At 47.3% G+C, this 68,437-nt stretch overlaps 17 protein-coding genes across 17 annotated transcripts in view; 10 read left to right on the top strand and 7 right to left on the bottom strand.

Annotated features, from left to right (window-relative positions):
* MYCFIDRAFT_58989 (uncharacterized protein) overlaps positions 1 to 757 on the top strand; it is a gene marked incomplete at its 3' end in the record, with an annotated part of 2,592 nt that extends 1,835 nt beyond the window's left edge. The window contains exon 2 of the mRNA XM_007927705.1: positions 1 to 757. This exon is cut by the window's left edge and continues 1,702 nt beyond it. Within this exon, the coding sequence (XP_007925896.1) occupies positions 1 to 757 (757 nt within the window).
* A 1,540-nt stretch (positions 758 to 2,297) lies between these two features.
* Positions 2,298 to 4,023, top strand: MYCFIDRAFT_88102 (uncharacterized protein). Its single transcript, XM_007928571.1, has 2 exons — positions 2,298 to 3,062; positions 3,177 to 4,023. Exons 1-2 carry the CDS (start codon positions 2,698 to 2,700, stop codon positions 3,568 to 3,570), a joined length of 759 nt encoding a protein of 252 aa, XP_007926762.1. The 5' UTR covers positions 2,298 to 2,697; the 3' UTR covers positions 3,571 to 4,023.
* Positions 4,024 to 4,793: 770 nt separating this feature from the next.
* On the top strand, positions 4,794 to 6,747 carry MYCFIDRAFT_107829 (uncharacterized protein; the record flags this gene model as incomplete). Its single annotated transcript, XM_007928570.1, has 3 exons — positions 4,794 to 5,538; positions 5,593 to 6,558; positions 6,617 to 6,747. Coding segments are annotated over 3 exons (1,842 nt in total), but the record flags the coding sequence as incomplete, so codon positions are not given.
* A 443-nt stretch (positions 6,748 to 7,190) lies between these two features.
* On the bottom strand, positions 7,191 to 7,850 carry MYCFIDRAFT_211371 (uncharacterized protein). The gene is made up of 2 exons (XM_007928569.1): positions 7,647 to 7,850; positions 7,191 to 7,592 (listed from the first exon to the last, which is right to left on the bottom strand). The coding sequence occupies exons 1-2, from the start codon at positions 7,787 to 7,789 to the stop codon at positions 7,235 to 7,237; spliced, it is 501 nt and encodes a 166-aa protein (XP_007926760.1). The 5' UTR covers positions 7,790 to 7,850; the 3' UTR covers positions 7,191 to 7,234.
* A 25,253-nt stretch (positions 7,851 to 33,103) lies between these two features.
* MYCFIDRAFT_72197 (uncharacterized protein) lies at positions 33,104 to 34,245 on the bottom strand (the record flags this gene model as incomplete). Its single annotated transcript, XM_007927756.1, has 2 exons — positions 33,104 to 33,906; positions 33,975 to 34,245. 2 exons carry the CDS (start codon positions 34,240 to 34,242, stop codon positions 33,140 to 33,142), a joined length of 1,035 nt encoding a protein of 344 aa, XP_007925947.1. The 3' UTR covers positions 33,104 to 33,139.
* A 1,297-nt stretch (positions 34,246 to 35,542) lies between these two features.
* On the top strand, positions 35,543 to 36,104 carry MYCFIDRAFT_175003 (uncharacterized protein; the record flags this gene model as incomplete). The annotated part of the gene is made up of 5 exons (XM_007928568.1): positions 35,543 to 35,569; positions 35,614 to 35,715; positions 35,757 to 35,764; positions 35,796 to 36,046; positions 36,070 to 36,104. 5 exons carry the CDS (start codon positions 35,543 to 35,545, stop codon positions 36,102 to 36,104), a joined length of 423 nt encoding a protein of 140 aa, XP_007926759.1.
* A 39-nt stretch (positions 36,105 to 36,143) lies between these two features.
* On the bottom strand, positions 36,144 to 36,666 carry MYCFIDRAFT_175002 (uncharacterized protein; the record flags this gene model as incomplete). Its single annotated transcript, XM_007928567.1, has 4 exons — positions 36,144 to 36,422; positions 36,455 to 36,513; positions 36,552 to 36,607; positions 36,644 to 36,666. The coding sequence occupies 4 exons, from the start codon at positions 36,664 to 36,666 to the stop codon at positions 36,144 to 36,146; spliced, it is 417 nt and encodes a 138-aa protein (XP_007926758.1).
* Positions 36,667 to 36,804: 138 nt separating this feature from the next.
* MYCFIDRAFT_175001 (uncharacterized protein) lies at positions 36,805 to 37,282 on the top strand (the record flags this gene model as incomplete). The annotated part of the gene is made up of 6 exons (XM_007928566.1): positions 36,805 to 36,824; positions 36,864 to 36,882; positions 36,912 to 37,006; positions 37,038 to 37,129; positions 37,230 to 37,245; positions 37,270 to 37,282. 6 exons carry the CDS (start codon positions 36,805 to 36,807, stop codon positions 37,280 to 37,282), a joined length of 255 nt encoding a protein of 84 aa, XP_007926757.1.
* Positions 37,283 to 37,849: 567 nt separating this feature from the next.
* Positions 37,850 to 38,437, bottom strand: MYCFIDRAFT_81595 (uncharacterized protein; the record flags this gene model as incomplete). Its single annotated transcript, XM_007927823.1, has 1 exon — positions 37,850 to 38,437. The coding sequence occupies one exon, from the start codon at positions 38,435 to 38,437 to the stop codon at positions 37,850 to 37,852; it is 588 nt and encodes a 195-aa protein (XP_007926014.1).
* Positions 38,438 to 41,432: 2,995 nt separating this feature from the next.
* Positions 41,433 to 41,933, top strand: MYCFIDRAFT_81596 (uncharacterized protein; the record flags this gene model as incomplete). Its single annotated transcript, XM_007927824.1, has 1 exon — positions 41,433 to 41,933. One exon carries the CDS (start codon positions 41,433 to 41,435, stop codon positions 41,931 to 41,933), a length of 501 nt encoding a protein of 166 aa, XP_007926015.1.
* An 805-nt stretch (positions 41,934 to 42,738) lies between these two features.
* Positions 42,739 to 43,257, top strand: MYCFIDRAFT_123012 (uncharacterized protein; the record flags this gene model as incomplete). Its single annotated transcript, XM_007928565.1, has 2 exons — positions 42,739 to 42,987; positions 43,069 to 43,257. Coding segments are annotated over 2 exons (438 nt in total), but the record flags the coding sequence as incomplete, so codon positions are not given.
* A 220-nt stretch (positions 43,258 to 43,477) lies between these two features.
* On the bottom strand, positions 43,478 to 43,795 carry MYCFIDRAFT_174998 (uncharacterized protein; the record flags this gene model as incomplete). The annotated part of the gene is made up of 3 exons (XM_007928564.1): positions 43,478 to 43,679; positions 43,723 to 43,749; positions 43,776 to 43,795. The coding sequence occupies 3 exons, from the start codon at positions 43,793 to 43,795 to the stop codon at positions 43,478 to 43,480; spliced, it is 249 nt and encodes an 82-aa protein (XP_007926755.1).
* Positions 43,796 to 43,904: 109 nt separating this feature from the next.
* On the top strand, positions 43,905 to 44,793 carry MYCFIDRAFT_215356 (uncharacterized protein; the record flags this gene model as incomplete). Its single annotated transcript, XM_007928563.1, has 1 exon — positions 43,905 to 44,793. One exon carries the CDS (start codon positions 43,905 to 43,907, stop codon positions 44,640 to 44,642), a length of 738 nt encoding a protein of 245 aa, XP_007926754.1. The 3' UTR covers positions 44,643 to 44,793.
* Positions 44,794 to 46,437: 1,644 nt separating this feature from the next.
* MYCFIDRAFT_211368 (uncharacterized protein) lies at positions 46,438 to 47,280 on the top strand. The gene has a single exon (XM_007928562.1). The coding sequence runs from the start codon at positions 46,479 to 46,481 to the stop codon at positions 46,743 to 46,745; it is 267 nt and encodes an 88-aa protein (XP_007926753.1). The 5' UTR covers positions 46,438 to 46,478; the 3' UTR covers positions 46,746 to 47,280.
* MYCFIDRAFT_215355 (uncharacterized protein) lies at positions 46,438 to 48,975 on the bottom strand (the record flags this gene model as incomplete). The annotated part of the gene is made up of 5 exons (XM_007928561.1): positions 46,438 to 47,649; positions 47,712 to 47,791; positions 47,930 to 48,072; positions 48,126 to 48,660; positions 48,801 to 48,975. 5 exons carry the CDS (start codon positions 48,973 to 48,975, stop codon positions 47,230 to 47,232), a joined length of 1,353 nt encoding a protein of 450 aa, XP_007926752.1. The 3' UTR covers positions 46,438 to 47,229.
* Positions 48,976 to 49,107: 132 nt separating this feature from the next.
* MYCFIDRAFT_174995 (uncharacterized protein) lies at positions 49,108 to 51,259 on the top strand (the record flags this gene model as incomplete). Its single annotated transcript, XM_007928560.1, has 9 exons — positions 49,108 to 49,201; positions 49,239 to 49,358; positions 49,382 to 49,608; positions 49,640 to 49,708; positions 49,735 to 50,204; positions 50,247 to 50,307; positions 50,362 to 50,405; positions 50,481 to 51,117; positions 51,152 to 51,259. The coding sequence occupies 9 exons, from the start codon at positions 49,108 to 49,110 to the stop codon at positions 51,257 to 51,259; spliced, it is 1,830 nt and encodes a 609-aa protein (XP_007926751.1).
* A 35-nt stretch (positions 51,260 to 51,294) lies between these two features.
* Positions 51,295 to 53,685, bottom strand: MYCFIDRAFT_174994 (uncharacterized protein; the record flags this gene model as incomplete). The annotated part of the gene is made up of 7 exons (XM_007928559.1): positions 51,295 to 51,453; positions 51,515 to 51,522; positions 51,551 to 52,420; positions 52,452 to 52,482; positions 52,523 to 52,722; positions 52,756 to 52,774; positions 53,674 to 53,685. The coding sequence occupies 7 exons, from the start codon at positions 53,683 to 53,685 to the stop codon at positions 51,295 to 51,297; spliced, it is 1,299 nt and encodes a 432-aa protein (XP_007926750.1).
* Positions 53,686 to 68,437: the final 14,752 nt, after the last annotated feature.

Below are 68,437 nucleotides of genomic sequence, written 5' to 3'. Positions count from 1 at the left end.
CAAGCCTCGCTGGAGTCCTCTGAATTGGCTCTCATCCACCGCCACGACCGCGAGCAACACAATCGGCGACGCGGCACTCGCATTGGTGCACTGGACACGATCTGCCAAGCAAAACAACATCGACTCGTTGGTCAAGATGGGCGACTACTACCTGTACGGCTTAGGCTCGGCCATGTCAGCAGAAAACGCGGCATCCTGCTACCAAGCCGCCGCAGAAAGCATGCAGTCCGCTCAAGCCATGTGGAACCTGGGCTGGATGCACGAGAACGGCATCGGCATCGACCAAGACTTCCACCTCGCCAAACGCTTCTACGACCAAGCGCTCGAAACCAACCGCGAAGCCTACCTCCCCGTCAAACTCAGCCTCTTCAAACTCCGCTGGCGCAGCTGGTGGAACGGCATCACCCGCGGCGGAATCCACGGCATCGAAGAGGTGACCCCTTCGAAAAAATCCCGCACTTTCGCAGAATGGCTCCAAGATTTCCTCGAAGCTGACGCACAATACTACAACGAAGCTTTCGAAGCCGACGACTGGGACTCTTCCAACGAACCCATGCCCGGTGCCGGAGACGAATACTGGGACGCTGACGGCGCAGGAGAGTTGGAAGAAGGTCTCCTCGAAACTCTTCTCATAGGTACTTTAATCGCCGCGCTCGCTTGCTTGTTATATTACCGTCAACAACGCCAGCGCAGACAACAAGAGCAACAACAAGCGGCTGCTGCTGCTGCTGCTGCTGCTGCTGCCCCTGTCAGGTAGAATCCCACTTCTGTATCACCCAAATCACAAACGCGAACCCTCCTACAAACAATATCAACCACATTCCACTCCTGCACCAGAATTTCGTTTCTCGGAGGTTTTTCTCTTGTTTGTGCCGTCGCAGCATTGCCGAGAAGGTTTCCGAGTCGCGGTCGAAGGTTTCCAAGGCGGATCTTTTTGAGCGTTGCGGGCTGGTGGGGCGGTGGGCGGTGGGCGGTGGTTGGATTGAGGAGGAGGAGGAGGAGGAGGAGGAGGAGGAGGAGGAGGAGGATGTTGAGGAGGAGAATTGGGAGTGGGAGGTGGGTCGATGTGAGGGTGTTGTTGTTTGCGATTCTAGATCTGGGTCTGGTGGTGAGGTGGTGGTGTCGAGTTGTGGGGTTGGTGGGTCGAGAGATGGAGAGCGGCGGCGGCGGGGAGGGTGTTAGTGGTTTCGTTTTTTCTCTGAGGATGGGGGAGTAGGCGTACTGTGAGATTGATTGTCCCATTTTTTATGCGCTGTGGTGCTGGTGGTGGTATGAGCTGGTTGCTTATTGATGATGGGAGCTCGATTTCGCTTGGCGTTTCTGGAAGGAAGTACATGCCATGTATGAGGCGGTTATGCATTGAATTGTTGCGTACGGAGAGGGTGGGTATGGAAGGTGCATGGTGGCTCGTGTCATGTCACTTTGAGGCGAGGTAGTTGCCAATGTAACCGAATGGTTGAGCTGGAAGGAGTGTCTGCGGAGGAGGCAGCGCTTCACTTTGATTATTTTCCAAATTCACGATTTATGGAATTGTGATGGATCGAATGCAGTTCTCTTCGGTTTGAATGTGTTTCTCACATGATGAAATCGTGGGCACGAAATGGCCAGTATGCCGAATGATGCAGGAGGGTATGGTATGGCTGGATCAAGCGATCCCCACTGGGGCTTCAAAATCAGGCAGAGCAACTTGGTACGTACCGGTCCTTGCCGCCTCAAAACATCTCATGGAGTGTCGGGAAGGCATCTTGTGACCTGGCGGTTGATGTGCTATCAGCTTTTGGAGTCAGAAGCAACGCTTCGAGGCCGCTCCTTTCCGATTCCCGATTGGAATAGTTCTAAACGGTGAGCTGGTTGGGCGTCGAACAAACATCAAACAGCAGATCAACCGTGTTGCCGATATGGACGTGAACGTGTACGAGGTCGAGATGGTTCTCGGATGGACATGATGACCACCAAATGCCCCGAAACAGGTCTTGGTCGGATCGTTGCAGGTGCATGTGCATTTGGACCACGCCACAGACCAGCGTGTGAGATCGGGCAAATCGGCAGATAGTTCTAGCATACCGCTCGCCAACGATCAAAGTTCTTTCGTTGCTGAGCCATGCAATGCCGCATAGGGTCGCTGCGTGGGCATGTGAGGCAGAGCGATTGGGACATATAGAACTAGCAAATAACAATCACACTCCAAACATCACCGTGCAATCGAGTGAAGAGCCCTGGAAGACGAGCACGTGACGGCAGCTCAAGGGTTACCTCAGGGAAGTCACTGTCAGTGCGAACCTCCAGATCCGTCCAAACAAAGGAGGCTCCATTTTGCGCACGATGGACATCCGGACACGCCGCCGTGCCAGATCCATTCACTTTGCAGCCTGCCGCTCTTTCTCTGCACGTCCGCCATGATGAACAACAACAACAACAACAACCCGCACCACCGCACGACACTGCCGATGCAGCGCTGAATAGCGAACAGCATACCGCCGACGCATCCACGCCGACACATCAGCAAGCGAGTGGCAGAAATCGGAGTCCCCGTGCTGGTGCTGGCCGCCAACCAACAAGCCGCCTGACAGGAGGTTATTACCGTCGCCTGCCACAATCCTCATCGACCACCATTGCGACAACAACACCACCACCACCACCACCACCACCACCACCACCACCGTCGACCGCCGACTCGACCACCAACCATCTGGTACCATGTCGACGCCGAAGGCTGGTAAGAAGAGCCTCACGGTCAAGCTGCACATCTCTGGCACACGCCTTCGCGAGTGGCCATCAGACTCGCCGGCACAGCCAGCAGTCGTCGCGCCCATCAAGATAGAGCCATCGCCATCAATACAGCCGCCTGACGCGAATGAAAAATCGTCCGAATCAAATGCGACTCCCATACCCACCAATGGCGATGCTGCCGATGCCAACTCGTTAGCACCACCAAAGGTCGATGGCAGGCGGAAGAGAGGCGGCGCTGCACCATCAGGCCGCAAGCGTGCACCACCCTCGATCGATCCCAATGCTCCGCCTAGAGAGCGAGGTCGACCGGGTCCGAAGAAGAAGCCCAGGCTGTAAGCATACTCCTCCCGCCTGCATCCTCGTGCTGCATGAGCTTTCGGCTGCACTCGAAAGGCTCTTGCGGTATCGTCAACTTTCAAATCAAGCTATGCTAACACTCCTCATAGTGCGGATGGTACTATCGACCGCACAGGCGAGGTCAATGGCGCAGCGCGTGCAAACCCCATCCCGGCACACAAGCTGGGCCCGAAGGCCAACACGGGCAACATCAACGCCAATCTTCGAGCGCTGGACCGCACCGGCAAGCCATGTCGAAAATGGGGCAAGAAGTCACTCAACCTCAAGTCGTTTACGGGTACTGTCTGGTCCATGTCGACCTGGAAAGCACCTCCAAAAGCTAAAGGATTCTCTGGCGACGTCAAGTCCGACAGCAGCAGCGACATCAAGCCAGTCAATGACTCCAGTGCTCTTCCTAGCGATCGAAGTCATTCCCATGTCGGCGAAGACACTATGATGACCGGCATGCAAAGCTCGCCTGCACCTCAGCCAGCAGCTGTGTGAAACCATTTGCATCAACATCAAAAATTTGAATCTGGGATGGATGGGTATGAAGTGGGTCATCAAGGCCGCAAACGATCGCCAACCTGGCCAGCATGTGAACCATCGCATACAATTACCAACATGTGTCATTAGCACTTTAGCGAGGCGTTGGGTTGGGTCATTGATTTCTGGTGGACCGCACAGGCGATGACGACTGGGCGGCCTAGCATGAGTTTGACACTGGCAATTGATACCACTATTCGGACAGGACAACGGGATGCAGAACTTCAAAAGCCCAGAATCTGTTGAGAGCAGTTTGAATACAGCACAACCCTCTCACTAGAGATCATTTCAACAAGAGGCGACAATGCTCCTGTCGGATGTGTGATGAATGTGCCGTGTGAAGAGAATCCAAGTGATTAGAGTCACCGCGAAAATTAGAACAACCAATGCAGTCGTCTGTTACCAGCCTCGTCTGCCTGTCATGTGATAGATTCCACGTTCAAAGTATCGTTTTCCCATCCGTTAATCGTGCTTCCTATCGCAGCCGAAGGGCAGCAGGATGTTGGTGCGTAAGAGGGTGGGGAAGGTGCACGCGGAGCAACGTCCTGCATGATCTCAAGCACGGCACGCTACGCCACGGCAAGCTACGCACTCCTAGGAGGACGAACGTCTTGTGATGAACGACTTCGAACTTTGACTTGCAATCACATCTGCTTACCGCTACCTGAGAATCGTCTCAAACGAATCAGTATCGCGCCGTGTGCCCAGCATAGAACAGTGGAAGATCACCTGCAGCTCCGTCACCACATCACCCATCCAGGTCCAACATCGGCTGCGGCCATCCTGCAGCATCTACCTCGACCCGTCGACGATCAGCGCTGAGAGACTCCCGCTGTACAGGTCTCAGGATCGACCTTGATACCGTTCACACGCTCGCACAGTCCAGCCCTCGGCGACGGCGGTGGTCCCCAGATATCGACCTCACGCCAGTCGCCGCCATCGCTATCTACAGTCCTACACTTTGAGTTAATATGACCAATCGCAACGACGACATCGGATGGACATTCACAAGTGTAAACCCGCGAGATAGAGGACCACCTCCACGCGGCGATACTAGCTGGATATACAGGGGCCTTTGGACATCCGAAGAGCCAGCAATCCATCCTTCGAGAGGCAGACTTTTCATGGGCATGTCGGGAGGCTACGATTACGAGAGCACGAGCGGTGGCACACACAGGCCAGGCTCAGGTGCTGCGCCTGCGCATGATTCTGAGAGATGGGGAATGGAGGGACTGCATTGCCCGGAGAATCTCGAGCAGCCCTTCTTCGTTCCTTCGTATCTCAGACAGTCGCGGCATGTCGAGAGATTACGGCAAGAGCATGAGAGACAAATGGCGGAATTGCGAGAGTTCACGCTGCGTCACCAAGCCTCTCGTCAGCCCGTACTATCGACGAGTCCGAGCATCAGCAATCTGAACAAGACCACCACCACCACACATTACCATCGCGCACCGGTGCAGGATATCATCGAGCGATTACCGCCGCCTTCGGTGGAAGATGAGAGGCTACATCGTTTGCCGAGTCGCTGGAGTGAGGAGGACAAGATGAATGGGCTGGAGATCATGGCAGACGGGACTGAAGTTCGTTTCAATGGAATCACAAAAACGTCCGACGAGGCAGCTGCGGTGAGAAGCAATCATCCCATGCCGAAAGAAGTGGGCATATACTACTTTGAAGTGACGATATTAAGTCGAGGGAAGGATGGGTTGATCGGCATAGGCTTCTCGTCACAAAAGGCGAATCTGAACCGATTGCCAGGCTGGGAGGGCGAGTCTTGGGCGTATCATGGCGACGATGGATGCATATTTGCGTGTACGGCAAGCGGCAAAGCCTACGGGCCACGATTCGCCTCACAAGATGTCATTGGGTGTGGTGTGAACTTCCGAACGGGCAACGTTTTCTTCACCAAGAACGGCAATCACTTAGGTATGCATGGCCGGTTTGATGTTTGTTTCGCGTGAGTCCGCTAACTCGTGATAGGCCAAGCGTTATCAGGCATCAAACACGGCCAGCTATTTCCATCGGTGGGCATGAAGAAGCCTGGCGAACACCTCCGCATCAACTTTGGAAAAACGCCTTTCGTCTTTGACATCGACAGCATGGTGGAGCAAGAAAGGCAGAGCGTCCTCGCCGACATGGCCAAGGCCGACGTCAGCAATCTGCACCCGCCAGACGACGAGAGCGCGTTGGTCAACAACCTCATCGGGCAGTACTTGGCTCATGAAGGCTATGTGGAGACGGCCAAAGCCTTCCGCCGCGACGTGCAAGAAAGGCAGCAATCTCTTTCGGATGACTTCACGTCGTTTGCGGTATCCAGTGATGAAGACGATGTGCATGCATTGCACCGACAGCGCATACGGAGGGCCATTCTCGATGGCGACATCGACAAAGCGATGAAGTATCAGGCTAGCTACTACCCGACACTGTTCGAAGACGACCGGAACCGCGACATATACTTCCGACTGAGATGCCGCAAGTTCATTGAAATGATGCGGCGCCACTCGGATCTGCAAAACTCTTCTTCCTCACCTGCCACCGTCACCAAGTCCGTCGAATCATTAGGCAGCAACGGCCACGCCAACGCAGCAGAAGACGGCGACGACGCCACCGAACCACCAGACACGCAAATGGAGCTCGACGATCAATTACACCGAGAGACGTCGAAAAGCCTCGAACCACCCACCGCAGACGACGTCGACATGGACGCCTCACAAGAACTTCCCCCCAAAATCCACTTCATGAAAGCCGACCAATTGCTCGCCGCCGCCATCACGTACGGCCAGGAACTGCAAGGAGAATTCAGCGCCGACGTGAAGCGGAAGAAGCAGTTTAAGGAAATCTTTGCCGTCATGGCCTACGCGAATATCAAGGAGAGCCCTGTCAGCCATCTTTTCGATACTCAGGGGAGGATTCTGATTGCTGAGGAGGTGAATGGGGCTATTCTTGGTGAGCTGGACACGATATTCAATATGGGCATGATCAATCGCTGACCTTTTCTATCTAGTGTCCCTAGGCAAACCCTCATCCGCTGCTCTGGAGAAGTTGTGTGCGCAGACGGAAGTTTTACTCGAAGAGACGGCGAATCGAAATGGTGGGGCCACGGCGTTGGTTGGTGTTCAGGTGGATTTTTTGAGGGGATAGGGGGAGGGAGGGAGGGATGATGGATGGATGGACGAATGGGAGGGTGGAGAGAGGTGGAGTATCTCCCTCTTTCATACGAATGGATTTTTTTTTTGGTTTGGCTCGGGTCACAGCGAGGCGTATATGGCTAGGCAAGGCGTGTGATGGGGCGGAATAGAACGGGATGAGAAGGCGTCGAACGCGTCGAAACCGAATTAGGACTTCGGATTTCAGATCGTCGTTGTCGAAGGAATGAATTTGAACAGTGAGGCTCCTCGGTGCAAAAGTCCTTCTCGTCGATCTTCTTTCTCCTGCTTCTTTCTCCTCATCTGAACGTGCCGCACATTCATGATGGAAAGTCTCAGCCAGATATCTATTCAGTCTCAATCAATCTGTGTCTTTACTTGAGAATCTGCGTTTCGAAACATTGATTTTGTGATTTTTTTCTTTTCTTTTTTGACGGATGGATGGATGGATGAGTGGATATGAAAATCCATAAATCTTACATTTCTCTTTTTTTTTCTCGCAAAATCTTCCATTCTCCCTTTTTTTTAGCTCGTGATTTCATCACGCATAGCGGCATCGATCGTTCGTTACCATCGTCATTTATCCCTCCTCCTCCCTCCCCATCCCTCGCAAACCCCCTCAAATCCTCCAACCTCACCACCCTCAACGCCTTCTCGTTCGTCGCTCGCAACCACACCTTCGGAACAATCTTCTCCCCGTCCTTCTCCCTCCCACTCTTCGCCGCTTCGAACGCTTCCAACCATCTCGAAGCACACAGACACCATTTACAGCCTTCCTTCATGCCCCCGATGCTGCGGAGGTCGTTGCCTTGGCGGGCGGTGAAGTTGAGGAATCTGGGGAGAGGTTGGTTATAGGAGGGAGGGAGAGAGAGAAAGTCGCTTACGCACTCTTCTGTTACTTCTGCTGCTATGGCGTGGTTGCCGAAATCTGAGGCTGGGACTTCGCAGTAGCCGGTGCGGAGGTAGCCGGTTATTGGGGAGGTGGAGTGGAGGGTTAGTGGTTGCTTGAAGACGTTGAGGGATTTGGACATTGTTGTTGTTTTGGGGGGATGGGATTGAGGGTTTTGTTTTCGAGGAGGGGGGTTGTTGTTGGTTGGCGGCGAGGAGTAGAGGTGATGTTGAGAGGAGGAGGATTAGGTGGAGGGAATAATATTAAAGCATTTGGGGGGAGTGCACGTGTTGTGAGGTAGTGGGTTGGTAGAGCTATGGACCCTTGTTGATGCATTGGACTCGGGAGGATGATGTCATGAGGGACTGGCTGGGGACTGGGGCAGGTTGGCAGGGAAGGGCATCTTGATGGACACATTACAGTAGATTTTTTTTTCTTTTGGAGATGTTGAGGCTTTGGTATGCTATCGAAGGAATTCATCAAGCTTGGTCTGACCTCTGTGTTCAAGGTGATTTTGTTCCTGAACATGGACAGTATTAATGCTTCCATTCCGGGAAGCCCGTCTAGCTCTATCGCAGAACTTCGATATAAGGTAAAACAGGCTCTCTCAATTACATTCTCGTTGACTTGGTGCTTCAATTGCCTCTCTGCAATCGCTACTCCATGGCTTAGGATGCCATCTCCATCCCGGACTGTATCGAAAACCGCTCATCCTAGCGTTTTACTCTGAGTCCACCTAAAAATCGACCAGAACATCTCCGCAAGCCTAATAAAACTGAGAGACCTCGAATGACATGACGCTCAAGCAGATCGAATCTACATTAGCCGAATCGTCCATTCCAAGTCTTTGACAGAGCTGGGTAGAGAGGATGAGATGGGCAAGAAGTTTGGTGGTTTCATTGTGAATGTGTGTGACGCCAGAAATATGGGAAGTTGGCGCTGAGAGGACGGGCCACGGGATTGGATCAAGAAGTAGTTCGGTATATTTGTGTGACCATGGTAGGATTCGAAAAGTGTTTGTCAATGGCTGGTTGGTAGAGTTGTGGCAGAGATGCGGCGTCGAACAGCAAGATTTGGTAATGCAGTGGCTCGGCAGCAATCCTGATTTCTGAGAGGGATGTAGAGGAGGATGTCTCAGGCCAAAATCCAGAAGCGCTCCGATCGAGGCTGAGTCGCGCAAGACAACAACGGTAACTTGGAGTGAGCGCTTGATCTCAAGCAAGCCGATATGTCTATTCGTTGTGCTTCCTGGCACACCAGTCCATGTCTGCATTGTGGTCACTTCACGGTAGCGAATCTGACCCCAGACAAGCAGTCCATCACCACGGACATGCAAGAGCGTTGGAATGCTGAGGTGTCAGTGAAGTCTGGGCGAGGATGGTGAGTCGCAACATCTGCCATTCGCTCGTCGTCGTCGTCAACGTCGCGGACGCTACTGGAAAACCACATGGACAGGGAAGAGGGTACCGAATGATGGTTGATACCGAGGCGGTTGACAAGGAAAGTGCAGGAGATCCGCCGTAGCCTCACCTAATGCTGCGGCCAGGGGCCAGGAAACTGGTCAGTGGGCCTGGACAGGCGTCCCACGATGGTGGCGGGCGATCGAAGGGTCCGCCAGCTGGGGGGTGCCGAGGCGGTGCGATGCGGATGCGCGTGGCTGCTGCTGCACGCGCAAAGCATGTTCTGACTTGGTGACGTCCGTCCAACTGTACATATGAAGCCCAAAAACCTTTTGCACAAAGAATACTATACCACACAGTAACACATATCAAGTTGACCGCTGAAACGAGACGATTCCGCTAGTACTAATATTTTCGCGATACGACGAGGCGCTACCTTACTATCGCTAAAATGAGTCCCGCGACGCGTCCGATTAAAACAAACTAGCGACTAACAACACTAAAGATATACTAAACCGACCCAATTTAAGACAATACTACACTATTTATAAAGCACTGTCGCGATATCGAAGCATAGTTAAAGGGCGAACCTAGAAAGAGTAGACCGACTAAGATTAACGCGCTTAAAGTACTAGATAAGCTAGTAGAATTCGGCCTTAACTACGCGTCCTAAGTAACTAACTATACAACGAACGACATTAGTATTATACTATATAACATTTAAGTAAGATTAGTTTACTCGGCTATAGTCGAGAAAGAAATACTATACTATATAAAAGCTAGCCCGAGAGGCTACGCTTTAGTAGTACGCGAATCTATATAAGCTATATAGAAGGCAGTACTCTCTCTACGGTATTTAAACTTAGGCTAAAGGGAGAGGACTATTAACCTATCGATAATCTATACTCTCCGAATTAAAATACTAGACCTATTAGCCTAAAGGGCACTCCGTACGGCCGACTAAGAGCTATTTAGACTGCTATCTCTTATTAATAAGAACGCGAGAAACTAAGGCGTTTAGGCACAGGTTAATGCCGCAAAACAACTACTATCGGGAGACCTCGAGCTACACTTTAACGGCTATAAATAAAGGGAGCAATTTATACGCTAATCGATACCGTTTCTAAACAGGCTAGGCTTAGGAACTACTATTATTACCTACACCTATCCTCTAGTTATTTACGATATACCGACGCGTATAATTAGCATATACGCAGCCGGTAAATAGAAGGCTATTAGAGAGATTCTCCTCTAAAATAGCGCCGCTATCCCGAATAGTACTATTATATATATCGGCTAGCTAGTTAAAACGAGAGCTAATACAAAACTAACATTATTAATAGTCCTTTATTTTACCTACGCTTCCGACGCTAATAAGGTACTAGATCGAGGCCTACGGTAGTATAGTAGCCTATATATAGCCGAAATCTTTAAACTAGGCGCGAGAATCTAATAGTGCTTTAAATACTAACTATATAGTTATAACGGAACCCGGTACCGTATACTAGAACGATGCCCGCTATATGCTAGGCTATATAAGAAGAAGGCCTACTAGCTAAACACGCCGCTACGCTACGCGCTCTACTTAGGACTATATATAGTATTTAGCGAGGGCTGCCCCGAGAGAAGGAAGGCTAAAGTAAAAGCAGCGGCATTAGGGGAGTACTATATAAGGTTTAACGTCCTAGTAGAGGAACGACTAACTAAATAGCAAGGTAGACGAGCAGAAGTAGGCGGTTACTAAGATCCGGAAAACAGCTAAGTCTAGACGCTAGGGGCACAATTAAAACAGACTAGCTATATTATACTACCCGACTCGGACCTACTAAGCGATAAGGACCTACTACCGGGGAGGCCCCTTTCGGATATAGGTAAATAACGCGTCTTACGCGTCCTAGAGCCTAGCGGTAGTATAGCGAAAGCAATAGCTGCTGCACTAAGCGCTAAAGCAAATTTAGTATCTTTATCGCCTACGCCTGCCGCTCTAATACCTTGCCTAGACCGCATTCCCTCTACGTAGAATTAGGTTTAAGTTTATACCGACCTAGATAACTACTAGGAGCGCCCGCTAACTACTATACTATTATTACCGCAGAGGAATACGCTACTCTTACCTCTTAAGAATTTAGCGCTTTGTATTAAAGAGCTAAAATTAAAAGCTAAAGAGATAGAGGCCCTACTATAAGCCGAATAGGCCCGGGAACGCGCTAAAGTAAGGAAGAGAAAGCAACCGATCGAAGACAACCTAATCTAGCTCTACGTAAACGGTTAATAATCTAGCGCCGATTTAGGGGACTTAATCGGTAACCTAGAGTAGCTTAAAACACTCGACTAAGGACGAGGTAAGCGAATTAAAACCCTTATATAAAGCGGTTAATAAGTAGCCGCTAAAATTACTAAGAAGAAGGCAAAAAGCCTTAAGCGGAAACGGGCCTCTAAACGCAACTTAGAGAGCGACAAAGAGAACTAGCTAAAGCGGGTTACTCGCCGCATAAGTATAGCACTAATTTAAGTATTACCGTAGAAAGTGCTTACTAAAGACGAATAGATGCTCTAACTAGTACAGGGCGACTTAGTAGTAATAGGCGATAGCGATATAAGCTCTAGCGCAGCTAGAGCTAGTAGTAACACTAGTAGCGACGAGTTATAGGATACGCTATTCTAACCGGACAGCTACGATAACGTTAGAGACTAGTAGAACTACCGCTCTCTAAAACACTACGTATCCTTTAATATAACGTTGCTAGCAGTATCTACCGTATAGCAGCGCTATTCGACAGCCCCTAAATTTATAAATACGATATTATCGCTATCTAAGAGCCGTACCTTAATAAACAGAACGAAGGCTACGTACTTATACACTAGCCGCAGCGGGACCTCTTCTAGCTTCTCTTTTTAGGAAAGTCGGACGCGAGAGTTACTATATTCGTTACAAAACGATAGGCTATAAGTAAATAGATAACTTACCTAACCGAGGAATATATATACAAAATTACCGTCCGATTAGGGCAACAAACGCTTACTATAATTAATGCCTACTAACTACCGATCGACAACGACTCTACGGTTATTTAATACCTCGTAGGACACATTACGCTATATACAATCCTCGTAGGCGATTTTAATGCACACTACTAAAACTAGATGCCTAACAAACCGAACAACGTAAGAGGCCGATAGCTTAATTAAATAGCTTAGGACTATTACCTTATATAGGTAGTCCCTAGCGGGCAAACGACTAGAATCGACCCGAGAGATAGTAGTATATTAATATTAGACCTCGTCTTTTATTTACCGGCTATTACTTACCGAAACCTTTTAATTAGCATAGAGTACGACTAGGACTCCGACTACCTACTAGTTAAATCGACGTTTGTCTTCGCCTACCTACTACTATAACTATAGGAAGAGTAACGAAGGAAGTAGAAACAAACCGACATTTACGTACTCTCCGCCTGCCTACGATAGCTACAAGTTCTAAGAGTAGACGAGCTAGACTTACTAGAGCGCCTTAATAAATGTGTTATTAGACTCTAAGTAATACTCTATTAGGCAATTAAAGAGGCAGTCCCTACGGCGAGGTACGCCGAAGGTAGAACGAGAACCGGCTAGACCTCCGAATTTACGGTACTACGTTAGGAGACCCGATAGCTTAAGCGGTACCTCCGACGCCGTTAGATTACCGAAGGCCCCGAACATAAAAGGTACTTAGAACTATGCGGTAAATACAAGCGACAACTCTGTATATAGAAAAGAGACTAATTTAGGCAGGATATAGCAGCCTACGATAATAATCTCCCTCGACTTTAAAAGGTAATTAAATAGAAGTCTAACTAAGGGTGCCTTCGGACCTTATACTTCCTAATAATGTAATATAATAGACAGTTAATTACCTCTAGCTACGATAAGGCAAAGCTACTAGAATCGGCTTTCTTTCTAGTATAATAGGCGGCCGATTTAACCGACATTATACCCGACTTTAACTATTTCGAGCCTATCCCCTACCTACCGATTACGCTCTACGAAGTAGCACTAGCAGTAAAGAAGATAGCTACTAGGAAGGCCCTAGGACTAGACGGCATCCTAGCGGAGATTATTAAGAGGGCACTAATGTACCTACTGCTATTCGAAGAGGAACTATTAGAATTAGGCTCCGGTACCGACTTAGACTCCGAAAGCGAAGGCGATATACCGAGTAGTAGCGACTACTTAGAGGACACTACTATATCTACGGCGAGCGCCCGCTAATAAGGTAACGAGGAACTATATTACAGTAGGGACGGTACGCTAGCTAAGCCCGGTATACACTTTCCGTAGAACCGTAGATACTTATCCTAATACTATACTATAGCTAACCTACTAATCGTCCCTCGTGTAACAATTAGTAGCTTCGCTTTAGTTAGATCTAGATCCGTTTAAATAGTACCTAAGTACTAGACGAACGGGCACCTTAAAAAAACTAAAAAACCCTACCGCCGCCGCCTAACGCGACCGCGAGGTCCCGCACTAGCGGTACCGACCCACCTACCTAACTATAACAACTACCTACGCTCGATATAGATACGATTACGATAGTCCTCTAAATTCCGTATATTATCTTCCGTATACACATAGCTATATACCGATAGCTCTCTAATCGACGGCGCCCTATAGCCCTTTAATCGCTAAACTAGGCGGCCCGCCTTCCTTATCTAGGTTTGTTTACTCTATACTAGCACCTACCGAAGCGGGCACTAGTCGAGGCAAGAGCCTATAAGCACCCTAACAGTTTCCCGACTTTAGTCTAGTTCCTTAACTCTATACTTATCCTACATTTTTACAAGATTACCGAGCCTACGCTTATTCTATAAATACGCTAGCTTCCGTATGCCCCGATTTAGACGCCTACTCGTTAAATATCGCTTTTTGCTTTAAGGAGTTCTTAGCTAACGCCGGTTACGCTAAGTTAGTACACTAGAAGTAAAGAGACCCGCTTATAGCAATCGTTACAAAAATTACTACGTATTATTAGCCCCTAGAAGAATATATACTACGAAAACTCTCGGATACTAGAGGCGGTACTACCCTCGGTTTCCCTTAGGATTAGGTAGTTAACCGCTCTTTAGTTACGGTAGTAGCGAAGACGCTACTTACTCTCTATAACGAACTTGCAGTTTTAGATACAATAGGACCTAACGACTTAGCGGCTCCTACTCCGGAACTAGTACTACCCTCTCTAGATATAGTAGTGCCCGCAAGTCTAAGTCCGGACACTAGCCTATAGCTACGTCGCCGTCGGACGATTTTAGTAGCTAGTACGCGACGTGTTACGTACGTACGCTATAGGTCCTTACTAATTGTTTTTCCCCTAGGTCTGCGAGAACTTAGTACCTTAGAGCTGTTACCTATAAGCAGTCCTAATTTGTCCTTACCGGTTTTAGTCGGCTCTAAGTAGTAGAGCCCTAAATAGCAAGGTCCTAAGTAATATAGTCCTAAGCCCGAGTACTAGGATACGGAGTAGTAGAGTCCTAAGTAGCAAGCTCCGGAGCGAGAGAGCCCTAAGCCCGAATAGTAGGAGCTTCCGGCCCCGAGCAGTCTAGAGTCCCTTTCTTTAGGTACTAAGCCTTACTAAGAGTCCTCTCTATTAGGTCCTAAGCTCTAGTATCGAGGTCCCGAGATATAGCAGCAAGTGCCGTTAAGTCTACCCGTTTCTACTAAAGACACAGCCGATATGTCCTAAAATATAGACCTAGAATTCTAGCGTACGGACTTAGTATACGTAGAACCTAGTATCGAGCGGGACCTACCTCCTCGATAGTAGATATAGCGCCGCCGATCGGTTAACGCTTTCCTAGGCACGGAAGCTAGGCGTCTAGTCGCGGACCGCTAGCGGGCACGTAACGCGGCCGTAGGACTATCCTCCTAGAACTAGCGCAACGGTAAGCAGCTAGCTTACGATAATCCCTAGCCGTAACGCCTATAAGAGGGCGCGCTACGCGAAGTCCTACTACGCGAGAACTAGAACGCCGCTAGCGCTAACGCGGCCGATAAAGACGCTAACGGCGAAATCCTAAACGCCGCTAACCTAGCCGTCCTACGTAATAAGATACGCTAGCTATTTAGACAACTATTAAATTAACAAGTTATCTAAATATAGCAACTTAGGGATGAAATTAGGGACGAGATCGACTAGTTACGCTAGAGCATCCCTTTAAGCTTAGTATAAGATAGGCTCGACACCGGGAGAGCTAAACGCCTCGCGCGTATAGGTTTAAATAAACAGGTCCCGTAGGAACAAGTCCCGTTAGCCCTACTGCCTAACCTAGTTAAGGCCTAGCCGCATTAGTTACGCCGTAACGTATAACGCAATGCCGAGGCTAGAGAACGCCGCTATAGCTAAGGCGGTACCGCTAGCGGAGGCCCTCTAAGCCCGAGCCTAGGTAATTCCGGTATCTAGGGTAGGAACTTTAGCCCTCGAGGTTACCGCGTTAACCCGCACTATATCGACAACTTTTAGTTTAGCCGCTTACCCTATTATAGCCTGTAACGTTCTTAGCGCTTAGAGAGGTTTAACCCGATAGATATCGGGTACTTCTACCCTAACGCCCTATATACAGACTTAGACAGCTAGGACATCTATACGTACGGTAACAAGGTTACCTTTACCTCGGTATACCTGTTTTTAGACGCGGCTTGCGACTACGCGGCGGTTAATTACGCCCGCATAGTACGTACCTAGCTTACTAAGTACCTACGTAGAGCCGTATAGTAATAGTTTATCTACGAGCTAACGAGTAATAACCGCGACACTATCCGCGGAGGAGAGGGCATTAAGCGCTAGTATAAGGCACTAAGGGACAAGTTTAGTAGATCTATCGTCGAGGCCTAGGACAAGCTATACGCTAAATCCTATACAGTATAGGACGTACGTAACCGTAGAGCACCCTAGCAATTTATTATAAACTGTATCCGCTACGTACGTAAGGCGGGTCTCGAGATAGACCCGAATAGGCCGTACGCCCTCCTCTATTAGGTATAGCTACGATTCGAACCGCGCCTATAGGACAAGCTCGACAAGCCCTTACTAAGTAATACGATTTACACTTTTACGCGAGCCGTAGAAGACAAGTATAAAGCATAGTGCCGTAGATATATACAGTCCGATACCTACGGTACGGCGCGAGGCTGTAATAGATATAATAGTAAGTTATAGTATCGAAACGCTTATAATAGCGACTAGTACGCCGATTCTTCGGGCGCGTATTGCGATACTTTAGGTCGCGGTTACGCTAGTAGGTTCGACGACTAGTACGCCGTAGTAGCACGCGGATATCGCGATAACTTAGGTCGCGGTTACGCTAGCGGCTACGGCGGCGGCTATAGCAATAAGCGCCCTAGAAATAGTAGCTATACTAATTAAAACTAGTATTAGTATCGAGACTAAGGAAACGATAAGCAAGCCCTAGCGGGGGAGGGACGCTAAAAAGAGTACGCTTCTAACCGTAATAACCGAGTAGAGCTACGTAATAATAATCGAGGCTACGAAGCGCGCGGTAGCAAAGGGAACGCTAATTATAGACGACGACAAGATAGGGGTACGTAAAAGGACGTACGCGATACCTAGGGTTAGTAATAATGCGGCCGTTAAGATAATAATGCCCCGCGTAACTATTACGCTAATAAGTAGGAACCGGAGCCTTAGGGCGAAGATCCTACCCCTATCCTATATACGAGTTTATACTTACGCCCGCGATTAAGCTTACGCTACTCCGCGAGGCTAGTAAGCCCGCACTCTATACTAATATATTTTAACGACTAGGTAGATATCTACTAGGGATTAGACGACGTAGATAATAACGCCTCTTTATAGGACTCCGTATTAGTATACTATAGCGAAGTTCCGCTACTATCGCCTTTCTCCCTATACGTCGGCAAGTACCTTCCCCTAGCTATAGAACCCTTCGCTACGATACGGCCTTTAAAGTTCTTATACTTAAATTATAGTGCGAAATTCGATAGTAACAATCTCTTATAGGACTATAGGCGTACTAAGCACGCTACGGAGCTAACGCCTAAGAGGGATAGCGTAGAGGAGGACGCTAGGCTTATTAAGTCCGCTATATTGCTAAAGATTAAAGGAGGATACGCGTTTCGAGGCTATTATTATCTGCGTATAGTCGTACGCCTATAGAAGGACGGCACCGAGTACGCGGTCTGCTTAGATATAGGCGCTATAGTATTACTTATCGACGAGGCCTTCCTACGCTAGATACGCCCGGATATCGAGCGCAAGCGTCTAGTAGCTCTACTAAAGGTTAAAGGCGTAGAATCTACGGACATTAGCGAGTACGTAGATCTCGACTTTTAGGTACTAGGAATCGTTAAGAGCTCTAAGGTTATCGCCTATATACGTTATAAGGTATATATCGTTAAGGAGCTTAGCGCTAAGTTCCTTATAGCAATAGACATTATCGGCCCGGAAGGCATTAAGATTAATGTGCTATACCGTACGGTAACGATTAATTCCTATAAAAAGGCGAAGATTCCCCTACTAGTAGGCCGCAAAGATTAGGTTAAGTTCCGCACGGTTATATACTCTAGCGAGGAGAACGTCGTTCTAGCGCCGTAGATAGTAACTTCGGTACCTATCTAGTTTGGAATAGACCTTCCTATAGACCGAGACGTAGCCTTCTACCCGCAAAACTAGGAGCTTAAGAACAAGGCCCTAACTATCTACGCCGTAGTAGTAGACGCCGCTATAAATTTCGTATAAGTCTATAACGATACGGATTAGCTACAAACTCTACTACGATATACAAAGATAGGATATATACGCGAGTGTAACTACTACAGTTGCTACTATATCGCGCCTAAAGATTACGGCGTAGCCGGCCTTCTACTACCGGATATGCCGAACCCTACTAAGAAAACGCAACTTTTTAATAGCGTAACGGCCTACGGTACCGAAGAGTAGGTATAACGTATCGAGGCTATAGTAAAGAAGCACGAGGACCTATAGAAGGATAAGGGCACTACTATAGACATTCCTAAGTCCGACTACCTAGAAGTTACGCTAAAGCTAGGCTACGAGAACGATAAAGTTCCTATAGTAGCGTACCTACTCTACGCCCTCGATAAAGAAGTCGTAAACAAGACGTTCGACCTACTATACGCCTAAGGAAAGATGTCCTTTACGACTAAGCCTACCTAATTCGGGTTCCTAGTCTTCGTAGTCTAGAAAACGACGATAGTAGATAGCAAGCTAGTCCGTAAAGGACGCGTAGTCGTAGATATTAGGGGCCTAAACAAGATTGCAGTTAAGGATTCTTATCCACTCCCTAGATAGGAAGACATTATTAAGGCATTACGCGGCTCTACGTATATTACGATAGTAGACGCCGTTGCCTTCTTCTACTAATAGGCCGTAGCCGAGAAGGACCGTAGCAAATTTGCAATTAACAGTTACCGCGGCTAGGAACAGATGCATATAGCTATTATAGGATTCTTAAACAGTATATAATATGTCTAGCGCTAGCTCGACAAGATCCTTAAGCGATATAAATCCTACTGCCGTACTTATATCGACGATATTGTTATCTATTCCTGTACTTTCGAAGAGTACCTAAAGTATCTAGACGCCGTTTTCGAGTGCCTAGCAGGCAAGAAAATCAGTATCGCACCTTATAAGTCGTTCCTCGTATATCTATCTATAAAGCTTTTAGGCTAACGAGTATTAGGGCTAGGATACACTACTTATAAGGAAAAGGTCTAGGCTATTCTAGACTTGAAATTCCCTACTACGCTAAAGGACATCGAATTTTACTTAGGGCTTACTAGATAGCAACGATAGCATATTCTATACTACTCTACGATTACGATGCTATTCGAGAACCGTAAGAAAGAGCTCTTGCGCTTTAGCCTAGCTAACAAGAGCAATAAGCGAAAGCGCTACGTAGCTAGGACCCTAGCCTTCGATATAGACGAGGTACTAGAAACCGAGTATAAGGCCTTTAATATCCTAAGGTAGATGTACCGCGATATTAAGTTCTCCTATTACGCAGACCCTAATCGCCCTATATATATCGACCTAGACGCCTATATAGGGGGATTCGTAGCGGTAGTATGCTACGTTAAAGGAGATCTAGAGCCGACTATCGAGAATAGCAAAGCCGTACGCTTCCTAGTAGATTAGGTACAAGTTATTATATACCTTAGCAAAGCCCTTACGGACGTAGAAAAGCGGTACCTAGCTACCGAGCTTAAGGTTAGCGGACTAGTCTAGATAGTACGGAAGGTACGAATAATCCTATAGGCGGCACGTAAGCTAGTATATATGTTTTCCGACTACATTGCGGCCTTAGGCATTACGACGGCAGCGAGCCTAGCGACGACTACGTCTACGGACAAGCTTAACCTCCGTCTAGTGCGGGCCGGTTAGTACCTCTCTTAGTACCCTAAGCTTAAGATACACTACCGCCTAGGACGCCTCTATAGAATACTAGACGCCTTAAGTAGGCTCGTAGCGGACCTCAACCGAGCGGCAGATTAGATATACGATATACTAGATCCCCTAGTATACGACGATCCGGCGCCTACGAATAATGTAATCGACGCGTACTATATATACCTATACGAAAGCGAGGGTACGATTTGCTTTTACGCTACTATAATCGACGAGTACTCCGGCCGAACGTATACCTCTAACGAGCCTATAGTTTTCTACTCCGTACTCGTAGAACTCGCTACCGAATTTAAGGACGACTTAAAAGCGGGATATACTAAGGACCCCTATTAGTCTGCAATCCTAGCTTAGCTAAACGCTATAGAAGAACGCCGCCTACGAGCCGCTACTAAGAGGACCTTAGACGCGGACGACAACCCTAATTATAAGGAAGCTAATATTATAGGCGAGGCCGAGTCGAGCCTATTAGGACTTTATTTTTTCTTACGCGATAACCTTATCTATTTTAAGGACGACACCGACGGTAGAGAGAGGCTATATATCCCCCGCTCCCTATATAAAGAAGTCTTCTAAATAGCCTATAATTACTATTACTACGTAGGGTATTACCGCACTTACGCTCGCCTATACGCTAGTTTCTATATATACTAGCTCGGACGCGAGGTCTCTAAGTATATCGCTTATTGCTCCGAATATATCCTAAACTAGACGCTCCGCTATCCTCTATACGGCGAATTGCAGCTAATTAAATATTAGCCTATTCTATAGTACGCTATTACTATAGACTAGGTTTACGGCCTACTACCCGATAAGGATAGCTACGATAGTTTCCTTACTAAGACGTATAAGTACTCTAAGCGCGTTATGCTACGTAAGTGCAAATTAACGTAGACGGCGTAGCAGTACGGTAGCGATTAGATCTAAGGATATATCGAAATAGAGCGCAACCTTCCGGCTATTATAATCGGCGACCGGGACCCTATTTAGCTTAGTAACTTTATAAAAGCAGCCTTTAAGAAGTTAGGCACGAGGTTCTTCGTAACGACGGCGTACTACCCTTAGTCGGACGGCTAGTCTAAGCGAACTAATTAGACCGTAGAAATCGCACTACGATTCTTTACCTCTAATTATCCGGATGCTAATTAGACGGACGCACTTCCGTATATCTAGGCCGAGCTTAATAACGCTAGAAACGCCTCGACTAGAGAGGTACCTAATATTCTAATTTAAGGATTTAAGACTAACTTAGACGCGCTAAACCCCCTTACCGAGCTCTCTACTAAGGACTACTTAGTATTAAGATAGGAGGTACGCGATTAGGCTATAGACTCTCTCGCGTAGGCGGCAGCAATAATAAAGAACCGATATAACCGCAAGTATCGCCCTATTTCCTTTAAGACGGGCTAGAAGGTACTACTTAAGCTATATAAGGGATACCGCCTACTAGGGAACCCTAATCGTAAGCTCTCTATATAGCGTACTAGACTATTTAAGGTGCTACGCCTAGTTAGTAACCTCGCGTACGAGCTCGATCTCCCCCTAGTAATGCGTATCTACCCTATAATCTTAGTTTCGTAGCTAGAACTATACCCTAAAGGCCGTAACCTATACGACTAAGAGATGCTAGAGCTAGGCCTAGTAGATAAAGCACCCTTCGATAACGACTATTTATACCTAAAAGCGCTATATTACGAGATTAAAAAGCTCCTCGGACATAGAGTCTCTAGAAGTAAGACGTAGTATCTAGTTAAGTAGCGTAGCTACGGTTACGCGTATAACGTTTAGTACGATATCGATAACCTCCGCGACTCGGCGGAACTCGTCTAGGAATACGATCGCCTCTACCTATAGCAAGTACGACAGCAAGCGTTACGTTAGCAACCGGCACGTTAGCAAGCGCTATAATAGTAGGTACCGACAGCGCTATCCCTAAGCGCGCCGCAGTTAATAGTAGGAGAACTATAGGCTCGGCCTTCTCGGAGGCCTAGCTTGCGCAACTCCTAAAGAACGGCTATATAGAAGGTTAACTAAGCAGTACTATACGTAACAATAGGAATCTCTATCGCGGTATATTACGTTATAGCACTATTGTCTATAATTGAATCGCACCCTACTTTACTTTATTTTAAAACGTACCCTACTTTACCTTATTTTAATATAAAAATAGTTTACTTTATTATCCTCCCCTATTGTCGCCCTAGAGCGCGCGCCGACGCGCCCTATTATTATTATTAACGTATAACGCGTCCTATTGTCGGACGGGCCGTACTATATATGTAAACGGCGCGGCGTAAGCGAGGTAAAGTTTACGTTATAACAAGCGTAGAACGCCCTAGCAACGCCGCAAATTCTTAGTTACTACGTATACGTAATATACCAAATTCTCTCTGCTTATTTATTAGTATTACTAATATCCTTACTAAGTATACGCTGCCTCTACGACTAGCCCCGACAATACTATCTATCCCTAAAATAGAGCGTACCGAGCGCTACCGTCCGCTAGCGGGCGAGCGCGGCCCTCCTATATAATAGTAATACGCCTATAAGGAAGACGAGCTCTTAGAGCTAAGCTAGTAGTAGGTACCGCAGCGTCGCAAGGTTAGCGGTCTGCTATTCGCCTTAGTACTACTACAAATCGAGCACTACGAGGACTATACTAGCACGCCTAAACACATCGCTTAGGTAAGCCTTAATAAAATCCCTTATAATAAGGTTCCGGCGGAGTTATACTGCGAGCTCGACCGACCGCTATTAGAAAACATTAGCAACTTCGTTAACGCTATAGTATAGGCACGAATCTATTGTACGCTACTACTACGCCTACTATTACGCAAAAGAACTTTATAGGTAAACCCTATTACCTTCGAGGACTTCTTCCTAAAGTACTACGGCTCCGATAGGGTATATATTATACGTATTCGTTTAATCGACCTCTCCGAACTTACCTACCTGCCTCTACTGCTGCTCGACCCCGAAGCTAATCTATAGAACCGTAACACCTCGCGCTGTATCGCTATCTTATTGCAGTAGGGCGCTAGCGTTAACGGCTACGAGAGGGGTAACTACGCTAGCTAGGCTACGTTTTTCGACCTGCTATAGTTCTATTAGTTTCTAGACGACAAGCTAGACGTCGTTTAGGACGGCTAGCGATACCGCGTTATTGTCCCCGATCCCTAGTACGCTAAATTATTCTACGATCTAATAGAGATCCCGGACTAGGTCTGTAACTATAATATCTACTACGCGATCTAAATGCTCGCTAAACTCGACCTTACTCTAACGTCTTATAAGGAGAACGGTATACCCTTCGCGGTACCCTATACTTAGACCGCGTTTTAACTTATAAGCGCCTTAGTTAGCTACGGCTTCGCAAAGAACGCCCTAGATAAGCTATACGAGATCCTTACCGGTATACTAGGCTAGGACGAGACCGAGCTAAACCTTATATCCGTATACGTATAGATTGTATAGATCGTAGTACGTACGGTAGATAGACTAGAAGACGAAACGCTAGAGCAGGCCGACGAGCGCCTTAATTAGACTACAAACTACTACAACTTACTAGGCTAGTTCGAGGAGGAATAGAACGTTACTATAGAAGCGATAGTCTAGTAGTAGACAGCCGCGATATACGTAAAGGCATAAGAAAAGATTATTATACTCGAGCCCGTCGACCTAGTTACGTTCGATAGTACTAAATTGCTAGACGCCTACCCTAAGCAACTTGCCGCCTCTACGCGATTTTAGACAGAATGCTACTACTAGAAGGAGCGCACCCTAACTTTAGTATACAGCCCTACTAAGATCGTAGAAATAATTAAGCCTAATACCTAGTAGATAGATTACCGTAATAATTAAGAATAGGTATAGAGCGATAAGGACCTTCCTTAGCGTCTCGGAGAAGCTACAAATTAGCACTAATATGCCTCGGACGCCGTAGTAGTACGCGACGCTACCGCGCTTAACGCCGACACTAGCGCCGCAAAGTTAGCTACTAAGCGCCCTAAGGGAAAGGCGGCCCTACGCCCTAAGGGATTACCTATACTCTAGAAATATAAGAAGGAGCTTAAAGACCCTAACGACGCGACGTATTAGGACACTATTATAGTAGAAGAGTAAGAACTAAGAAAAGTAATTGCAGGTAAAAAGTAGGACGCAGAAAAGATAGACGTCGATAGCGAGAACGTAGTAGAGAAAGAAGAGTAGGAACTAGGAAAAGTAACTATAGGTAAAAAGTAGGACGTAGAGAAGACGGACGTCGATAGCGAGAACGTAACGGAGAAGGAGTAGTACGAAGTCTAGAAAGAAAAGGCTATAGGAAAGGATGTTACTATAGGTAACGCTAGAACTAAAGACGATAAGGGCCCCGCTTCTTTTAATAATAAGAGTAAGGACGAACTTTAGGGTAAGGCTATAGATGCTATTCTTATCCGCGCTAACGCCCCGATAACCGTACGCTAGGTCGTAGACGCCGTTTAGTTAGCCTTCCCGAACCTCTACGCTACTAAAAGCGTAGAAGACACCGAAGAATTCCTTAACGCCGATAGTGCTAACGTCGACTTAGATCCGTACTTAATCCGCTATTCGACTCTAATCCGCGAATAAGACGCTAACGGTATATACGTCTACAAGCTTAGCGCCTCTAGCCGTAAGGCTATACTCTCGCGTAATACGGAGCCCGCCTTTAGTACTGTATACGGATACGATATTACTATATACCTAGTAGAGAGCTCTACTACTAGGGGCTCTTCTCGAGACAAGGCAGTACCTCCGTAGTAATACCCTACTAAGTAGTAGAAGGATAAGGCGTAGCCGACTATACTAGGCAAGGTAAAGTAGCGCAGATAGGGCGAGCAGAACGGCTCTAACGAGCAGAATAGCTTAGATAGAGACGATAACGATAATAACCTGCCCGAGCCTCGTCGTAAGCGCCTCCCTTTAGTATCCCTAGATATTAGTAAGGAGGTACGCGATATAGTTACAGCTTTAGGCGCGCGTTAGCGCGCGGCAAGCTACGCCTTTATAGCGGCCGTAGTAGCAATTATTAACGCCGTACGTAAGGACGACTTAGCCGTAGACTGCCTTATTTAGGTTAACGATACGGTACGCTAGACCTATACTATCTTAAACCCGGTACGAGAACTTAGCTTTACGAGACGTATATATAAGGAGGACACTACGTAATAGCAATATAAGAACTTCCTAGTAGAGTATACCGATTCTCTAATAGGCTCCGACCTACGCAGCGCGCTCGTAGCGATGTTTTATCGCGTATAGACTATAAATAAGGGCAATATAGAGAAGGGCACTTCCCTACCTTTCCTCGGATAGAACGCTACGCTATAGCTATTACGCGAGGCAACGCCCGACGTAGGACCTAGAGACGCTAGCCTATCTTACCGATAAGAGGACGACGAGATTCTAGAAGAGGCACCTATAGACGTCGACGCTTAGGAAGAGGCCTCTACGCGAGTTATAAATATCGAAATCCCGATTCTATTATTAGCTACGATAGCTACGCTAACGAGCGTACAAATCGCTACCCCGATAAGCGTACGTACGCCGATAGATAAGAAGGTTCGTTAAGGCGCCGCTAATATAGACGAGGATACCTATCTATAGCGCTCTAGAATACTATACGCCGACGTCGAGCAATAGCTTAAGTCTAGCTACTAGGCCGACACTACGGTACTAATCTATAACGTATTAGGCTTTATTACGATCGATTATATACCGCCTATAGGTACGCGACTCTTAGACGTTAGGCTCGGTAATATATTTTAAATAATCGACGACGCTACGATTACCTTAAAGGAGCTCGGCACCTAGTATATCTACTTAGTAGAGGCGTACGGCTTCCCGCGTACTAAACGTAAGCTAATCGGCCCTCTATACCTATACTATATAGCAAGCACTAACGGCAAGCACAAGATCGCCTTAATCTATAGCCGATATATCCTTATAGGCAGTGCAATCTTCCGGCGTAAGGCAGCGTACTAAGTCTAGCTTACCTCTATCGATAACGCCCTAGATTAGGCGATAATCTCGTAGGTTCTAATAGATATCCCTAGCGAGACGGAGCCGCTAACAGCCGCGCGCGACTAGTAGAAGCGATAGAAGAAATACCGTAAGGACCTAGTATACCTACTCTACGGCAAGTAGCTAAAGACTATTACGGCCGGTTAGCTAACCTTTAAGAAAGACTAGGTAGAATAGCCGACGGAGATTAATATCGTCGCGGTACTAGACTACGTCCTAGAGAATATAAAAGCAGCCCTTAATCGTAAGGCAGCCGCCGGTATTATAGACGCAGCCCTCGACTACTTCCTTCGTACTACGTACCTCTAACTATAAATAGGCTATATACTACGAAGGGATCGAGACTAGACGCTAAGATTAGCCTATAAGAAGGATACGACGCTACGCCTAAACGACATTCTATACAACTACGATAAGGAAGACAACTACCTAATCTCCCTCTATCGAGGACTAGGACTAAAAGGCATCGCTAGACGTTACGAAGCGCTTATACCCTAATAGTAGGCCGACCTATACTTGTATATACTAGACGAGCTCGCCGCTATAGCAAAAGCTAAGATATACGTTAGTACTACGGCGATAGACGAGCCTAGCTAGCCGCTATAGAAGACGCGCGCTCTACTAACTTAGGTACTAGCACCGTAGGTACTAGTATCGCAACTACCGACGCTAGGTTAGTTACGCCGCAAGTCTAAGTATATAGCCGTACCCGAAGACAAGCTCGCCTTGCCGGTAAAGCTACCTACTCTATAGGTGCTAAGCGAGCCTAAGGCCCTCTTGCCGCTAAAGATTGCTACCTAGCGCCTAGCTACGCGCGCGTCCGCGCGCGCTATTACGGTAGGCCCTTCCGATAGTCTAGCTATACGCGCGTCTATGCGCACGTCTACGCGTACTCTAAACTCTCTAGCTACGCGTACGCTAACTAAGCGTAAGGTAGCCGACGGCGATTCGTCTATAAAGAAAAAAATACGGAAACTGCAGAGCTTTACGGAGGGCAAGGCAACTAAGGCTAAGGCTACTAGCTCTAAGACGGAACCGGAATTAATTAACTCTAATAAGTAAGACTATAGCTAGTAGACGCGACATAATACAAATACAAGTGTATATAGTACGAATACGAGCGGTAAGGAAAGCGAGCAGAAGCAGAAGGAGTATATAAGAAGGGGTTTAGCTAATATAGTACGCTAGCCTTCGTTCTATCGGACGGGGGTACTATTACGGTAGGGACAGTACGCTAGCTAAGCCCGGTATATACTTTCCGTAGAACCGTAAATACTTACCCTAATACTATACTATAGCTAACCTACTAATCGTCCCTCGTATAACAAACTATTAGGCCTAACACTATTCTACGCGTATATTACGGCGCTTTTTAACGCCTCCCTTAAGCTCGGTTACTACCTATAGGCCTTTAGAACATCTACGATAGTCGCCCTTTAAAAGCTAGGCAAAGATCCGGTAACGCTAAAGAGATACTAGCCGATCGCCTTACTTAATATAATAGGTAAATACCTAGAAAGCATTATCGCCGAAAGAATGCACTAGGCCTTTAAAACTTAGGGTATCCTACCGATAGGACACTTCGGTAGTAGAAAGGGCTATACTACCGACGAGGCACTTTACTCCCTAATCGAACTAATAGCAGATATCTAGTAATAAGGCGGTTATGCCTTAGCACTCGCTCTCGATATATTAGGCGCTTTTAACTACGTTTCCTATTAACGGTTACTTTATAATATACGCTATAGACGACTCGGCGAAGAGTTAGCTAAATAGATATAGAGCTTTCTTACTAGCCGCAGAACACGACTCCGCCTACCTAATATTACCGCCTAGGAAGCGGAGGTTATAGTCGGTATCCCGTAGGGCTTACCTCTCTTACCGCCGCTCTTCGTAATCTTTAATACCGACCTAGTCGAGTATATAGACGGAATAGAGAGTAATACGTTAATAGCCTAGATCGACGACGTAACGATACTAGTAACTAGACCTACCGTAGAGGCTATCGAGCGGATAATAAAACAACTAGTTACGATATATAAGAAGTAGTTAACGTAGTACGCTACAATCTTCGTACCGGCTAAATTCTAGCTTATTTACTTTTACGCCCTAGGTTTAAGATACTAAACGGTACGCGCTTACGCCTTTACTATCGAATTTTAGGGCATAGTAATCTAACTGTTAGAGGCGGTAAAGATACTAGGAGTTACCCTAGACTCCTGCCTAATATTCGCGGTATATCGAAAGGATATTAAAACAAAAGCGGCAAAGAAGACTAATATTATCGCGGTGCTTAACAAATCTATATAGGGAGTATTACCGATAGCAGTTCGCAGAGTATACCTAGCGGTAATTAGACTACTCCTTGCCTACGGAGCCTTAGTTTAGTACCGACTAGGCACCGTAGACGCTAGGAAGGCTACGAAACTTATTAACGCTATTTAATATATAGTAGCCTACTAAATAGTAGGAGCCTTTAAAACGACATCTTAATCGGTACTATAAACAGAGCTCTATATTAAACTAGCAGAAGTATACCTCTAATTAGTATGCCTCCGGACCTTTATTCGAATAGCAAGCCGACTATATAGCGCAGCTCTAGTTAATAGAGCGAGCACCGATACAAACCGTAGGTAGATTACACCTCTCGCATACTATAAACAAGTATACCTCGCTATAGGTAGTACATTGCCCCTTTAAATCTAATAGGTCTTCGTTAATACGCCGTAGGGCAAGTACTCGCAAACTATAGTATCCGACGATATAGAAGAAGCGATCCGCCGCTATAACGAGACTACGCGGCTCCTAGGTATCTATATTTATACCGACGGATTACTTAAGGAAGACAAGAAGGGCGCCTACAAATTAGGCTGCTTAGCGGTATTACTCGACGGCCGGGTCTTTAAATCTAGACCGCTAGGTATAGCGGCATTCTTATTATCCTTTTACGCTAAAGTATATAGACTCCTCCTAGCCCTTTAATTAATAATCTACTACGGCCTAGCAGAACTAGTCTATATCTATACTAACAACCGAGGGCTTATATAAAGGATTAGTAATACTAGCGCTAATACTACCTAGGACGCTATTAAGCAATTTTACGAACTTCGCCTATATATACCGTGCCCTATAGCAATTTAATAGATACTAGGCTACTCCGGTATACTAGGCAATAAATTAGCAGATAAACTAGCTACCGAAGCGGCGGACAGAGCACGACTATTCTACTTATCCCTAATCTATAACTAGAAGTAGGCAAGGGGCTAAATCGATGCCTTTCTAAAGAACGACTAGTAGCTACGATAGGCGGTCGGGGACACTAGCCGAAGCGTCTACCGTATATAGCTATATATTACAAAGGACGTCCTTTAAAGGTACAAGCAGGCTAGCCGACCGATTAGAAGCATTATTACTTAAATACGTACCGGAAAGATAGCGCTTAACTAATACCTCTACGGTATTAGAGTAGTCGGTAGCCTCTTCTACGGCCTATATATTAATAAAGAAGGATACGACTTTTAACGATAGACGCCTGCCTATATTCTACTTAAATGCCTAAGACTAACTAAAGATAGAGACAATATATAGGCAGCCCTCGGTAAACGAATTACTAATATTAACCTTCTTCTTAGCGACCTAGCGATAGTATAGTAGGCAGCCCTACTACTACTAAAGGCGAAAGTCTTGTAGTAGTTTAGGGCAATCGATCCGGAGCTCGTAGAATCTAAGTATAGCGACTTAATTTAAAAGCAAGAAGCGGCATTAAATTCTAAGAAGGAAGCTAAAGCTGCGAAGAAAGTAGCGAAACAGGCCCGCTAGGCTCGGGTAAAACAGCGACACGCGGAGGCTGCTATATAAGTAATTATATAGTATTACCGAGTTACAGTTAAGCAGTATATAGTATTTATATATAAAGAGCGTACTACTGCTCTAATTTAATACCGCGAAAGCGGCTATACGATAGACATCCGCCTAGACCGTTAAGCTACCGCTAATCCTAGCTAAAATATACTATAAAAAAGGGACAAAGGGTTATAACTAAGCGATTAAGTACGACGAAGCTGCTAGAGGGACTACCTACCGTTATAGGCCGTAGAAGGGCTTACAGACGGTAGGAGAAGGACATAAATCCTAGGCGGACTAATTTATTAAGTCGATCCTCTAATAGCGTCGCACTCGCCTTCTAATACGTACTATACGCTAACGAACCTAGCAAGTACCTAAGGGCAACTACGTATTTACCGCAACGATAGTTAAATGCCGCGCAAACCCCTATTAGCGTAAATTAATACTACGCGAGCGTTTTATTTACTCGACCGAGCGCTTAGTAGACTAGTAGGTATACTAATAAAACTACTATCGAGCGGCTATTAACTAGAATAGCCTAGATATTAATACTAACCTCTTTAAAGCCTATTACTACCGGGCGTACGGCTTATCGAAACCGAGCCGCCCTATAATACTACTACTACCCTTAGACTCTATATTTAAATTACTAATTAGGGTAGGTAGTGTACCTATCGCTTTAGATAGCAGTAGAATAGACATTTATCTATAGTACGCCGGCAACTAGGTAGCTCAATCCTACTACTAGCAAGCTAATATATATATACTATATCCCTAACCGAGCGAGTAACCCTCTAGTTATATAGAGAGGCGTTAGCCTATTTATTAAGATTCGTTAAGAGGTATATATTAATCTAAGGGACATTAAAAGGCGCACTAATCAAATGTTAACGGGAATATCTATAAAATCGTAACGATAGTAAGGCGAAGGATTAGTACGGAGCGGGTCAAATTATAGCCAATGCGGGGGCATTAGGCTACGTATCTATAAGCCGCGTAGATCAAAGGTCTTCAAATAGGCTTCAAATAACATACCAACCAACCAACCCAACCAACTGTACATATAGCCTAGTGATGCGATGTCGAGGTGAGATGCCTGCCATGCTTGCCCCGGGCCCGGCCCCGGGCTGGTGATGTCTCAGCCTCCACACACACCTCACTTGCTTCTGGTTCTCGTTTCTCCTGAATCGTGCCTCCAGGTACAATGCTGTCTGTACGGTACAGAATCGGGCTCTGCTGCAGCGGGAGCGGGCGGTCTCTGGCACTCGGCACTCTGTGGCATCGGCATCGCGAGGTCCGTCTTGGGCGAAGCTCTGCACGAACCTGCAGTCTGCATCGGCGCCTACTGCATTTGGACGGAGGCCACGGCATTCAGTTCACCATGCATACCACACGCTAGAATAGAGCGAGTGTCCCATGGTCGCCCAGAGCATTCGATCGCACGCGACGTCTTGCCGTGCCTCCAACGCGCAGTCGATATGTGTTGTCGAATTTCCACACCGGCAGTAGTCTACCACGCACTTGTCGCAAATTCGAGCAGCCGCTGGTGTCCGCCGCGGATCTGATATTGAGAGCGAATCGAAGCCCATCCATGTCGGCGCAGACACTCCCAAATCTGGCAAAGCGCTGGTCTCAGGCCTCCATCGTCCAACGTTGCAGCAACGAACCTCCGTGGACAACGTCTCGCTACCAGAACTTGTTCGCATGCGACACCCTTTTGCTGTGATGGTCCTGCTCTAGCTGCCTCTTGGGGACCAGCACAAGGTGGTCAGCACGACGACTCAAGTGCATTCACTAACAAAACGAGATCCAGCATATCGCCAGCCCTCACAGCTCTAGGTTACCATTGCATACTCAGGAATGCAGTCACCCGCAAGCTGCCGTCTAGTCTTGGTCTCTACGGACAAATGAAGGAGCTTCAACGTCGCGCTTCAGATACTTCTCGCTTGTCTCACGTCCTCTCAATCCAACGGCACTTCATTCACCCACCCGACGACATCGACATTGGTCTACCGGTACTAGAGGCCTTAAGGCGGACAGCCAGTAGCTTCCGTCGTGCTGCTGCGTGTCGCTGTCTTCTACGCTGTCGCACGTTCATGTTCATGGCCGACGCTATCTTTGGACGGATTGCGCTGACCTTGCAGTTCCTGCTAATAGCGTCTTACAGCATTCGTTCTGAAACATATGCAGACAGCCATTAGAACATCCAAACGTCGTGCAGGATAGAGGCAAGACCATACTCCAAGCCATGCATTCCTTCAACCTGCTGCACATTCTCCAAATGAATAGTATGGTCGAATGCTACTCATACTGGTAAGGCCTGTTCTTCGATACAACTCGAGAGTACACACACTCGGCTCTGTACGACTCCGGAAGCGAGCCAGCCACGGCGCCATTCTGCAGCGGCGCATGACGCATGCTGCGAGCGCGCACTCGCTCCCGTCCTTGTGTGACCAGCAACAGCGTATCATTACGGGCTCACACAACGGCCTTGACTCACCACGACCATGACATCTCCCTTCATCGCTCACCGACTTTCAACACTGCGTAAATAAACGTCAACACTCACCCCTTTCCAGGATCTTTGATGTACTTGTTACAAAGGGTGAAACATATGTCAACACCCACTAGCTTGCCAGCGACTTCAGGACCTACGGTCAGCCTGCGAAGGTGCATGTTCTACGTAGCTGCAGCCACTTCATGTTCGCAGCTCAAGGATCTGCCAGGAGCGGCGCGACTGTCAGGGGAGGCTGGAGTGTACGCTGCTTAGGTGCAGTCATTATTCCATCAGAAACAAATCCTACACCGGTCTACCTTCTGGTACCAACTCAGACAGCCATCTTCCTCGAGCATTGCTGCAAACCCATCACGACACGCTCGCAGGCACGCCTCGTTGCATCAATCTCGCAGCCACATCGGGAGTGACCTGCAAGCATCCACTAACGTACCATTACTGTCGACCAGCTACATACAGTACCGTAGCATTCCCCTCGATGATACATATATCGATATTCCTGCCGCCACCTCATGCAAGTTACTGCTACGGAGAAATACACACTTTGGATAAAGACGTCATCAATCAGACTTTGTGCACAAACGATGCGAGAGGAAGAATGAAGTACTGTACGCGCGGAAGGTCGAGTCCACGTTGGATCTGCAATGCAGGCAGCTTTCCGGACCGGAGCATTTTCCCGCTGCGCAAGAAGCGAGACAAGGTACAGTATCCATACATACAGTACTCTCCTGCATGTACCCAACCCACCGCTACGGCCCAGAATACTTTTTACAATATACAACACATATGTCTCTGCCACACATGATTCATGCCCATTCTGCAGACAACCCTTAGCTTACCGAGATGTGAAGCCCCCCCTTTATCCATAGCAGAGAATCCGAGGCAGAGCATGTGACGACCACGTCGACCAGCATGATTCTGCAGCGCACCAGAATTTCTTTCAACCAACAGTCTTGCCTCGAAGTCGCTCCACCCAGCCACATTATTCGTGTTGAAAGCGGCCTTCCGTTAGTGAGCCGAGATCTGCAGACCAGTAGTAGAAGCGGATCGGATCGTGAAGGCGTATGTATGTGGAGGGGAGGGGAGGGGAGGGGAGAAATAGCAGCTAGCTGTAGCTAAGTGTTTCTCGATAGAGTAGTACAGTACAGTAAAAGTCCTTGTGGTGCTTCGGTGATTGAACGCCAGTCCTTCCTTGATGAACGCGTGTAATAGTCGTGATGCCGCTAATCCTCACAATCCGTCTCTTCCTCCTCACTTCCTCCTCCCCTGCTGCATCGCCAAAATCTGCACCATCCGAACAAAAATATTGATGAAATCCAACTCCAACGCAATCGACTCATTCACCGCATCCCTCCTAAACATTCCCCTCTCAGCCATACGCGCATGCGCCAGAATTTTCTGCGTATCGTACAGCGTAAAGCCCCCAAACACAGCCAATCCTCCATACAACCAGAGATTCTCCGTCCACATCAACGCCCTCGTCGCAGTGGCCGGCAGCACCAGCGGCGCGAGCCCCGAAAGTGCCACGATCGCCACACCCGCCAACAGCGGTCCGCCGAGATACAAATACTTCTCTTGCTTCGCCGTAGCACCCACAAACGCAATGCTCCCCATCATGCCCACAGTGTAAAGGCCAGCTCTCGCCAGGATCGCAGGGGAGAAGAACAACATGGGAGAAAGCAGCGCTGCTTGCGTCAAATTAAACCCCGCCCACAATCCATATTTCAACACATAGTTTTCCGGCGGTGTGGCGTGGCAGCCCATCATCGTTCCAATTGAGCCCACGAGTCCGATTCCTAACACCAACCAAGGGTTTGCCGTCATCAAACGATATGACCAGCCGTTCATGTGCAGCGCTCGTGCGGCGATTCCGATGATTCCGATTCCGAGCCCTGTGTGCAGGAAGGTTTCGTTGAGGTAGGAGCGTTCGTAAGGAGGCATGCCGCCGTCTTCGCGCGTTTCGCGGTTGAAGATGAGGTTTATGGCGAGGAGGGTGCCGCCGAAGATGGCGCCGCCGTCTGGGAGGGGGGAATGTCAGTTAGGAGCGAGGGAGATGGAGGTTGGGGGATGTTGGTTTGGGACGTACAGATCAGTCGCTGCGTGAGATTTCCTTGTGCCAGAGGGTTCTGGGGCGCGGAGGTTTGGTAGGCTCTCGCATGTTGTCGGAAGGTTTGCTTGAAGATGGTCTGTTGCTGGGTCGAGAAGGCGGTGGCGGTGCGTTGCTTGAAGATGCTGTGCTGGATGGGTTGGCGGGTCGAGGTTTGGAAGCTTCGGAAGGCCGTTCGTGAGGTGTGTGGGAGTTCGCGGGCGAGGATTGATGCGACCGCGAAGGGCCGTCGCATTAAGGTCGCCATTTCTGGTATTGGTGATGATCGAGTTGATGGAGAGAAGAGAAGATGAAGGCGAACTTCGAGCTTCGACGTCACCATAGACCGATCGGCTTTCTGGCACTTTCGCTCCGCTGCCCGCCCGCCACCCAATCAGCGGCTCGAGATTCTTGATGCCAAGACTTTGATGGAATGCAAGTGAAGTTCGACTGTCTCTCACCTCACCTTCTCTGCTCCTGCTGCGTTAGCCATTGACGGTAGACACCCACATGACACTCCACCTCTCCGACCCTCGAGATCCTGCATGCATGGCAGATAGGGCATCTTCGGGCGGTGAGTAAATCGGCGGTCCATTCCTCGCCCGTTCATACCTCGCGATCTGGACAATCCCCAAGCTTCCATTTCAGCTCGGCTAGAAGCCATGTCTGGGCTTGGGACGACGCGTTTGGCTGCAGCTGAATACAAAGGCAAACGCTCGCTGGAGCTCTACGGCTTGCCTGGCATGCAGAACTACTTGGATCGTCACCTCTGATGGTGATGGACATATCAAGTGGACGTAGTGTGACGGCCTCATCTATTCGAAAGCTTTCAGCGTTAACGAAGTCTTACCCAAGCAAGAAACGACTGTGCCACAGTACACAAATCCTCGCGCGGACAATACTCATGCCACCCAAGGTGTGCAACAGATAACGTGTGCAAGGAGAGTTTCGTGTTTTCAGCTTTTCGTTAGAGGCTTCTTTGATTTGTCCGTGAAGGAAAAAGGAAAATCGTATTCGCCGAGAGCTGGCACTAACGAGAAGCTGGAATCACGAAATCCTCCTTGCACACATTAGCCGGACCGGCAGGGCTCTTCCAGATCCCAGCCAATCGAGAGGACATCGTTGATGCAGAAAATCGTAGCTCGTGGCATAAACCCAAGCGGCATAGCATATGACAGTAGCAGGATCGATCTCAACCAAAACAAGCTCCTGCTCTGGATCGGGTACGGCGAGCTTCGGTATCCTTGGCTTCGGATAATAAATTCGGCGGCAATGACTGCCACGAGGCTGTCGAAAACCAACGTCGGACGTTGAACGTGAAAGGAAGAGCCTCGCTTGTCTTTCCGGAAAGCGACCAAAGTGGCCTCACTGTAGCTTAACGCAGCCTCGTAAAGCAACGCTTCAGTCTTGCTTACTAAGCAATTGAGAAGTATGAAATCGCTCTTTGCTGGAATTGAATACAAGAGTCTGGACCCATTAGAGTGACAGTGGATGTTTTGATATCCCTGCACTTTCATGGGTTTGAACGAAGAGCGGAGCTTGGAATCGACGATCCGCGTTTAGTAACTATGCGCAACGTATCTAACCATCCTTTCGTTCTCCCTTCCTTTTGTTGGCGCTATCCTCTCGGCGAATCCAGCTTTCCCGCACGCTGAAGGGACGAATTGGAAAAGGCGCTAACGAACGGATGTCCACACGAAACGGTAGCTGCACACGTTCCACACTCCGTACAGAGATCTTAGTCTTCAAACTAGACAATCTAGCCTCTCAAGAGCACTATAGCAGGACTTGTCCCTCGACCTCCTGAAACATAACGGACAGCGAAGCGCTCTCCTCTAAACCAAAATTCCAACGGATCGAAATACAAATACCTATCCCATTCCCCCTCTTCTTCCCAAATCACAATCTACCCACCACCTCTCCACCTCTCCACACCGGATATCACACCATGCACCTCACCACCCTAACCCTCGCCCTCGTCCTCTCCACCGCCACCACAATCTACAGCCTCCCCGTCCCCGTTCCTGATCCCGCTACTCTTGCAGTTATCTCAGAGGGCGCTATGAAAAGAGGTGGCATCCCTTGCTCTAATAAGGGATCGAGTATTTCGAATTGTCACCCTCAGGCTAAATCGGGGAATGATTATACTCGGGGGGACAATCGGGGGAATTAGGGACTTGTAAAAAGGGGTGGGGGAGAACAGGTAAGGAAGGATGGGGGCTTATAAGAGGGTGGGATGTATGATGGGTAGTTGTGGCTAATGGAATTTTTAGGGGTAGGGGGGTTTTGGAGAGGGGGTGGAGGGGAGGGGAGCTTGTTCTTGTTGGGCGGTGGAGAGATGGAGGGTTTTAGGGGTATGGGAAGGCGAGATAGGAGGAGATGGGGAGCTGTGGTCGTGAGAGGGTTTGGCATGGGTGCCGCATAGAGAGGTAGATGACCGGCAATATCCTATTCAAAGCAGATGTTGCTCAGAACAGCACGAGATAAGAGCTGGCTACTCTTCCATTACAGCACAGGTGAGGTAAGCGTTTGGAAAAAGCTGATCTTGCTCACAGCCAAGCTAGGTCTATTCAACACGCCCATAGTCATGGAACTTAGTCATGGCGTTGGACAAGGGATCAGATACGAATGAGCTGCCACGAGCACAGTAACACACTTGCATTCACCACTCATTACTAGCATTGTAAATCATAGCAAGCCTCGACGCCTTCCCTACTAACATACATCCGCCACTTAATAAATCTACCTACGACTGCATGACCTCTCACCCTGAATTACCCGAAAATCTATCCTAGGACTTATAGGTGCTTGTCTAGCCGACAGATTTGGCATGACTGCGGTACTTCAATCGTTATGCGTAAGGTAGAACTGTGAAGATGAAATTCGAAGCACTAGGGAAAGGGAGAAAGTCTGTAAGGAGGATTCCGGGATGTGCAGATTCAAGGTATGTTCACGAGGGGGAAGAACGAGGGATTGGGGGAGGCTCGCGTGGGAAGAGTTGTGGAGGCTTCTTTTGTGGAATTGGAGGTTATGTATGAGGCTTGAGTTGAGATGTGTTCGAAGAGAGTGGGTTTGTGTTGGAGAGAGTACCTACCTTATACGGTCGATAGGATGGGGGATCCTGATGTTGGGTATGATGGTTGAGGTGATGTGGGGTTTTGGTTTTTCATTTTGTTCCTAATGCGAGTATGCTGCTGCTTCAACTTCTATATATCTTTATATCTACGGAAAAGGCCCATCGAAACTATACCTGAGACCGGATCTGGGAAGCGTGGTTAGTAGGTACGGAAATGAGCGAAGATCTTTGATCCAATTAATGATTTGTTTCGAAATGACAGTTTTAGTTGTGGATTCTAAGCTGTGGTCTGCTGGTCATACGTTTCGATAGACGAGGACGGGAGGGGGGCGTCGAATTTGGGCAGTGAGCGTTGGATTTCGTCCAGTGCATGTAGAGTTCTGGTTGGGATGTTGATGAGGATGTGGAGGGATGCCATGAGACCGCTACGTTGGATAAATGCAGCTATGAGTTTGTCTGAGGCTATCATGCGGCGCCACGCAGGTAGAAGGTAGTTTAGTGGAGCTCTACCCAAACGAGAGACATGTATGGTATTGGCAGTGGCTGCTAAGTATGTCCTGTTTTGGCATGCAACTACGCTAGGCTTTCATGAGCCTTTGCTGTCTGGCATGGAACAGACTTGAACCTCTATAATTTTGGCGGTCTTCCTCTTCTGTCTGTGAGTCTCGAGAGGCTCAGCGGGTGTCAACTATGTGGCTACGCATGATCTTGGCAAGTTTGGTAGCCAAGGTAGGGTAACGGTCCGCCGTTCAAGATACACACGAGAATCAACCAGCTTGTCCATGCTTTGTCGAATCAGCTACAGATCTGGCCATATGCCGGAGTCTCCAGGAGACTCTTCCACCCCGCTCAAAGTCGAATCAAGTACGAAAGTGTGTTCGTCGTTCGGTATTACAGGCCCGATTGCTGCTGCCTGCTTGCCCTTCCATCTCGTGGTCTTGCAGTTGTCTTGCTCATTCAGATCGAGCAGCTCTGGTGCCGTTCTCTGGACCATACCGCGCAGGTAGGTATCGGTACATCCCGATGCACAAATTCTCTGCCAAAGTGTATACAGAAGATCTTGCTGGCTCTGTGACTTTGTGGTCATATCTTGTAGGCTCTGTGTGGCAGCATCAAGGTCCTGTTGAGCTCTCTGTATGTTTTCGGTGGTCGTCTTCAAGTTCTGCTCGAGCTCCGCGATCCTCGCATCTTTTTCTGCCATGACGACCAGATCGTACGCTACTGGGATATTTTCTAGAGGTATAGCATCCCAGTCTGGCATGTCGTTGAAGTCGATACGGCCCTGTTTCGAAGCTTGTTCCGCGCCAGGGTTGTACAGGACGTTGTAAGCTGCCCACCATTGCTCGTCTCTGTCCTTAAGGTGGACGCAAGGCTCGGAGAGCCACATCCACTTGCAGGATCCACGAACTTGTCGCCGACAAGACCGCGTTCGACAGGGCTTCGAGCATGGGTCTTTGCCATAATCCACGTGCTCCTGATATTGCTCGTCGTCATCCAGTACAGTAAAGCATTTCTGACATATATATTTGTTGTGATGGGATTGAACATGGCGGCTAATGGGCACGGGTCAGCAAGCAGTCTTGTAAGGGAGAGTAAGTACCTACTGCATAGCGGCAAGACTTTCATAACGAAGACCGTCTATTCCTTCGTGATAACAGCAGATGCAGCGTATGCCTTCGTCATCGCCGCTCTTCTTCCTTTTCCTGCTCTTGACCAGTTGCGTTGTCCCGCCGTTTGCGGCCGAATCATGGTGCGAAAGACTTAGAAGGTTCGATGAACAAGGCGTAGAGCCGGTAGCTTCCATTGCGTCTGCAGAATCAGAGGACTTATGTGATTCCTGAGCATCTTGTGGTGACTGGTCGTGGGTGTGCGAATTTGCATGTGATGTTATGTCAATTCTGACTGGCAACGCTTCCTTCTCTTCCTCAGACTCTTCATGTGCATCACCTTCGGAAGTTTCGTCCTCCATGGAATGTTCATCGGATGACTGCGTCCAGGAGATTGATCTGTCCTGCTCACGGCAACGGGTACGAAGAAGCTCTGAGACCCGATTCTGCACATTCCGAGAAAGCGTCAGATACCCTTTGCGACAAGCAAAGTTTCCGGGGCCGTTGACGTGTTGCTTGATGCTGTTCACACCAAGACTTTGCCCACATACAAGGCACTTCGGCTCGTCTTGCTGAGCTCCGAACGAGGATCCTGTTGTATTCTTCTCAAAGATTTCTTGCTTTGTGTCAACACTCGTGTCAGTTTCTATAAACATTGATTCTGGATGTGTCACCATGGCAGTATCTGCTAGCAGGCTCGGCCCCTGGCTTGAGTTTTCTTCCTTTGCTGTCCATGCTAGATCAAACCTGGGGCGTGGTTCAAGTAGAAGCTGCTCCAGTCTCATTACATGATGAGACATATTACTCCAGAACGACCAGTCTGTCGATGTCGACATATCGCGTTGTAAAGAGCCCCTGACTTGAATTATTTGTTGCAGGTTTTCTAGAATGACGGAGATGGCATGCTGTGAGGTCAGGCCAGAGTTGGTGGTCTTGTCAGGTCCATATGGATTCGTTGAATTCATGTTGCCGCTCCAGACAGAATCATAGTTGGAAGGTGTAGGTGGTGATATTGAGTTGATGGTCTCCCTAGATGCTAGACCAATATCAGATTCTCGTATGAAGTCAGTGAGATAATCATCTGAAAAGGTGATGTCATGTTCTAGGTGGATTGGCTGCTGCTGTGCTGGGTCTTCTGGAGCAAAGACATAGGAACGATCTTCATTCGAGCCAGCTCTCCTCTGATCAGGGAAGGCTAGATGGAACAAAGCATTCCATCTTTCGAGTGGCGTGACCAGACACTCGCAGGTAGTCGGAGCTTCAAGTCCCCGTGGATGATGGCGGCGGCAGACAGAGCGTTTGCAAGTCTTGAGGCACGGCCAACGGTTACGATGATCATCCAAGTCGGCTCTACTATCAAATCGAGTAATACATTTCCCGCAAGCATAAAAGTCATGGCTCTGCATGTGACGTCTGGAGCTGTAGTCAGTATCGCATGTCTTCATCTCTGAATGTTAGCGTTGAGTACTGACAAGAGATGCGAGATATATTTATATCGCCCTGTGTCGCCTGCATATCGCGAGGGGTCACCGACGTGAAACAGGCATAGTAGTTGCTCGCCGCTTCGCTCTAACTTTAGACCAGGATGTCGCACAGTAGGCTCAGGGTACTGGTCTCCATCTCGTTCTTCTCCAGCTGGCAGGTCAGGATGGAGACCTCCATCAATAGTCGAGGAAGCACTCCCGCCGTACCCACTGTCCCAGGTCGTGCTTGCAGAAGATCGAGCTTTGCTCATTGCTGTTGTGATTGTCGTGTACTGACCGTAGAGATCCAGGAGGATCTCTTTTTTCGAATCCTCAGCAGTCTTGTGGCGAAGACGCTCTTGCAGGACAATCTCGGCTTGACGAATTAGAGAGTCAGGAATCGGTGACGAGAGCTCAGAGCTGGATGGGGACTTCGGGCTTGAGCTCTGACCAAGTTCGTGATATCCAAGTCGTTCGTGTATTTCGACACTGTCCGGCTGTACGACGTGTTGTTTCCATTCGCACTTCGACAGAAGTGGAGCTCTTCCGCAATGAGGTGCCTCTCTCAACAAAGCTCTTTCTGGATCGATTCGATCGAGACACTGCGCCATGACTCCCTACTACCAAGCTCACGTGGCGTATGGAACGTGCTAGCGTCACGAATGGTGGTCTCGGGTCAAAGGAAGTCGAACTGCGTGCATTGAATGTTGGGGAAGAGCATATCGCAGCATTTGAAGCATCCGTGTTCATACCACAAAGAAGTAGCCTGCTAACACGCCGTTGGCGGGACGGGAAAGCCACCAGTCTTTACAGCTGAAGCAGCCTGCAGCATGCAACCTGCAGCCAAGCCCGAACAGCATGTTCGCTCAGTTGTGCCGATTGGGCGCCTCTGCCGTCCTGCTTCCGCTCATACATGGGCCGTCGACATGATGTTGGCATCCCGCTGACATGTCGTTGAGATCACTGTAGAAGGGGCATCAAGCATTAGACAGCCGGGGACACTCTGGTAGAATGTCTTCAATGACGGCAGAGGCCGAACCATGACCTTCGTTTCAGTGCAGCGAGACGAACTTCATGTCGATCTACAGCATGCTGAAAGACATGCTGTAGACATGATATTCTCGTAGGAATGGTCAGTGTGCACTGGACGTGTATATAAGATGTTGCTAGAGTATTGTTCCCACCTGCTTCTCATTCTCCAAGGCATATTCGACGGTGCTTCTCAATCCTGTTCACGTCAAATATGGCATGCTATCATCAACCAATCCAAATCTCATATCCGTACCTGCGACATTCAGCAGAACTCACCAGCATGGACATGGGCGACTTTGCCTTGACAACGAACGAATCCGACAAGGTTGCAGGTTATGCCTTTGCAACCAATGCGCCTGGTAACCTCGTCGACTATGCTCCGGACGAGTGGTTTCTGGGCCGTGCCATCACACCTCAAGACACGTCAACGAACAAGCCACAGCCCCCATGTCCAATCTGCGACCGCATCCCGCGCAATGCATCAGATGCTGATAGGCACATGCGCATCCACACACGGCCATTCGTCTGCCAGGAGACCGGATGCAAAATTACACGAGGCTTCGCAAGCAAGAACGACCTGGAACGGCACAAAAAGAGTGTGCACCTCATGATGCCAGAAGCTGGTCCAAAAGCCTGGTACATGTGTCCGGTCGGAGGATTCGACAAGTGTGTGCAACTATGGCCGAGGAAGGACAATCTTCGGGTGCACATGCGCAGGCAGCACGGGGCAGATGGCAATCAGGATGTCATAGTCGTGGATCTGTGCAACGGGCTTGGCTGATCGGGAGGCAATTCGAGAATGTGTCTTTGATTCTGGACCGTGAGGGATGGATATGTGGACGCCAGAAAGGCTGTGCAGAAGAGTGCAATGCTCACGAAGGAAGGCTTCTCAGAACACTGTGCCAGCTATACTGTAGTCGAGATAGAACTGTCTGATGTCAATGCGACTCGGCTAGGGCAACATGCCCGTCCGAGAACTTTCCATTATGTCGGCACGCAAGGAGTCACACTTCCCCAAGGCGTCCCTAGGTGGGAAGGCAGTATGAACTATGAAGGTCCGGTGGTAAACTTGATGTGGCAACGGTTGTGGTCCACGCCTCGCGGCACGGCTGACGCATCCAACTCACAGCTGGTTCCCTCTCACAAGACGTGATTGGGAGTGCTGCTCTTCTGGAGAAGACCTTGTGGCAGTCCTGGTAGGGCAAGTAGCCGGATGCGTCTGGTTGCGGTGGTTGTTCCCCATCTCGCGGAACGGTATGGGTGAGCTTCCCGGCGCCAAATGGCACGACGACGGAACAAGCCGAGGACTCGATTGTCATATGCCTTACTCTACCACTGAGCACAGGCAAAATCGATGGAGAGCTTGCGGTACAACATCAAGCGCCTGGAGGTGGCTGGAGCAGATGTGAAGGTGAAGTGGCCATGTCAAATTTGGGAGCCCTGTCTCATGAAATGCCAAGCCGCCAAACCTTCCGCCAGATCGGCCTCACATCTCCAGGAGCACAACAAGCCACTCAATTCCTCTTGCGCCTGTCCGCTTGCCGAGAACTCGCACACCGCCGGAGTTCATCAACATCATACCGAAGATGGCCGACGAGGAAATGCAGGACGCGCCGCCGTCACCACAGAATGACGGGCAAAGCAAGAATGGCTTCAGCGGGGAGACCAAGACACAGCACAACGCAGCGGCGGTGCGCAGTATCGAAGGATGGATCATCATTGTCACGAACGTGCACGAGGAGGCGTCAGAAGAAGACATCCAGGACATGTTTGGCGAGTACGGCGAAATCAAGAATCTGCACATGAATTTGGACCGCAGAACAGGATATGTCAAGGTGAGCAGCACGCGGCATGGCAGCTTGCAAAGCAGCGGGCAGCGCAGCGATCGCCTGCGCACACACTGACCGGAGACTCAGGGCTACGTCTTGATCGAGTATCCTACTGTGCAAGAAGCAAAAGCCGCAATCGAGGGCGCGAACGGCGAGCAGCTGCTCGAGCAGACCATCCACGTAGACTTCGCTTTCGTACGACCTCCCCCGACGAAGAGCAACTCAGCGCCGAAAGGTGGCAGGAAGGGCGGCAGAGATCGCAGCGCAAGTCCCGGTGCCAGACGCAGACGAGACGATGACGATGACGATTGAAGGAAAGTTGAGCGACACGGCATATTCCTCAGCGAGTTTACGGCAGCCCAGCTGCTTGACCATCGACATGAAGGTGGATGGGAGGCAGATGGAAAGAATCAGACTAGCCGATCGCGCAAGCAGTAATCTGCTATTGCGGTCAAGGACAAGCTAACATGCCGATCTACTTCGAGGTAATCGGCTGCTATGTACCGCCAAAATCAAGGTAAGTAAAATCATATATCGTTACTGCAATGGCACCAGCTGACGAATCAATAGTAAAATCCATGCGTCGCCGCTGCGCCATCACAAGTCTCACTTGCGGGCCCATTCCTGATAGTTTGCATGGCTTACTTGACAGCAATGCTGACTCGATCGCGCCATGCTGATACCAGCGCGCTTTGATTCTCGCGTCAGACATTGTGTCTCGCTAGCTGGGTATTTGCATACAGGCAAATAGTGCCGAGACGTGGCTCGCTACTTGCGGAAGACACTTGACGCACTCGTTCCTGGTCTCAGACATAAAGACACATTGTTCGGTCGAGTCATGTCTGAGCGGATTGTGGACGTACAAAAGGTCGGCCCATTCCTCCTAACCATTGCAGAGCAGAGAAGGCTATTCGTCAACTACAATGTCCGAACACGATCGGGTTCCTACGTGCGAGCCTTTGAACACATCCGACCACGCCACAGAGCCTCGACCAGGGCTGTCGACATCATCACAAACAGATATTACTACTTCTGAGAATGACACTCATACTCGAGCGCATTCCGGTACCTCGGCATCGCTTCCGCAATCTCCTCCGCACCGACGACAGCCCACTCAACTTCTGGTATCATTTCCACGATCCGAACATCACCGACCGAGACGCGAAATTGCCACCGACACTGGCGACTCAGACAGCGAAGCTGATGACGAAGGGCTGGAATATTTGCAGCGGGTAGAATTGAGCTATGAGGGCACGCTATGGGCATTCGAGAAGATGATTGGAAATGGCTGGATTAATGCGAAGCGATATGAAAGGGCTCGCGAAGAGGAGGAGAGTATTCGTCCCGTCGAGCCTCTCCAAGATTCTCTGCGCTTCGCTCCTGAATTTCGCCTGGGGGGTGAATTTACGAGAGCTACACTGCCGTCAACGCGTGCTTCTACGACTCCTCAGATTTCTCCAAGGTCGATTCAAGTTCCGGCGGAGAATCCGAGCCAGGCGGCGCTAATACTGCAGCCTGATTTGGGCCCGCTTACTGCTGCGGCATTGATGCAGCTGTCTTCGACTCCTCAGATCTCTTCGAGATCAACCGAGGCTCCGCCGGAGAACCCGCGACAAGCACTGTCCGTGTGGCCGCCGCCTCCATCATGGTTCTTTGAATGATCTTACAGGTGTTCATGGCAGCTGCGACAAGGCGCCGGCTCTCTCGCAGTGATCGCCATGCAGGACATCTCAGCGCGATGTGAGTTGGCTGAGCACCCATGAGCTATTCATCTAGAAGTCCAGTAAGTAGAATTCATAATTCAGTGCATCCAAAATCCATGATGAAAACTGTTCCCTTGCTCCTGATGCTGGAAGCTTAGGTATCGGCGTTGCAAGGAGTCAAATGCAGCTACAGACGGGGCAGGTGGTGCCCGAATCAGAGTCGGAAATCGCTACGAGACATCAGCGACCTGGCCCAAGCAATTGCCGGAGCTTCAAGTGTGGTAGCTCAGGATTATGAAAAGATCCTTGCGACCTGGTTCTGCCGATTTGTCGCAAGAAAAGCTGGGAGCAACAGTAGAAGAAATTGCGGACGAGATCTTGAGCTGGAGCGGTGGTGCACGCAAGTAATGACGAGAAGCTTGCGTGGAGTTGAATTAACTGGTATAACTCTCTCATCTACAGCGCGGCATGGCTCTGGAAACCTTCCGCCAATTAAGTTGTATGATTTAAACTGTGGCTCGGACTATCTGGATCGCACGGTGTCGCGGTTTGAATAGCACGGTTTTGGCGGTTCAATCCGCACGATTTTCGCTATTTTGCTTGCGCGGCTCTGCCTATTCAATCGGAACGGTGCTCGTCATTTCATTTGCACGGCTCTTGCTGTTCGATTCATTCACTTTCAGCTGTTCGACAGCGCCGGGAACATGGTCGTTCAACATTCGAGTTTCACGTGGCGACCAGTGACGACAATAGCATACCCATACCATACACGGCTCTGCATTCGATAGGAGAATCGTGCAAGGGATATGTGTACCTGCCATCAACAGCAGTAGCGAGGGTGAAGCTGCTTTAGCGTCATGCACATGAAGGTCTGGGCAACGTCTCGCTTCTCACAAACCAAAACAGCAATGCGTCTCAAGCTCCAGCCGCGACTTTTCAGCGACATCCACCCCCCCCCCCCCCCAAATCCCTACCATATCGCCACACATACGACCAGAGCATCTCAACGCACAAGAACGCTTATGAGATGAACAGAGGAACTTTTACTCGAAAAAGATTGATCCCTTCCAACAGCTTGGACTTGTAGCTTAGCCCTGGATAGAAGGAGAGCTTGTGCGAACGACTTGGCGGTTCTACCACGGTCACCAACTTTCGACATCGAAGACTTGCCCCCTTAACACCAGTGATCGCTAGTAGCCCTTCCAGGAGTTGCGGAACCCGGATACGACCTCGGTAAGATCAACCAGTGTAGCGCTAACTGAGGGATACTGTTTGCCGGACGAGCACACAAACCGCGTCCATACCTTCCTTGATAATATAGGCAGTTCGGAGCACTGTCGTTGTATAGCATGTCACAAATATACGGCTTGTTGGGCCTGTACCGCTAAACGGAGTGGTTTTACACGGCGCCGTCCATGCCAAGGTAGGTGGGTGCTTCTACAAGCGTCGATCACTCATTCTTATTATGTTTGGCTAAGCAACCGCACGTAATTTCCATGGACACAGAGTAGAGCAGCACCACACGCACGGGGACCACACCGCGCACACACGCACAATGGCGTCTCCACCCTCTCAACTACACCAAGCACGCCACTTCTGCCTTCTCGACCTGCATCCCGTCATTGTGAAAGAGATCATGCAGTACCTCTTCCCACCCAAGACCATCGAATTCGTGAGCGCACCAGACGGCCCACGCAGCCAAACCTCATACCTCACCGACACCCGCTCCCCCCGCGAAACCTACATCCGCACCAACAACTACTTCAAGAAATTTTCCGAGAAGAATACAAAAGAATGAACTTCACCACCTCCTTCCTCCTCGCAAGCCGCGAATGCTATCACCTGGGAACCCCCCACCTCTGCGCCCGCGAATTCACCTTCCCATCCCGCGTCGAAACCTCACTAGCATTCCTCCACGACCACGGCCGCGCCTCACCTCACCGCGCAATCCACCTCAACCTGAAATACGCTTTCCACACAAACGACGAGGCATGGCGACACCTTTTCAACGTGCTGATCCACGAGCGCCACGTGAAACGAGTGAAAGGTCACCGTGAGTGAGGAGTTCTGGGACTTCGCTCCCTCCCATCTCGGACCTCACGCGGTGTGGGAATGGAGTCGAAAGACCACTTCCTCGCGCGGACGTAAGCCACGCTCTTGGATCGACCACCTTGCGCGTTTGCCTATGAAGGCGAGGTTCGGGGAATGGCTGGGTGAGGTGTGGCGTGGAGTTGACTTCTCCCCTGAAATTTCTGGATTTCACGAACTCGCTCGATCGGGAGGCGTTTTCTGAGGGTTTGGAGTTGGCGGTGTCTAACCGTAGGAATTCGGATAGAAGGAGTCAGGTGCCGATGAGACAAAAACCCGGGTTTTGTGAGGAGACGGGGTTGGAGTACTCTTGTCATTGGGATATGAAGATTTGTCGGTGCAGGGGGGATTTTTTTGGTCGCTTTATGATCAGAATTGGATGAAGGAGAAGGAATGATTGGTGACTAGGTTTGCATGTGATTGATGGTGGAGAATGAATATCCAATTGAACTTCGCTCTAAAGTGTAGTCCTAGCCCCATCGACTGGCAACTCAAGCAGACTTTCGTCACTTGTCCGAGGCCCCATTTTCATAGGTAGCCAGGATCTTCGAATGACTGTTCCGACATGCATCTGAATTCGAGCCCAGAGCTGCATAGCATCAGGTCGTTCTGCCGGATTATCCCTCAAGCAAAGCTCAACAAGATCCCTCAGATCCTTGGGATAGTAAGCTTCGGTAGCTTCATCGTGGTAATCCGGAAGATCATATTCGGAGTCGAATTTATACGACTGGACATCTGCCGCCTTTTCGAGATTCATAAGAGCAAGGACAGTTCGCCCTACTGCCCATATGTCACTTTTGAGAGTGATGGGATTGTATTCGTTGTAGTCGGCATCTTCGGATCCGTATGCATATTGTTCCTGTCCACGATGATTACTCTGGACAACGGAAGAATAATGGGAATAAGACTGCTGTACCGGTGCTTGATAACCCTGCGTACCAGCTCCAGGCTCGCTCCAATCGTGAGTCGCAAGGCCGAAGTCTGCAAGCTGTGCTCGACGTCAGCGCGGCTTGGGAAAACTTTTCGGTTGGTATATCGCAACTCACTTTAGGCGTTGGGATTCTACTCCATAATATGGGGTCACGTTTGCCTAAGAAGACTACGAACTTTAGCTCCACGACGATCTTTGCTCTTCAAAGGACGATCGGTAGACTTACTGTTCCGTGGTTTGATGTCTTGATGCAGTATTGGTTCCCATTCCGGGCTAGGCGGATGCCAGGGCATTCTGCCAAAATGCAACAGGCAGAGCGCAGCCACGAGTGATTCGAAGACTGCCCAAATGACTCTCACTGGAAGATAACTAAGACTGAGGTTAGTGTCGAATTCGCACAGTTCTCATGTAACATGTCTTACTGGTCCGTAGAAGATCCGGTTTGTTGAATCTTTGTCTCGCGTTTGTCGTTATAGATTTCGATCAACTGTTCCAAATCGCCATACTTGCAATAATCAACGTAGATTCTGATGACCCTCAGCAATCCATACACTCTCCAACCCTGACAACGCAGTACATTCTCAGAATCTGGAATACGGTTGATCTTCTTCATCAAAGCTCCTTCTTTGGGTACACGATGAAGTGGCGGGCCAGACCACAGGCTTGGGTTCGTGAAATGTTCGTGGTAGCTTTCCTTACCGACGACCCTGTCAACCACATCGCCATTCTCGCCGACCCTTTCCCAAAGCCCAGCATGTCCGAAGCCGCCTTGACCAAGTGTTCTATCCCACTGCCATTCAGCGTCGCCTTTTACCCCACGAAGTCCAAGGCGCCGGGCCCGGGCTTCTCCAGTGAGGTCTTTAGTCGTTGGAGGCGGAGGATCGATGTGGTACACGTACGCTTTGCCCGTATTTTGCATGTGGGTCTGCATAGCGGTGTAGCGAGCATCGAAGTTCTCTAGTTCTTCTTCTTCTCAAGCCTGACTCTCATTCTCTCCCTTTGCCAGCCGGTTTCAATTCTGGCATTGTTCGCTGCATCGTGCTCGGCCAGGGTAAAATCTGCGAGCAGCTTGTTATGATACTCCAATAATGTCGTACCTTCAACAAAGGGTGGAGGCTTGAAGGCAAAGTCTGGATTGTAGCGCTGCAGCTCGCTGTAGTATTCGTGCAAGTCTCCAATCTGCATCTTGAGGGCCAAGTCTGCTGGATCATTGGTATCCGCATCTATTCGTTCGAACAAGAGCTCCCATGCTGTCTCGAACGCCTGCTGCATAACAAGTACATCGTTCCGAGACAGGTGTGGCAGCTGGAATGTGCCACTCTTTGTATTGCATCGATTCTGTTGCCACTCTCGGCAGGCATTAATCGTAGCGAGTCGTACATCGTATTCTATTGATACCCTGGAATGTCCACGCTGTCGGAAATGCGAGTTGATACACGTATTGGATCAGGAGCTGCAGGCAAGCCGATCATACAAGACTTGCTGAACATCGTGGCACGTGAGCAGCAAGAGGTGAACTGTCGCTTCCATGCGAGCTTGGCATCGGACCGTCCCGCAATTGCTGCCGTTTCATTCATCTTTGTTTCTGTCCGCTGCTCCTTCTTGCTCGCTCCACAGTACATGCATTATTTTATCAGGCCCGGCACTCCTTGAACGTCGGCTCGCATTCAGGCTATAGACGAAATCGATACAGATACAGACACAGATACCGTCATGAACGATGCAGACAAAGAACGCGAGTCGAACGCGGAAACAAACTTCTTCGATCTGCCGCTGGAAGTTCGAGACATGGTCTACAGTCATTTTTGCCCATATCGCTGGTTCGACATAGTCCTCATGCCACACGAGATCCTTGCGCCAGGAACAAGCAGAGTTTCACGGCAAATGCGGAAAGAATCCCTCGATGTATTCTACGGCAAGGGAATGTAAGTCGAAGCTCGAAGGAGAAGAGGACCAAGCAGATGCAAATTCTAACTCTCAACCAGATGGCTACATGACATGCGAGGTTGGAAAAACACCATTTATCCCAAGGCATGGACTCCTCAAACGATATTCGTGAAATGGATCAGAGCGATTGGCGACGAGAACGCAGCCAGAATCCAGCGTTTAAGATTCTACCACCACAACTTCAACCTCCTCATCGCGATAGGAGACGAGCAGCCGCGGATATCATTCAAATTGCGAAACAATCGACCTGGGACTGAAGTCCAATTGGCCCAGGATGCGCCAAAAGGATACTCCTTCAGCGAAGCCTTGAGGCGAGCAGAACGGCGCACTGGAATCATCATTGCGCAGATCAACGAGGAAATTGGAAGCGGGCCGCTCACAGTCCATGCGATAGAGGACCTCTATGCTCAGATCGAGATGCTCAAACCTAGCTTGTGCTCACGTGCAGGTGTCGGCTGGAAAGGCGCGGTTTTGAACGAGTCAGGGGAAGCCAGCGACTTCCGGCAGCATCAAGAGTCTTGTGGCGATTGCGCATATTGTCAACCCAGAGAAGGGTCAGCGAATGGCTAAGATTTGCGTCGCAATGCAGGCAAAAGATATAATCTGCGATGGGTTCATGACAGTCTGAGGCTGAGGACTCAGCTAATTGCTCAAACGGTGCTCCTATCGATACGGGGTAGATTCCGATAGTTAGAAGTGTTTCGCTTCCAGGAATCAATGGTTCCTGTTAATGCTGTATCACTTTATGTAGAATTGTCAACTCCGCAACGATGATCCCGAGAAGACAACCTTGATTCCTTCACTCGCTCTTTTTACATTCAAACCACAAGGGCCACCAGATCACAGACGCAGAAATGCGCCATCGTCGACCTTACGCAAGAGCCTAGGGAGAAACCATCACTTCCAACCTCTACTACAAAAAAGCAAGAGCCTTGGGCGCTCCATCACTCACATATTTTAACGAAGAAGCGCTTCACGCCCGCCTCCACACGTCTCCCGCGTAAAAAGTCCCAGCTCATCAACCTGAAGCAACACAAAATCACAGGATCCATCCAGCAATCTACCTCATCCACAATTCCGGAAAACCTCCTTACCCAGTCAGTCACCAGAACCTTCATCTTCACCGACGAATTCGCCGGAACTGCTGTCTGTATATATCTATCTCCTCAAAGACGGTCGCCAACCTACTCGCACCGTGTCTCTAAGAACCGAATCCAAGAGTCGAAACTGGCTCATGGCCAACCAGTGCAGGCAAGATTTGTAGCCTGGGACTCCAAACGGGACCATCTCTCTTCACTCGAGATAGCTTTCCTTTTGCGCAAATCTCCGGCTCTGTTCCTGGCCCACTTTGGTGGCGAAAATTTCGAGGCTGCGACTTCCGGGTACCATGTCTTGCATATCTTCGAGGAGATATTTCGCGGGGACATGATTTTCGGGAACAGGTGCTCTGCAACACCATTGCTGGGCGTACCGGGGCTATTCCGCAGCGCGTCTGATTGAGCGCTTGACTGGAAAGTTTGTTTGTATGCATTCGAGCTGGGATGACCAGATAGGAATGCGAAGAGGTGTGGCGTTGGACTTCCTATCCGACCACTGCAATGAGGAGTGAAAAAAGAAAAATCCCCCAAATCAGCGCTGGACTTCTTAGAATATCAGGGTTGAAGCAGGACCTAGATCAATAGCCTCAAGAGGACTCGTCTTCTCCAACAAATCTTCAAAAGCGGCGCGGAGATTCTCATTCCCATTCAAATCCCTCATCCCCTCGTAACCAGCCCAGCCCTCCGCCTCTTTCCATTCACCGGCCTATCGACATTCGGATGCGCCGTATTGATATGACGATTAAGGTTATCGATCCTAGGATAACGATGATGACTATCCGGACAGAATTTGCATTCAAAACCCGCAAAACCTTGGGTGTGATGGATAGATTTCAAGTGCCGGGTCAGCTCGCTTTTCCTCTTGAAAGTCCGCGCGCACTTGGACTCCTCGCAGCGGTGAGGTTTGTCGTTCGTGTGGACGTCGCGATGGGATCTATGGAAGGTTTTTAGCATACGAAGGTTTCGGTGAGGATTGGGAGAGCGTACGTACTTGAGTAGGTATGAGGTTTTGAATCTGGTTTCACAGGTCTCGCACTTGTGTGGTCCAACACCTTTTTTCTTTCCGGGACCCTCTTGCCCGACATCTGGGCCCTCTATGATATCTTCCATTTTCGATCCAACCTGCTCGGCGTCGTCATGCTGGATTGGTTGCTCTGGAGAACAATAGGCAGAATCGTTCGCGGATGACAATGGCGTCAGCTCGACTTCGTCTTCGGTTTCCGATTTGTGGCTGGCTGTCCTGCTGTCAACAGAGGATGGCGTCTGCACGTCTGCTGGCTGGTCCAGATCCTGCTCTGGTATTGCTGATCCTGTCATGATGACATGGTGTTCGACGGAATGCGAACTGATCACCGAAGTCGCTTCCGGCTGGTTATCATGTTGCCCGTGTGAAAATGAGGGGCTTTGAGCCGCATTTGTATTAGGCACCGATACGACAGGCTCACGGTCTGACGATGGCAAGGCTTGTGGCGTTGAGGATCTTGTGTCCTCTTCCGACTCGCTCTCGGGGGTTGGCGACCTCGAACAGTACGCAAGGCTCCGGTGTACCGGTAGACCCAGCACAGCCAGTCCTGGATCATATCTAGGCGGCCGTCGCTTCGGGGGCGTTGTGCTCTCAGGCTCTGGGGTACGTTCTCTCATCTCATCAATCGAGACAGCTTGCAGCGGTGAGACTTCAGTCCAGAGACTGGCATCTTCATCAACGTACTCCATCGTCAACGCCGGTCAAGCTCATCTGTAGTGGGGTAGTGGCAGGCCTCGGGTTACTGCATGACCGCCAGCCTCAATCCAATCAAGCTGCCATGGAAGAAGAGCTTGTACACTGGAAGGCTGTGTTCGGCTGTTGGAACCAGAGTGGCGGAGTGGTGCTCATGCGAGCCTTGCGCAATATTCGTGATACTTGGCATTGCAAAAGAAGGTATCATGCTTGTGGCAGGATACGAGATTTCTATGCTGGTGCCTGCTGGGATGGTAACTTGAAGTGTGTGGTGTGTGTGGTATTACGTACATGATGCCTGAGGCTGAAACTGCGCACTTTATCTTTGGGCTTCCTATAGATTAGCCCTCTTCTGAATATAACACAGTTTACATTAAGTGGTTATGAGCCCCCTGCGTTTCTAACGTATTTCAATACGTATTCTAATAGTTAATCCGACTGCTATATAGCTAGCGCCCGTTACTAATAATTACGCTAATACCGATATTATCGCTACTACCCTTACCGCCGCCCTCGAGTGTTCTAGCAGGTGCTAGTCCGACTCGAGTCGGTTATATAACAACAGTGTTAGCTGTCCGCTATACTAAAATATAGGCGCCTATTAGCGGCCTCTTAAAATAAGTCTATAGTCTCTTTCTATATCGTCGCTATCGCTATTAATAATAGCTCCCCCTATAACCGCTAACGCTTATATAAGCAATATTCCTAAGCTAAAGAATAAGGAGAATTATCTAGTATAGGCCTACGCCGCTAAGGGTGCCCTTAAAGGTATATAAGTATAGCGCTATATCTAAGGGACCCGCCTAAAGCCTAAAGTTAAGCTATTATCTACTAAAACATAGGAGCAATTTAAAGACCGCTAAGATAAATAGGAGGCGAAGGACTAGTTAGCGCGTACGTAGATATTCGCTAACTATATATCGGAGATCTAGTAGTCGTTACTTAGACTCGATACCTTCTAGGTAGTATAGAGTTATCTATATAAGAAGTATACTAGTAAAGGTAGGTCTACTAAATTTGTGCTCTTCTAGGACTATATTACCCTTCGCTACGATAGCAAGGACGTTAAGAAGTTCTATAACGAATATAAGAAGAAGCTTAGTGCCTTAAAGGACACTAAATTAGCTATTAGTTAATACTAGGCTATCTATATATTAAAGGACGGAAACCAAAACTGCTACTACTACTAGTAGTAATAGTATAGGCCACCGAGGGTAACATGACCTATAGCAATATAGGCAGCTATATTTAGTATAATAGGATAACAAGACGGTTACTTAGGCTAATAACTAGAGCCCTACAATATAGGCATTGTAGAAGTGTAATGTAAACAATATGCTATACGAGGTTAGTGCTCTATCTACGATGCAGAAGGAGGCCTCTTATATAGGCTTAAAACTTAGCCTAGGTGTGTAGGGCCGGTTACTAGCTAATATCCCTCCCTTTCTTCGTATCTAACTAGACACGCTTTACATTGCGCGCTTAAAACAAACAAACAGTTATATAGGGCACCTTAGGTATCTAGGCTATTTTTCAGAACTCCGCAATAATACCCCCGGGGTAGCATTGTTCCTAGATTCTATTAATATGCAAAAACAACTTCCTAAGCATCTAATCCACTACGCTAACTTACTACTGCTTTAATGCACCGTAATCCTTACTAGTAATAACCTTATTAGCTAGTCGACTCTCCTAAGCTCCTCCGTAGGTATTAAAGCTATTAGTACTAAAGTACTCTGCCTCGAAGTAAGCTTAATTAACGAGGAGGTTAGCAGCCTTGTCCTATATAGCCTTCTCCTACTCGCGTAGATAGTCCTTAAGCTCCTCCTTACTAAACTAGAGGATTTGTTTAACTTCGTTCTAAACAACGTAACTTAACTAAGGAATTCTACCGACTAGGGCATCGGAAATGTAACTAAGGCCTTCGACTAAGATAGCGGTAGGAAAGGCGAACGGTACGAAGGTGTTAGAACCTAGGAGGGCGGTTAGATTGCAGTACGCCTTAGCAACCTTAGCGACGGTTAAGTTGTCGTAACCCTTAATCTTAGTACCGTCGATAACACGAGAGTAGCCTAGGTCGATTAATATACGGTCGCTCTCGGGCTTTAGATTACTATATAGAAGGTATAGTATCTAAATAGAGACCTCGCATTCTTTTAGAGGGGTAAGGATCTACTAAGCTACCTCGCCTTCGTTAGGCTAACTATCGAATATATAACCGAGGTCGTCGTTAGTAAGGTGCTTGTTAGTAAGCTTACTAATCTTGTTTAGTAGAACTAGGCTACGGGCATTAAGCTTCTTAACCTAGTTCTCGAAGACCTCTAGTTCGTATATACCCTCGATAATAGTTAAATAGGCGGTCTTATCTTTAGATATAAGAGAAACCTTAATACGTAGATAGCTAGTACCCTTACTAGCTACGAGCTTAACTATATCTTATCCGAGACGAGAAGTCTCCTTAGTAGGGTAGTTCTTATAACCGCCCTTACCTACCTTAAAGTACTTAGTAGGCTTAGGGACGGAGATAAGCTCGTATACGTAATTAGGTCGAAGGGTAACGGCTAAGAGCTACAAGGCGGGATACTAACGGACGATTTGGTTGCTTACTCTATAGGTTTAAAGGGCATTGCGGCCTTCCTACTTAGACTTAGGCAGTTTACGCATATACTAAAAGAATATGCGAAACTCCTCCTATATTAGGTCGACGATAAGAGGAAGGTGCGCTCTACGAGGCGACTATATCTAACCGAAGACCCGAGGGAAGATAGTATTGCTAGTCTAACGAAAGCGGTCGAAGGAGGTACCTTAGCTAAGAATACTAGTAATTAGCTTATACTAACGCTTAGTTAGCGTAAGATCGCGAGTAATAGTACTAGTAGGGTTAAATACGTAGTGTCCTAGGGAGGTCGGGGCGGCAGTAGGACGTCTAGGAAACTAGTTAGCATAACTAGTCTTAAAGGTAGTAAAGGCATCCTAATTAGCAACCTCGCGACTAATCTTTAATAGGCGACCGACGAGGACACTCGCCTTAGCACTAGCATAGAGACTATAGACCTTAGCGGCCTTCTTAATATAGTTAGCATATATAGTAAACCGCTCTTTACCTAGCTTACTAAGGTCGTCGAGCTATTAATAGATAGATAGGGCGGTAGGAGCTTTACCTAAGTCGGCTTTAGGAACTATATCGATGTTAGTAATAAAGTGCGTAATAGAGTCGCCCTTGCAAGAACTATAGATATTCTTAGTTAATAGGATCGGCGAGAGGCCTCTATCTCTACGCTCGCTAAAGGAGCCTTCGGAGGAGACATCTTCTAGTAGTATATCTAGTATATTAATATCCGAGTTACTATAGTTAGTACTATAGTTAGTACTAGAAGGAGTGCTATACTTCTTAGTAGCCTTGCGGAGGGCCTAGCGAGCATGCAATGCCTTCTTACGCGCTGCTTCGGCCTTAGCGCGCTCGTCTTAAACTTCTTAAGGGACCTTACGGTTGCGGGTCGAGCGACGATCTTTAGCCTACATTTCTATAGCGAGCGTAAGACTAGCAGCTATATCGGCCTCGGTTTCTAGGCAAAGAGCCTTACGTTTAAGGATATTAACGATAGGAGCCTCTTAACCTTTAATAATAAAACCTATACTATTAATACGATAGCCCTTCTCCTTTAGTAGATCCTTAGTTGTCTATACGTTAAGATCGACCTAGACAATCGTATCGTAGTGCTTCTTCTAGTAGGCTGTCGTAAAGTCGTTAAGCGTAAAGGACAAGTTAAGTAACTACTTGCCTACCTTCTTGCTAGCGGTAGATACGCGATAGATTATAGTATAAGAGAGGTACTCGGCGCCTTAACGACGGACCTTATACTTGTTAACGAACGAAGAGACCTACTTAGCACGCTCTTGTCTACCGTAGGCGAAGTTAATAAGGCTCTTAGGAAGACTACTTAGTCCTCCCTAATGTTCGAAGGCCTAGTCGAGGGTCTTAAAGCGCAAACGAATCTAGGTGCCGGCCGTCTCGAGGCTATAGACGATAGGAAAGGCTTGTTCGATATCTATATCGTTAAGAACCTCGCGCTTAAAGATACGCTTACCGATAGACTAACGCAAGTTGTTTATACCGTACGCAACTAAGATAGCAGCCTTCTTAATGTTCTTATTAATAACGCGTAGTAGGGTGCGAGCGTTCTAGATCTTCTCTTAAGGGTCTTTAAGGGCGGTAACGATCTAGAAGCAGTACTCGAGGCTAGTTATAGCAGCTAAGGCGCTATCGGATAGGGCTTCGATCGGAACTAGGGCGGCTAGGCTTAGGTTAATAGGGGCAGGTAGGTCGTTACTACTACTAGCGCCTAGCGGATTCGGGGCGCCGGAAGTTATAGTCGACCGAGGCGGTTTAGAAACGAGTTTGCAAAGTGTGTTCGTTGCTTAATAATAATAATTGAAGGGTTTAGATAGAAGGGGGGTTTTAGGCGGTAGCGAGTTAGTTAGTAACCGAGTAGAAGAAGGAGCTTAGGAAGCTCGCTTTAAATATAGTACGAAGGTAACGTAGTCCGTATATTCCGCGCTAGTAAAGCAAACGGATAACGGCTATATATAAAAGTAAAGCTGCATACGAGACTTCTTTATTATTAGGGCAGGCTAAAGTTTAACAATCGATCTAGCTAATTGCTAGTAGCGACTACGCGCCTTTGTTAACCTTTAGCTATCGTAGATTCTCGCGCACTCGAAATGTAACTAGTTAGTTCGAGTCCTTAGCAGAAATCTATAGTAGTAAAGCTAGCGGGACTAATAACACCCCCGGGGTAGCATTAGCTTTTCTCTAGAGATGCTCGGTAACGAGGAGCAAGTCGCCTAGGCCTAGCGTAGCTAATCCGTCGATATATTAGCCTATAGCACTGCCGTTATAGGTATAGCATTACCTTTCATATTAGTAAGTACGTAAAGGTAGTCTATGCGTTTACCTTCTTTCTTCTTCTAAACACTAAGCTTAACAGCCTAAGGTCCCTATTCTTAGAGGCTATAGGCCTAGGTTGCTATATCTATCTAAGAGCCGGGAAGGGAGAGGGATCCTCCCTTTCTTAGTATCCTACGTAACTAGCGCTAATTAGGGCAGGAACATCCTCTAGTAGAGTATCTTATTATCGTTGTTACTTAAGGAAGGTTACTAGAGTCTAGGAATCTAGAGGGAAGTAGTCCTAGAAGGGTAGAGGGGTTAGGTTCGGCTATTTTCCTAATACTACCCCTAGGGTGTTATTAGGAAAATACGCCTCGTATAGTTCTATCTAAGGAAACAAGAGCGAAGGAATAAAGTTATAGTAACATTAATCGAAGGTAAAGGCAAAAGCAAAAGACAATAATAGGATAAACTAAAAGTAACAAACGAGAGCATAAATATTAGTAGGAACAGATAATAGGTAAGGACTAAAGGTATAGGGCGGTACTGCATTAACAGCGCGGAGAACGATTAATAAGAGTAAGGAAGTAACGTAGTAGAGGCAGATAGAGGCAAGGAAGAGCAAGCAATTATTTAGTCTCGGAATCTAGCTATAATTCTAGGCGGTCTTCGTCGCTAGACTAGTCGAGCTCCTCCTTAGAGTTAGAGTTAGATAGCTAGAAGTCTAGTTCACTATCGGAATTAATATCGGAAATGCTCTACGCGTAATTAATACGTATATAACCCTCCCTTTGTTTATAAGTTATTCCTAATAGCTTACTAAGACGTATCTAGGGATGCGCATAGTTGTTAGGTAGAATAGGATCTATAATCGCGGTAGGATCCTCCTCTCGATAGGTATCTAAGGTCGGTAGAGGGTCTATAAAGGTATTAACTTCCTCCTCGGTCGGGGGGGGGGGCAGGTAGGCTCTCTTAATTTAACGATCTTTTTTAGGTTAGCCTAGGGGTGCGAGTACTTCAAGGTAGCACTATTAAGTTCCTAAAGACGGTACGTAAAACTATCGTAAAGGACCTCCTACACTCTATAAGGCCCCTTCTATTTAAAGGCTAGCTTATAGGAGTAACTATATTCTAGCTCCGACCGGTATAGAAGAACTATATCGCTAACCTTTAGAGGCTCCTAGTTAATAGCATTATAGTCGTCGAAATACTGCTTAGCCTCCTTACGAAGGCGACGTTGTCGAGCAAGTCCCTCCTAAGAAGTAGTAGTTATATCCTTAAGAGCCTTAGCGCGTAAGGCAAGGAGATCTGCCCTAGTACGAACAGACCCCTAATCGTAAACGCTATACGTACGATAGGACAACTTAATAGGAAGAACGGCGTCCCTCCTAATTATAAGCTCTGCTAGCGTAAGTCTAGTCGTATCGATAATAGTAGTTCGATCCGCCTAGAGAAGGGCCGGAACGCGGGTAGAGATAGGAACGGACCTGTCCCCTCTATTAGTTATCTTAGACAGGGCATTAATTAAAGACCGATAGCTACGCTTAACAATAGTATTCGACTAGGGATAGTACAGGGAGATACGAACGTTTTTCGCTCTATACGAAACAAGTAGCGCTTAAACTTCTTTAGCTATATTGTTCGTAGCGTTGTCTAAGATAATCTCGTAAGGTGTTCCCTAGCGGCAAAACAGATCCTTAAATAGGAAGGTAGCTATATTACGAGCATTAATAGCACCGTAGCCCTTGTAGAAATAATAGGCCTCCGGCTATCGAGAAAGACCTTCCCGAATAATATAGAGGCTATTATTCCGGCTTAGATAAACCCTATTACCGTACTATCGCTTACTAACTAATTAGGTAGCGGGGATACGCAGCTCGCCTAGCCGACGGTAGCTATTCCTGAAATTGCACTTAGGACAGCTCTTATAGTAGCGAGAGATATTAGCCTATACGCTATCCTACTAGTACCGCCGACAAAGGATATCGAAGGTGCCCTCTGCCGCCCGGTAGCCGAGCTTATCGTAAACGGAACGAAGGATCTCTTATCGGGCTGCTAGGTCGTTAATAATACGCTAGAGAGGTGTATTAACTATTGCTTGTCGCTAAAGGATTCGATCTTTAACTAGGAATCGTCGAGAATAGCGAATAACCCGACGGTATTAACTCTTTAATAGGCTAGGCGCTTTCTTTATATAGGTTAGGAAGTAGGCGATATAATAGGAGTCGTCGGAGTAGACCCTATTAAGGATATTATCCCTCTCTAGTTTATCTGCCTTAGCTTTAGCCTATTCGTTATCGTTAGTAGTAGGGCTCCCGTCGGGCTAGTTACTAGGTTAGTCGCTAGGTTAGTTATCGGTAGCAGGCCTAGTAATCGCTAGTATAGCATTAATATAGAAGGTAGCGAAGAAGGTGCGGTTAATTACCGTATCGATATCCTCTTCTTCTATTATCTCGGCGACGTCCTCTTCCGTAGCGGGCCTTCTAGAAAGGCTATCCGGTCTAGTATACTTCTTGCTAGGAACGTAGAAGACGTCGAAGTCAAACAAATAGATCTAGGCAACCTACCGAGCTATCGTAGAGTTAGGCAGGTCGGAGGCTATATAATTAAGCTAATAGACTAGCGTCTAAGCATCGATTTCTAGATAAAAGAATACGCTAAAGAGCTATAGCCGGAACTTCTTTAGAGCCTTATAGACTCTAAGGCATTCTCGCTTACTAGTATCGTATCGGGCCTCGATCGGTTTCTATAGCCCGGAGTCGTACCTAATAGGATAACGTAAGGATAGCTCCTTACGGTTACACTATATTAGTATCTCGCTATAGCCTTCCCCGCTCGAGTCGATAGCAACAATAATTAAACCCGCTCCCTCTAAGTAGTTAATAGACGTAAGTACAGGTACGCTAACGAGTGCCTTAGTTACCTTGTCCTTAGCCGCTTAGTATAGGGGGTTCTATTCGAATTTAGCATCCTTCTTAAGCAAGGCGTATAAGGGCTTATATACTAATATAAAGTTCTCGACCTAGATATAGAAGTAGGAGACTACTCTAAGCTAGGTTCGGACATCCTTCTAATAGGTAGGATCCGGCTAGGACACTATCTTTAGGACCCGTACATTATTAGGATAGCGGCCGTTCTTATTAGTTACAAATCCGACAATGTTTATTCGTTTATATAGGAGCTAAAGCTTCTCCCTATACACCGTTAGGTTAGCTCGCTCTAGGTCGTAGAGGACACTATCGAGGTTCTAAATATGTTCGAGAAAGAACCTACGGATGCTAGGCTCTACTTCTTTATTGTCGTACCTAGTTTTAGGCCCTTTAATACCGATATCGTCGAGGAAAGGCATCGCTATATAGGAGATATAGGCCGCGAGGACTTAGTTTATAATGCGAACGAACTAGGCTACTAAGTTAGTTGCCCCTTAGGGGAGGGTAGTTTGTCTATATAGCCTAAGAGGTGTCTCGAAACTAGTAAGGTCGCGGCTGTTAGGGTAAAGAGGAATCTAGTCGTAGCCCGAGAAAACGTTAACTAGTGAGGCTACAATACAGTTAGCAAAGGCTTCCGAGAACCTATCGGTCTCCGGAGGAAGGTTAGCATCTCTAATCGTAACTGCGTTAAACTTTTACGCAGCATTAATTAGGCGGTACTTCTTTAGTTCCCTAGGAGCTGTCTTCTTCTAAACTAGGAAGTATAGATTGCGATACGAGGTATAGGAAGGTTCTAAGGTGCTAGCCTTTATACGCTGTCGTATTATATCCTTAACTATACCTCGTAGGCTTAGGTTTAGCTTAAAACCTAGGTAGGCCTAAGGCTTATATTCGATCGTTCGGATCCTCTACGGAGGGGCAACCTCCGGATTTATCCTACCTAGGTAAGTAAAGTTATATACTAACACGGCCTCGCGATTGTATAGAAGCTCGTATAGCAAATCTAGTTTACGATCCGAAAGCTCGATGCCTAGTTTGATTTTCGCAAGCCTCTCCTCTATTAGCCTTAACCCCCTAGGGATAGTAGAGAACTTTTTAGTAATATATTTCTAATCGTACGCACTATCCCTAGGTAGTAGTATCGCCTCCTAATTAAGGCACTTTTGTCGCTAGTTAGGATTTCCGCTAGGATTAGACCTATCGGTAATATATACGCTACCCTTTACGGGCTTAATCTTGTTAGCTACCCTCTTGTATAGGGTATATACACTAATCGATTGTCGAACCCGAGCTCTCTCTCTTTGTCGCTAGGCCCGGAGATTAGCGCAATAAAACAGCGCGTAAACCTTTTTAGAAGTTTCCTTAAGTCGATAGGTATATAACTAGTAGTCCTAATTTATAACGCCGGTAAAAACGTTAGATTCGTAATAACACCCCTAGGGTAGCATTAGACTCGCGCTCTAATTAGTTAGTTCGGGTAGACCCGCGTCCGGTAGTAATACCTCTAGCGACGACGTATAAGATAGCATTATTACCTTAACTCGTATAGCAGGTATAGGTAGTCGTTGTGTTATGCTCGCTATCGCTTCGAGCACTCGTCTTCTTAGTACAGAACCTAGAAACTTGCCTTAACGTACGGAGCGGCGCACTTCTAGAAATAACCTATTTAAGCTATACTAACTTATAGCGCAGATTGCCGGTCTTACAACCGCGCCGTAGCGTTTCCCGAAGACCGTCTAGAAGTAGCAAGGATATCCTCGTAGGACTTGTAGCTAGTATTGCCGATATAACTAGTAAACACGACTCGGTTGCCCTTCTAGTTAGCAATAGTTCCCTCCTAGGAGCTATCGTCGTAGTTGCGCTAAATACCTCGGGTTATACGAGACTATAGTCGACCTAGAATAATTAGCGTGTTTAGGTCGGCGGCAATCTAGAAGGTAAAGGAAAAGCATATACCGAAGGCGTCTACTATAACATTATAGTAGGCACCTACTAGCGTAACCTCCCTATTTACTCCCTATATACCGAGGGAAATGTCTCTGTTTATCGGCAGCCTAAGTTGTTTAGCCTAACGCTTACTTATAATAAGTGACTCTAAACTATTATTAAGCATTGCTAGTATCTGCTAACTATAGCTCCCGATAGTAACCTAAATATAGATAGTAGGGACGACGGCGAAGGAACGGGTAACTACGGAAAGGTCTATATTATTAGGGATAGAGTAAAGCTCCTTAGGTCGAGGCGGTCCTGCCCGACCGATTTGTTAGCTAGTAAATCGGACAGCCTTAATAGAAACTAAAACTAGAGTAGGGTCGGGATTATTACTATCCCCTCGGCCTATCTCCTTAACTCCCTCCTCGTTAGTATTATCGATTGTCTCTTAGGTCTCGTAGGTTACCGATTCGCCTTCTGCTAACTCTTAGGCTCCTAAAAATTTAGGAAGGAACTATAGAGAAGAGACGTCGATATAATCTTCTTGTCCCTATTTCCTTCGGAGGGTAGCGAGGTCTTTTATAAAGGTAGTATCGTTAGGGATTCGGCTCTAGAACAGGTTAGTAGGCAAACCGTATACTAGTAGCTCTCCTATAGACACATTAGACTTAAGGTCTAGGAACTATAAAGCCTAGAAGAGAGCGTTTGCCTTTGTGTCTAAGGAGTTAGCTAGGCTAGTACTATACTTTTTTATATACCTATTAAAGCGAAAGCTCTTTAGATCGGATAACTTTCGCTTATAGGCCGGTAGGTTAGCTAGACCTAGGGTACTACTAATATTAGTAGCAACATCCTCTATATCGACCTCTAGAGTCTCTAGGACGACTAGGCTTTCTATAGGTAGGGTGCTAGGTGCGGTGCTAGATCGGGCAGCGCGGTCTGTAGCTGTCTAGAGAGTCTTAGTTTTAGCGGTTAACTCTCGCTATTACTTAGCTTTGTCGGCCGCCTTGTTCTTTAGTACCCTAGTAGGGGCTGCCGTACTAGGGCGAGTAGGGTTCTAAGGGCTCTTACCCTTGCTTTAGGACTAGGTCTAAGACCGTATAGCAGCGTAGACATCTATACTGTTCTTAGTAACCGCGTAAACATTAGTAACTGCGTCCGGATCCTAAGAAACAAAGTTGACCTTAATAGGCTTAGTAGTACTATTACTACTCCGCTCCTTAACCTGTTTTGCCCTAACCTTCTAAGTTTCTCGTTTAGCAATAGCGGCGAGGGTACTGTTCCTAGTATCCTTAAACTCGATCTTGCCGCTATACTTCTTTTCTAGAAGGGTCTTTAGCTAAGGCAGCTTCGGGGCTCTCCGATCCTATTCGAAATCAATCTTGTCGCCGGTATCTATATAGTAGAATCGGCTATTTACTTGTATAATAAGCTTCCTTTTAAGAAGCTCTTTCTAGATAGGGCAGGACGATTAGACATGTTTGAACCCGCTATATATCTAGCACTTGCTATCTAAGTTAGAATAGATCTTCTGTATAGCGTAGACATCTACTAAAGGGGCTTTAGGGTAGTTAGGATCTAAAACCTAGTAGACTAGTAGTATATCGCCTAGTATAGTAGTATTAATAACCTCCCTAACTCGCTATAATGCTTTCGTATTTAGGTTTAGCTAGGCTAGGGATTTAGCTAAGTCCGCGATATCCTAAGAGTGCTTAGTAATAGTAGGAGTTACGGTCTTAGGACTACTTTGCGATTTAGGAAGGAACTTAGGTCCCTTGCTTCCTAAGGCTTCTTTCCTAACCTGCGCTAGGTTATTCCGGTCTTCGCCGTAGATAAACTTCCTCGTATCGGCTGTGCTATTAATGTCGGCCTTAATACACACTAGGACCTCTTTGTATTTCCTAAAGCTCTTAGGATCGGCCTCGCTAAGCTTATAGCGGCGGAAGATACGCTAAGCTATAGGCTACGGCAACCCCTAGAGGAGTAGCCTCGTTCTCTAAGAGTTTTCGAGGTTACTCTATTCGATACTATCCGCTAACTCGACAAACTCGCGGACATACCCCTTTAGGTCGTTATCCTTAGTACGCCTTACTAAGTAGAGGGACTCGAGCTACGTACGACTGCCTTTAATGCGACGGCTATCGCGCTCCCGATACTCCCTTATAAAGGCTATTTTAAAGGTCTCCTAGTTAGTATTAGACTTGTCGTCCTTTTCTAGGTAGCTAACTAGGGTTTTAAGGGTTCGGTAAAGCTTAGAGGAGGTAGTCCTCGTAAAGGACCGAATCTTATACTAGTCGGATTCTCTGTCGAGCTCGTAATTAACTAAGCCTTCCTTAAAGCGCTTAATATATGCTATAGCGTTCCACCCTTCGAACAAGGGATTTGTACTACTCCCTAGTTCTAGCGGGCGACGCTTGCTCTAACGGAGAAGCTTAGTTTGCTTCTCTATCATCTTTATAAGGACAGTATAGAGCGCCTCTAGCGTAGAGGGCGTAGGAGGCTTACTTATATTAACTAGTCGCCGCCTAATTTCTTCGTTAATAGGATTAGGGGCGTTTTCGGATTTAGAGGATTCCGCTAATTCTTAATGCTCGTTTTCGCTAGAGCTAGAGCTTATTCGATTGTTATAAAGTAGTTAAAATAGTTGAAATAGAATGCTATATAAATGTGTTTTTAGTAACTTTAGTCTGTTTAGTTTGTTGTAATATTGCTATGCGAGAGAGTAGTATATTAGGCTGTTTCTCCTAGTATTACCCCTAGGGTAGCATTAGGATTTAGTCTCCTAGGGGTCGCCTAACTACCTCTAGGAGCTTAGTTTAGTAGATTTTAGACAAAAGCCGCTCGGAGGGAGAGGCTACAATCTCTATTTATACCTAGATCCTAGAAACTAGCTCGTATCTCCTTTAGCTAGGCAGGGGGGCGGTAGCCTTCTTTTTCTAGTAGAAGGCTAAGCACTATCTAAGCGAGGCTACGAATCTAGGAACGCCCTATCCGATTAATAGAGGACTCCCCGGCTATCCGACCTGCAATCCGTATTTGCTATTAATTAATAGTCTTAGCAAACCAAGCAAGGCCGATAGGTAATTAGTCTATCTCCTCCTTAGGCGGGCGGTAGCTTATCTCGAGCAAGCGGTACTAAATAGGTCTTCGACCCGGAGCCGAGTCCTTAGAAGCTAGCTATAGTCGCAGACTAGGCCCTAAGCTGTAACAGTCCTAAGGGTTTGCAGCTTTTCGGGTTAAAGCGATGCCCTCGTTAAGAGGTTTCTCTGCTTGTCGTAATAGCCCCTTAAGATACTTCTATATCGTCTATATCGTAGGCTCTTATCGTACCCTCGCTTCGGTTATAGCTATTCGTGCTTAGAGACTACCTTTAACACACCTAAACCTGTTAGATATAAAGAGATAGCCCTACCTTCGGCTCTAATAAAGGACGGAAACCAAAACCACTACTACTACTAGTAGTAATAGTATAGGCTACCGAGGGTAATATAACCTATAGCAATATAGGCAGCTATGTTTAGCATAATAGGATAACAAGACGGTTACTTAGGCTAATAACTAGAGCCCTACAATATAGGCATTGTAGAAGTATAATATAAATAATGTACTATACGAGGTTAGTGCTCTATCTACGATATAGAAGGAGGCCTCTTATATAGGCTCAAAACTCAGCCTAGGTATATAGGGCCGGTTACTAGCTAATAATGTTTATTATACAAATCGTACCGTCCTACGAGGCTTTCGCACAGATGCGACGTAAGTAGATGCGCGCCTTAGAATACACTATTAACGATAGCACCTTTAATAATATTATTAGCGCGTTACTTAATAAGAATATAGCTTAATTAAACTAGGCCTAATATAATAGCTTTTTCGGTCTTTAGCGCTAACAGCTATAGGGTGCTAATAGCAATAGCAATAGCAATAGTCGAGATAACTCGAACCGTAGCGGTCGTAGTAGCTACGGAAATAATAATAATAACAGTCGAGGCCGCGGTAGAAGCAACTAGAATAGTTATTAGTCTAACTATAAGAAGTGCGCCTATTATTAGGGGTCGCACCCTTCTAACCGCTACTATAACAAATATCCGCATTTAAAGGAAGAAGATCGATAGCGACGTAAATAGTAGAAGGCTAAAAAGAAGCAGCAGCGTATACTAGCTGCTTAGTAATAGCAACCGCCGCTAGCTCCGCCTACTCCGGCTCTATAGGGTTTATATACTAATAGGACACTACCCTTATTCTATAACGATCCTCGGACGGATATAGCGCCGCCTACGACTAGTTACTAATAGTCTTTTAATGCTACTATTACTATTAGCGACTAGGCTTCTACGGCGCTAACTACTACTATACGTACTACTAACTAGGTCGTAGACTTAGGTACTAGCATATATATAGTTAATAATGCCTCGCTTCTTATAGAATACGAAGGCTATAGCATTCCTATACGCTTTAGTAGCAACACTAAGTACGCTACGCTTATTAGCGTTACTAGCACTAAAGTAGTTAATAAGTATAGTACTATTAGTATACTGCGGCTATCTAAGACGCTATATGTTCTAGGTCTAGTAGCTAACCTTCTGTCTACCGAGAAGTTAGCCGATAAGGGCTGCTTCTACCGCAATAATAAGCGAGTTTTGTTTGCATATAATGCTAAGGGCAATAAGGTTACTATCGCTTAAACCTATCGTAAGGATAGCCTTCTATTCCTGCTTATACCTACCTCTAGATAACAGGCTATTACGCTTCTGTTAAAGAAGGGGGTGCCGGCAGGCACTATAGATAAGTAGCATCTACGCTATAGTTATATTTACTATAGCAAGCTCCTTCGGATAGAGGCTAATAGTTAGATTGTTATTATTAGAGGCAAGAAGACTTCCGCAACTGTATTGCTTATCGAATAGTAATAGTATATAAGGAATATAACCGCCTACTACGCCTTCGGCTATCTATAATCTCCTATATTATCTATATAGATGTAGTTACTATTACTAACCCTAGCCTATTATAGGAGCGATATTTTACACTCTTTACGTACGCTAAGTCTAGTTATCGATATAATTATACTAGCATCCTAAAGTTAGGTACTACTATAGCGATTAAGTATTACCGTATATACGTTTATACGCAGACTAGGTATTTAATCCCTATATATCGTCTAAATAGAGGGGGTAAATACGGTAGCAATTAGCTTCTCGAGTAGGCTCGTAACAATAGCATTGTCCTATAGGTTACGGCTCCTTATTCTTCTATATAGAACGGTCTTGCTAAGGTTAGTAATTATATTGTGTGTTCGACCGCTCGGAAGATAATACTATATACTAACCTACTAAAAGCTCTATAGCTATACGCTGTTAGCGCTACTACGTATGTCCTTAATATTATACTAAGCTAGTTATTTAGTAGAGATAGTCTATATACTATTGTTACTAAGGAGCTGAATTAGTTACGTACGTAGCTACGCGCTTAGCACCTGCGTGCCTATAGCTATATAGCTATTGTCTATAATTATAACGTTGCTCGTAGTAGGAAGCTCGATAGTCGTAGTCTTATTAGTAAGCTTGTTAGCTATGCTAAGCACTCGGTAGACTCCGGCAAATATATAATCTACCTGCTAACTAAGTATAAGGTAGTTACTTTAAAGGATGTCTAGTTTATTAAATCCGGTAAGCTCTTACTACCTAATAGTATAGAACTATATACTAACCCTAATAACCCGTCTAAGAGCGAGTTTATTACTATTAAGTCTATTATGCCGGCTTTGTTTAATAGCACGACAAATGAGACTCTACCTATAGAAGCAGCTAGTGTAGTCTAGTAGCTTCTGGCTTAATAAGACGCACTTGCGGAAGAGCTAAATACCGACGTAGCGGACTAGGTTACTAATCTACTACCGAATAAGGACGACCTTCTAGCTGTTTAGCCGCCTTTAAGTAATAAGGATAGTTTCTAGTCCGCTAAGGAGCAGCCTAATAAGCAGCCTATATATAATCCGAGTGCTAAGAAGGGTAAACCTAGTTAGTTGCCTAAGTTTGAGCGTCTAACTAAGATAGGCAATCGTTCTATACGCAAGATACGAAGCAACAAGAGCGCTCGTAACCTGTTGCGTAGCTATTTAGCTAACTATAGTATTAAGCGGTCGACTCGTCGTATAATAGCTAATATGCCTATAGCCTATATAAAGGGCTTTATAGCTTCCTACTACATTACTAAGCAGACT

This window comes from Pseudocercospora fijiensis (genome assembly GCF_000340215.1).
Source record: "Pseudocercospora fijiensis CIRAD86 unplaced genomic scaffold MYCFIscaffold_4, whole genome shotgun sequence".
Lineage (NCBI taxonomy): Eukaryota > Fungi > Ascomycota > Dothideomycetes > Mycosphaerellales > Mycosphaerellaceae > Pseudocercospora > Pseudocercospora fijiensis.
The sequence above is the reverse complement of the archived record's forward strand: the minus strand, read 5'-3'. Positions and strand labels throughout refer to the sequence as shown.

Bases quoted from the DNA above. Each gene is read 5' to 3' on its own strand.
- MYCFIDRAFT_211368 (XM_007928562.1), top strand. From the start codon at position 46,479: ATGAACTTCACCACCTCCTTCCTCCTCGCAAGCCGCGAATGCTATCAC.
- MYCFIDRAFT_211371 (XM_007928569.1), bottom strand. From the start codon at position 7,789: ATGTCCAAATCCCTCAACGTCTTCAAGCAACCACTAACCCTCCACTCC. The intron at 7,593-7,646 runs GTGCGTAAGCGA...ACCTCTCCCCAG, and splicing joins GCAGCAGAAGTAACAGAAGA to ATTCCTCAACTTCACCGCCC.
- MYCFIDRAFT_88102 (XM_007928571.1), top strand. From the start codon at position 2,698: ATGTCGACGCCGAAGGCTGGTAAGAAGAGCCTCACGGTCAAGCTGCAC. The intron at 3,063-3,176 runs GTAAGCATACTC...CACTCCTCATAG, and splicing joins CCGAAGAAGAAGCCCAGGCT to TGCGGATGGTACTATCGACC.